Raw genomic sequence first — 72089 nt, 5'->3', positions numbered from 1 at the left:
AACCTCATAAGCCCTGTCAGGAAGAAACGTGTCTCTCCTTCCCTGCAGATCCTGAGAATTCTGAACTCTTCACTTGCACTTAAGGAAAGTGAATCTTTAAGCGCTTAAGGAAAGAACCCTCAGGAGGATTCTTTCTGAAAACGTTTGCACTGGGCATCCTAGTCTCCTCCCTGGGTCCAAGAGGACTTTCTTGGGTGTGGAGGTGAGGTGGACTGGGTGGTGTCCAGTCTGCCCTCTTGCCCTGAAATGGCCTGAGTTGTGTCCGTGCTTTAGTTACCCCAGGTTGTCATGGGGCAGCCAGGGGCAAGAAGAGTGAGTGGGGCCTGGTGGCACAGCAGGGCCTCCATTTAACAGGAGAACCCAGGCTGCTCTCCACATGTAAATATAGGAGGGGAAAGTTTCCCAGGCCTTTTGGAGTTTAGACAGCTCTTATAAAATGGCATTTTGATGAGCTGAGCATAAATGAATTGGAAACATTCAGATAACATTTCCCTGGGGTGTATAAACCGAGGACAAAAGTGCTTGGCAAAGAGTTTGAGGGACTGGGCCAAGAGTTTGAAAAATGATTTGAGATGTTGTGATGAACCCAAACTACCACCAGCTTCTCCTGGCTCAACTGCTTCAGAGAGCCTGGGAGAAGGGGCCTCAGGCAGGAGAGGAGGGATTCTTTCTTTCCCTGGGAACAGAGAGAGCCGCTTTGAAACCATGCTTACCTACATGTAGCTTCCTACCTGGGCTGTGTTTGCTGCTAGCGACCATCCATCCATCTATCCATTCATTTGTCCATCTGTCCATCCATCCAACCATCCATCCATCCATCCATCCATCCAGCCAGCCAGCCAGCTAGCCATCCATTCGTCCATCCATCTATCCAACTATTCACTGTCCATCCATCTACCATTTATCCGTCCCTTCATCTGTCTGTCCATTCAACCATCCATTCATCCAACCAACACTTGTAAAACACCTACTGTGTGGATGACTCTGGGAAGACAGAAGGTATCAAGACTTAGCCCTTTTTTCTTGCAGAGCTCAGTGTCATGGTGGGAGAATCTTATAAATGAAGATTTGAGGACAGGCAAGTGCTGCAGAATCCCAGGGAGGAGTCACATACCTGTGAAGCTATGAGGGTGACAAGCTTGCCAAATCTTCCAGTGTTACCCCGGCAGGGTGTTTGTTAGGATGCCTCTAAGTTGGGCCAGGGACCCTCAAGATGAGACGTTATTTGGGATGGAAGGTAAAGGAAGGGGTTCACCTTGCCCCTGAGCTCAGAGCTGCACCAAACCAACTGTAAGACAGTGGAATTTAGACATCACAGCAATGGGATGGTCATCATTGGTAAGGGAGAGACCTCTTTCTCTTAACATTGACCCCAGGACCACTGCTTTACCCCATGCAGCTCCTAACTCAATCCTATGGGGAAGATACTGCTGTTCTCTCAGGAAGAGAAAGCTAAGGGTGAGGACTCAGTTCGGGACCACCTGGCTGGCAAGTGGAGAACGGAGACTTGAATCTGGGCCCGTTGACTCCTGTACTGGGCAATGGGGCTTCTCCTCAGCAGGTGAGAGAAGAACTAGGGGTATACTGGTTGCTGCCAAATCCAGGCTCTGTCATTGGGCTATGGGTGTAGTGTTTGACCTTAGTCAGGTAGGGAAGTTGCTGAGAATGGCAAGGCTGTAAGCTGCAAGGATCTGCAGGCCCAGGGAGGTCTCTTGTTGAGCCTAGGTTTTTCTTGGTGCAGTAGACAGAATCTTGGCATAGATTTGGAGGTCATATGACCTGATTGCTGATTACACAAATCATTCTGTCCCAAAAGGCGACTTTTATATCATGGGCTTTTTTTTTGCTCTTAGATGCAATTATGCTCTGTGTCAGTGGTATACATTTAAGTGTTGGAGAACCTAGGATGAATATTTCAGTCTTCTTTTCCTCACTTAGATCTCTAAGTCACTACCCCAAGAAGCCCCTTGACAATGTGCCCTGCTGGTGAGAGGATTCTCTGAACGATGTCTGCACACTGACTTGCTCCTAAACATGGAATCACTGTCACTGACAAATGCAGGCTGCAGCTGGGGTGTGGTGCTGGCAACCGAAATACCTGGAAAGCAATGCTGTTTGTAATCAGATTGTCCAGTCTGGAAAATGGCTCTTAGAAGAGTTCTAAACAAATCGAAATACAAACTTCTCTTGATGGGTACAATGGTTGCATTCCTGGGAAATTCAGTGCATTTTAAGCCATGTAAAAAACACCCCATACAATATTTATATATAAAATGGAATTAGGTTCCAGGCTTGGATAATTAATAGATTTTTACCCAAGTGGATGTCAACAAGGATGTTTGAAAATCATCTGGGACGTGGGATGATTCTTTGTTGTGAGGGATTGTTCTGGAGTTCTTCCTGCATCTGCCAAATTCTGTCAGTGTCCCTTCCTTGGCATGGTGATGACAGAAAAGACCCTACTGATTTTCCAAGTTTCTCTGAGGGGGCCTCTCCGACCCCTTCCCCGAGAAAGCCCACTTGCATGAATGAAACATTTTGTAGAGCATCAGAAAGCAGACTGTAACTGCCATGGTCTCTGTTTACTAAAGAGGTGTTTCTCTCTTTCCCACTGAGAACACCTGACCATTGTAGAAGTCCAGAAACTTCTGAGGGTCATCCAAAATTAGCCCTCTGAAACACAACATGTTACAATGGTTTTTCTGGACAGGTGATTTTTTCCCCTATGTGGCTTGAAATGACCAAAACAACCACCATTAAAAATATTCTCTAAAAAATTAATGGGTTCTTTAGAAGGCCCTCTGGTCTTAACCATAGCAATGGCACTGGGAGCATCATTTGCATACACATAGCCAATTACTAAATATGGGGGTGTGAAGTATCACATGCTTTACAAGGAGCCCCAATTACCATGGGGACTAAAGGCAAAATTCTGTCTTCCGCACCCTTTGTCCACTGTCTCTGGTCATCAAGCTCCTGGGCACAGCTTCTGGTGGGACATGCCCCCACTGGATTGCCAGGGGCTTGAGCCACGGCGTGGGAAATCACTCAGGCTCCTTTGCTGGGTGGCAGAACTTGGAGGCTCTTGGATCCATAGCTGGGACCTGAGTGTGATGTGGTTAGGAGGGCCTGTCCTCAGCCAGGCTGGGATGTCCAGCTGTTGCTGGTGTCCCCAGCTGGGGCTTGGAGTGAAGCTGGGAGGCATACAGCACTTACTGTCCCAAACTCAGTTCCATCCATGATAGGAGCCCCAGTGAAGAATCCAAACCGGCCCATGTCAGGAAGTTTGTTCGTAAAATGAAAGTTCAGAGCTGCTCCTTATGCACACAGCATGGTGATAGGAACCCTGGAGAATAAGAAAGAACTCGAAAGCTAGTTCCTCACGTGGGGGCGGGGGGGGGGGGGGCGGGGGAACAAAACAAAACAAACAAACAAACAAACAAACAAAAAACAAACCTTAAAGTAACCAACAGTTTCTCGTTGTGACTCCATCAGCGGCGACCGTGCTTTGGAAGTTCGCTCACTAGTTAGTAGCAGCTGCATACGCTCGAGGCCAGGCAGGGTTCAAAGCACTTCACAGACACAGGCAGCACACAATGCAAGCCTGCTCCGTTTCCCATGCAGAACAGGGCATGCGAGTTTGGACAGGGAGGAATACTGGCTCCCCCCGAAAAACTGCATCCCGATCTATCACTTCCCGAGATGTGACAGCCAGAGTTCTTATGATGAGAGTTTCCGTGGCAAAGGTGGTGCACTGAGTCCCCCAACTGTTCAGTTTTCTAATTCTTTCAATCCTCTGATGCTTCGAACCCTCCCCACTGCCCTATGACGGAGATGCTGTTAAGGCCCTTTCATGAAACTGAGGACCAATAAGTGAACCTTTTGGTCACTTTAAGGTCGTGTAACTTGCTCACAGTCACACGACTGTGAGTAAAAGGGACTAGAATGCAGGCTGCCCAGCCTCAAAGCCTGTAGCAGAGCTGGTGTTCTGACAGATGACAAACTGAGCAGCCAGGCTCTGGGACTTCTTGGCCCAGGGAGGCCCCTCACCAGCATGACAGGTCTGGGTTCTGTTAGGGAAGCCCCATCTCCTTGCAGGGTGAGAGAATAGGAAACCGGAGGGCCGACACAGGCCCCGCAGCGCCGCGGGTGTGGGGGCGAGCCTGGAGACTTCGAGATCGGTCTGTGCTCACCCTGAGAACTGAGTCCACACACACCCCCGCCCCCTGATTATCTGTCAGAAAATGTGCTGTTAGAGAGAGGGCTCCAGGGCACCTCAGATCGTGTCCTGCCGTCTCAGAATGCTTTGAGAACATGGGAGGCCAAAAGGGGGGTTTTGGAGGCCTTGAGGCCACCCTCACATTCAATGATGGGCAGTGCTCCCTGGACAGTCTATACTTCCTAGAGTGGCAGCTGGCACCTCCCGCTCCTCGTGGCTGGCTGAAGAGTGTGACCAGGTCCTGGCCAATTCGCTGTGAGCTGAAGTGACACCGTTGAGTGCTGATCTGAGACCCTGGAGAGTGTTCCTCTATCAGTCAGTGTCCCTGAGTGACCCCAGTGAGCACCGGAAGTTGGGGCTGCAGTTGAAAACCAAGGCCCTCCTAGCCCTGGGCAGTGGTGGCCACCTGGCAGAGAAAGCCAAACCAAGAAAATTAGGTGCCCAAGGACAATATCCATCAGAGAGCTTTAGCACTACGCCAAAACTGTCACATGGCTGGAAAGTGGGGAGGCAGGATTTGAACCCAGGACTGCTTCCAGAGTGTAGGCATCCTGCCTCCCAGTAATGGACCTGTGGTTCCTGATGCAGACAGCTGTGAAGTAATGATGACAGGCCCAAGGGGTCAGTGACAGAGGCTGCTTCCCAGAGTACCCAGTTCTCTGGACACATGGTGGGTCCTAGAATTCATTGGGGGCGGAAGATGTCCTGGAAAGAGGAGCTGAATAACAGCCTCAGATGACTTGGAAAGCTGGCAAGGTGGCCTTGCCATACTCTCCTTTCTCTCTCTGCCCTGCACTGGGCACTGATTCCATGCCAGCTGCCTCACCTATGACCCTGTGAGGGCAGTGCTTATTATGCCAGGTCACAGAGAAGGTCCCTAAACAGCCCACTGGCCACTGGGTCAGCTCTGTACTCGCCTCACCTCAGTCACCAGCTTCAGGCTTGCAACACAGGACATGGGAACAATTTTAGGGAACTATCGCCTAAGTTAAGGGAGTCCTCTAGCTTGGCTAGATGTCTTAGTTTAGGCCACAGAAATACCACAGACTGGGTAAGTTATAGGTAATAGAAGTTCATTTCTCACAGTCCTGGAGACTGGGAAGTCCAAGATCAAGGTGTCAGCAGGTTCAATGTCTGGTGAAAGCCTCTTCCTCAGAGATGGCGGCATCTTGGTGTCCTTACAGGGTAGAGGGGTAGAAGAGGGGTGACAGCTGTCTGAGGCCTCTTTTAGAAGGGCATAATCCCATTCATTAGAGTGGAGTCCTCCTGGCCTAATCATCTCCCAAGGACCCCACTTCTTAATACCATCACCTTGCGGATCAGGTTCCAACATATGAATTTTGAAGGGACACATGCATTTAAACCATAACACTAGATATAGGATGGACCTAATCCATTACCAAGGCTTGGCCTGGGCAGGGGTGAATGTGAATTGTGTGGAGGAGGGGGTGACATGCTGTTTAATCTTCACCGCATCTTCAGTGCATTTTCCAGAGAAAAATGACTTATTTCTGGTCCTTGGGCATGTGGTTGACGCCAATGCTTCTCAAACCTGAAAGTGCACAGGCATGCATGTTTATAGCGGCACAATTTGCAGTTGCAAAAATGTGGAACCAACTCAAGTGCCCATCAATCAATGAGTGGATAGAGAAACTGTGGTGTATATATATATATATATATATATATATATACACACACACACACACACACACACACACACACACACACACAGTGGAATACTACTTAGCCATAAAATGAATGAATTAATGGCATTTGCAACAACCTGGATGACATTGGAGACTATTACTCCAAGCAAAGTAATTCAGGTATGGAAAACCAAACATCATATGTTCTCACTCATAAGTGGGAGCTAAGCTATGAGGACGCAAAGGCATAAGAATGACACAATGGACTTTAGGGACTCAGGGGGAAAGGTTGGGAAGGGAGTGAGGGATAAAAGACTACAAATTGGGTGCAGTGTACACTGCTTGGGTGATGGGTGCACTAAAATCTCACAAATCACCGCTAATGAACTTACTCATGTAACCAAACACCACCTGTTCCCCAATAACCTATGGAAACAAAAAATTAAGAAACCCCCCAAAACCCTTGAAAGTGCGTATGAATGATCAGGAATCTTGTTGACAGGCAGATTCTGGAACAGCAGGTCTGGAATGGGGCCTGAATTCTCTGGAGGTGCCCTGCTATTCTGATGATAGCAATAACTGATAAGATACTTTAATATCAGGCCCTGTGCAAACAGGTTTCAGAGTAGGCTAGATCTTATTTGGTCTCTGAAATTTTGCCAATTTGGCCACAGAACAGATTGTCAGCTCCAAAATAAGTTTCACTTTCTAGCATATTGAAATAATTAGAAGAAAGGGAACCTTTCCTGCTCTTTTGGAATAAAGAAGACAATGAGACCCGTGAACCAAGGCTAAACCACTGTGGTAGGTGGAATACTAAGATGGTGCCCAAGATGCCTGCCACCCTGGCTTCGACACAGCTTCTCCCAGCTGTTCAGTCAAACATGGATTGAGATGCTGCCACGAAGGGATTTTGCAGATGTAGTTAAGGTCCCAAATAAGTTGACCGTAAGGAAAAGAGACTATCCTGGGTGAGCCTGACCTAATTGGGCGAGCCCTTAGAAAGGCCTGGGCTCTTGTTGGTGCAAGAGATTTGGACCATAAGAGGGGTGGATGTGAGGGAGATTCTCAATTGCTGGGATGGAAGAAATGGCAGGGAATATGGATGGCTGCCAACAAGGAGCGTTCAGTTTCCTTGTGGTCCTGTAGGGACTTCCATCCTACAATTCATTCATCCAACAACTTAAATGAGTTTGGAAGAATCTTCCCTTGAGCCTCTAGAAAAAACAACACTGCTCATCTGAGGCTTTGAGTTCAGTCTCATGAGACCCTGACGGGAGAATTCAGGTACACCACACCCAGACTTCTGGCCTAATAAACTGTACGTAGCAAACGGGTGATGTGTGAAGTTAAGTTTGTGATAATTTGATAGGCACCGACATAAAACAAATACAGTCACAAGAGGGGAACTTTGCAGCCTTAGCAGCACTTGTGGAGGTGCAGCCCTGTGCACGTGGGTTAGCAGGATTCATCTTTTATATTGACATGGTGGGTCAGAATTGTCACAGATAGGGTACTTGGAACCTGAAAGACATAGGCTTTGTATCTAAAATTCGGTTTCTTCCATTTTTCTTGTAGAAAAAAAGACTGTGTGTTAAGGGAAGAACTATTATTTCCTTAAAACAATTGTGCCTGGTAAAGACAATGGTAGTGTTTTAAGTATGATATTTATATTTTTCTGGCCAGCTCAGTAGGAAAATTATGGTTTGAAAATATTTGGCTAAACACTTAAGCTCACCAAGGGAGGTGAGGGTGGGGAGTGGGGTAGGAGCTTGGAAGCGGGGTCTGATTGGTGTCATACGTTGCATGTTGGGAGTGGGGTAGGAGCTCTGAAGCGGGGTCTGAATGGTGTCATATGTTGCATGTTTACTTTCCTTTTGGTTACATGTTATTTCTGTTGCTAAAGATCTCAGTTGCTTAGCTAAGAGGTGTATTATATTCAGCTTTATTGCCTAGACAGGTTGGAGGTAGCCCTTCTTAGAAGAGTTCTGAAGAAAGACTCCTCAGGGACACATTCCATTCCTCTGTGCTCCCCAACTCTAGCCACTAGGGGACTCCCACCTGGATGAGATCGGCCTTTATTTTATTTATTTATTTAGTTTTTGAGACAGAGTCTCACTCTGCTGCCCAGGCAGGAGTGCAATGGCATGATCTCGGCTCACTGCAACCTCCGTCTCCCAGGTTCAAGTAATTCTCATGCCTCAGCCTCCCAAATAGCTTGGACTACAGACATGCACCATCACACCCAGCTAATCTTTGTATTTTTAGTAGAGACAGGGTTTCTCCATGTTGGCCAGGCTGGTCTTGAACTCATGACCTCAAGTTGATCTGCCCACCTCGGCCTCCCAAAGTGCTAGGATTACAGGCATGAGCCACTGCACCCAGCTGAGAACGGGCTTTAAAGACTGAAGAGATCTCAATGATGGTACTTTCCATGGATGATCTTGTAAACCTGCAAGGCTTAACCTCATTTTCAAATAACCCAACATCATTCATTATTATTATTATGCCATAATCATTGTGATGAACTTAGTATTTTAACAGGGGAACAGATCTCTGACTTCTGGGAGAATTCATGTCTTATTCTGCAATCTTGAGTTGAAGCTTTTCAACAGAACTAGCTAAATTTGGAGGCACAGTTCACCTCAAGTTGTTTGTAACTTCATCTTTCCTCGCTCTTGCCTATTAGATGGGTTAATGCCTGGACCTAACTTTAGAGTGGATTTAATGGGGCAATTTAAGTGACCCAAGTCACGTTCTTGACTTGTATGTCCTTGAGGGGTCTAGACTTTAACACATTGGTAGGTTAGGGGGTAGTTGGGGAAGGGGTGAGCAGACATGTCTAAGCTGGGGTATATATTCCCATTGGAGGTGTAGCACACACGGTCTGTGGGGGCGTGCAAGAAGCATTGCCAAGTGAGAGACCAGACAGCAGGGACCGTGTGGAGGTGATTGCTAAGGCCTGTATCAGAGAAGGAAACCCAGAGGCAGAGGTGAGGACTGGGTGATGGGTGTGATGTGGGAAGTGTGAAGGAAAGAGGAGGTGAGCTTGACTGTAAGGCTTCCAGCCTGGACATGTGAGCAGATGGAGAAACAGGAAGGAGGGCTCACAGAGACCATGGTTGGAGGAGGCATGAGAAGGGTTCTAAACTTGATGTATTTGACATGCTTGAAGACAATTGGTTGGGGAGACTTACAGTCTGTTGGAAAAATGTCCAGTGCTAAGGAGAGATGTGGGGATAGACTGGGAAGAGCCACTGATAGCTATGCTTTCTTCCATACTTATTTTTATTAACTTTGCCTTCTGAACCTCCCCTATTGTATGAGGATTTGTAACCAAGCAGCCCTAGGAAGCAAACTGGGTGACTTATACCAACAGGCATTTATTCTTATACAGTTCTGGAGGCCAGAAATCTGAAATCAAGGTCTTGGCAGAGCTATGCTCCCTCTGAAAGCTGTAAGGGAGGATCCTTCCTTGCCTTTTTTACCTGCTGCTGGCAATTCTTGGCGTTCCTTGGCTTGTAGCTGCATCACTCCGATCTCTCTGCCTTGGTCTTCACAAAGTCTTCTTCTCTGTGTGTCGCTCCACTTCTTATAAAGACACCAGTCATATTGCATTTTAGGGCTCACCCTATTCCAGTATGATCTCATCTGAATGAATTATATCTGTAAAGACCCTATTTCCAAATGAGGACACATTCTGAGGTTCCAGATAGACCTGAATTTTTGGAGGAACACCTGTGAACTCAGTACACCTTTCTTACAATGTATATTTCAAACTCCAGATGTGCAAAATGTGGATACTAATTTCAGGACCACAATTGCAAGATACATGATAGTATTGAAATTTGCATGCATAGCATCAGGCTATCTTGAAGTTGGGGTTGTCCATTCATGTAATGTAAGTTTGATGCAGGCTAGCTCCAGTATTTGTATACAGTTTTCTTCATGTAAGAGCTAAGACAGAAGTCAGTGCCTTTCTAGCTATCCCCCATAAAACATCACAGAGAGTTTTCTAGGGAGGATGTAAAGGAGGTTGCCCTCATATCATCACAGCCACTGGCTGACACATCCTCGCTGGACTCTGGAGGGCTCTCTTTCTGACGCCTTCCCAGCCCAGCCTAGCCTCAGTGGCTCCTCTCATCCTCCAGGGCTTCCTTCATCCCCACCAGAGGAGGCTGTTGCTCCTCTCCTGTTGTATGGAGTTGTGATGGTTGCAGCTCCCTTGGCAAGGGTCATGTCCCCAGTCTCCCTTCCCTCTAGATGGGGCCCCTTGACCAGTTCCCCCCAGTGAGATGGGAGTGGACGTGATGTGGGTTGCCTTACTTAAGTGGTTGTCTACTGGCCAGAAGCCACCACGAGTTGGAAGGATCCTGGATCCCTGAAACACTGTGTGGAAGGCTGCCTGCTGAACACTCACCTTGGACTGCCTGTGAGCAAGAAAGAACTTTCATCGGGAGAAGTCTCTGAGCATGGAGGTTTATCAGTCACAGCACTCATGTCCCTGCCCAGACCACCCTCAGCACAGCTGGGAAGTCTCCATCCTTGACTACCAGGTGCCGTTCAGCCCTGCCCCTGCTCCTATTCCCACCTCACATCCCAGGCCTGCCGTGGGGCTCAGTGGAACCCATTGCTGCCCAGGGTGCAGGGCCCTCTTCATAGGGGGTAGTAGGGATGATAAACAACTCAGAATTGTTCAGGTGGGGTGAGGTATGGGGCTCACGCCTATAATCCCAACACTTTGGGAGGTCAAGGCAGGAGATTCGCTTGAGAACAGGAGTTCAAGACCAGCCTGGGAAACATAGTGAGACCCCATCTCTACAAAAATAAAAATAAAAAATAGCCAGACACGGTAGCAGGTGCCTTTGGTCCCAGCTACTTGGGAGGCTGAGGTGGGAGGATTGTTTGAGCCCAGGAGTCTGAGGCTGCAGTGAGCTATGATCATGCCACGCACTCCAGTCTGGGTGACAGAGTGAGACCCTGTCTCTAAAAAATGAAAAAAGAATCCTCTGGTGCAGGTTAAACTTAAGCAAATACAGTGCTTGCTGCGGTATCTTTTTGGGGGGGAGAATTTAATTTTTTTCATCTGCTCACCTGAAAAATTCAGTTCTCGGTGCAAGACTAGAACAGCATTGGTGTGACCGATGCATTCTATACCACTGCCGTCTCATCTGATACAGGATATATGTCCCGGTGGTTACTGTCACCAAGAAGCCTCTCGTCGGCATTGAATCGTCACAAATGCACATGGCAGCACTCATTTTAACAGATATCTGTGATTTTTAAAATGATGATGCAAGTCTGTGGCTTTTGAGCTTTGTGTCCTTTTCATTTAATGTCTTCTTGAGTGTGATGCTTTCCTTTTGAGGCCTGGGGACCCAGGAGTAAATGAAACAGACAAAGCTCACTACTCTCATGAACTCATAGTTAACTGTAAGCCCAAAATTTGGTTTTTGTTCTGCAATCAGTTTTATGGTATTTTTTTTTCTTATCTTAATGTTAACATTCTGCAGCTGCATATAGAGCTGTGACAAGGGGATTGCTTTGGAGCCTGGCAGACGTGGGCTGGAATGGTCCCTCTGCCCCCACCCTGGGTTTTCCTGGGGGTGTCGTGGGGCTGCTGCTGCCTACTGGCTGAGCTACTGTAAGGAATCAAGGTGTCCTTGTAAGCTTGGTGCCTGATCCTGGGGAACCAGTTGGTGGATGACTCATTTTGCATGAGTAATGCATGGCTTTTGCATTTTACAAATCATCAAATGTAGTGCACATGGATCACATTGTTTCTGGTTTATCAAATACCTAGAAAATCACTCCATTTCCCAAGGCAACCTTGCCCTGGTCCTTCCACCCCTGATGGTGCTTTCTCCTTCTATTCCTCATCTGCTTACTCCCCTGACTCAGCATCATTAGATCAAAGGAAAACACAGGCTTCCTCGGGGCACTTGAAAATGAGCCATGACTGCTTAGGAGAAGAGAAGCAAAGGACTAGATTCAGGGAGGAGGTGGGGGAGGCAGGGCAGTTCTGGCTGTTAAGCCCCCACCCAGGAGAATCTTCTGTTTGTCTCCATTTCAGCACAGAACTACAATCAGGACTTTTCTTGAGGCCCATCCTGACTGTTACCAAGCTGCGGCGTGGACAGGCTGGTGTTTTACGTTTGCATCTGCTGATTTAAAACAGGAAAAGGTGCGTCTTTTTAAAGCAATCAGAATGTGACTCTTCTAGCTGTGATTGCTATGCACAGCTGAAAACACTTCTTCCCGCGTGGTTCAGGTTCTGTCACCGGGTGCCCCGGTCTGTGGAACGCTTTCTGTAACCTTGAACTGGCCTGGTTTAATTTGCTGCACATAATGATATCCCCCAAGTGCAGTTTTGGAGGCACCTGGTTCTATGCGGTTAATGATGGTTCCAATCCCTGTTCTGTGTCAAACTGTTGTGAATGAAAAACAGGTGAAATCTGATCACCACAATTCACTTTGAATGGATAGGCTTTTAAAACCTATATTTTCTAAAGATAAAGGTAATATAAGCTCACATTTGAAAAAAAATGAAAATCAGCAAAGTCCCAAGAAGGAGGTGTACATATATATATATATGTAAAATCCTACTCAGGATACACATTCTTGCTGGTTTTATTTTGGATTTCCTTAATTTGCTTGTCATTTTCTACTGTCTCCCTCTATCACTTTAAGTCAATGATTCTGCGTGGTCTTCTTTCTTTGAAATTTTCCTGAATACATCTGTGATCTCTCTTAGGATGTTTTTGTTGTTGAAACTCAGATGGAAGTGAGCCCTGGACTTTCCCTTAGAGACGAGCTTGGGGCCGAGGCTGCTACGTGGAAGCGACTCCAAACCCCAGGGAAGGCAGACCTTGTTAAAAAAGGGGCATTCGGGGTAGCTCCCACGGACAGGACAAGGACAAGGACAAGGACAGGGTCCGTGGGGACAGGCCCATAGTAGTAGTTGGAGGCTTCTGTGAGGCAAGCACTGGTCTAAGGGCTTGAAGATAATTAGCTGGCTCTCCCTCCGCAGGTGCTCTGATCACCCCATTTGCAGATAACAGGGGGAGGGGTGGGGATGGGTGGGCACCCAGGTGGGGCTCCTATTGCAGGTTTTGGCTGGCTAGGATGATGCCCAGCTGTGTAGCTTGGTATCCGCCACTCTTGTATGGGAGCTGAATACCTGGTAAGGAGCAGGCACTTGCTAAATAGTTATTGAATGGCTAAATGTATGGAGCTTTTATTTTATTTTATTTTATTTTATTTTGAGACGGAGTCTTGCTCTGTCCCCCAGGCTGGACTGCAGTGAGTGGCTGGATCTCAGCTCACTGCAAGCTCTGCCTCCCAGGTTCACGCCATTCTCCTGCCTCAGCCTCCCGAGTAGCTGGGACTACAGGCGCTCGCCACCTCGCCCGGCTAGTTTTTTGTATTTTTTAGTAGAGACGGGGTTTCATTGTGTTAGCCAGGATGGTCTCGATCTCCTGACCTCGTGATCCGCCCGCCTCGGCCTCCCAAAGTGCTGGGATTACAGGCTTGAGCCACCGCGCCCGGCTATATGGAGCTTTTAAATAACAATCAATAATCAATGATATTGAAGGAAATGAGCCTATTCCTAAAGAAGAAAGTCCCCATACCAGCCCAGCTTTAGACACTTGACTACGAAACCCGTTGTTCAGGTCTGTGGAGGTTGACCAGCAGTCCAGGTTTCTCTCCATTTGTCAAATGTGGCCATATATATTCGTATGTGGTTTGGTGTCCCCAGAGTGCTCCCAAGGCGGTGGTACTCCAGCAGTTAGTGTGGCCAAAGCCGCAGTCACCTGTGTGACCAAATGCTGAGTTTCTGGGCCTTCCTGGCAAGCAGCTCCATGAGCCAACCGGGTCCCACATCCTCGGCTCCAGGGGCTCTATCTTCCCATGGGTTGCATAAGCTTTTGTTTCATCTTCCTGGTGCCTTCTGTTTTGAAGTTATTTTATCGTGAAAAACTAAAGTAATACACAGAAGCACAGAGAACACACCAGTCCCTGTGCTCGGACCGCAGGGATTCGGTCATCAGTACTGTCTCGTCATTCTTGCCTTGGGTCTTTGTTTTCATGCTATATTAAGGCATTGTATAGAGGTGGGAGTCTCGTTGGTTGTCCCCACTCCCCGGGCTCCTGCCCCAGAGGCAGCCTACTCACTACAGGTGTGTGCTCCTCCAGCCCATTTCTTACACTTGTCCATACGGTTCACACACACAGCCAAAGCAGAGTAGTTTATGCCTACCACTCAGCATCTGTGGTTCTTAGGATGTTACCACATTTGCTTACTTTCCTCCTATCCTCTTTGCTGAAGTGTTTTATCACAGATCCTAGTCATCTTGTCATTTCATCCTAACAGCTGTGTGCAATGCTACAATGTTTACTTTTTTTTTTTTTTTTACATAGCCACAAAGCTACTATCAAATGTAACAAAAACAGTGAGAATTTCTTACCATCTGTAGTCAGATTTCCCTAACTGTCTTAAAAATATCGTTTTTGGTTGGTCTGTGTGAATTGGAGTCCAAATGCTGTGTGTGGAGCATCCTTCCCTCCCCTGTTTTATTTTTATTCCATGAGCAAAGGAACCAATCACTTGCCTGGAAAACAGCCCCCATTCAGGGGTCTCCTTTTGCTCTTGGAGTGTTGTAGAGCCCTGATCCTGCATTTCTTTAACTCCAAGAAATGGATATTTATCTACAGCCTGGACTAGAAGCTGGTTCAACTTGTGGGACAGGACTTCTTTGCAGGTGCAGAAGTTTTTCTTATTTGTGTATTTTAGCTCATCACTGTCATCTGTATCTTCCTGGAGTTTGAACTAGCTTGTTCCCTTTAACTGCTGACCAAGGCGTATTCTACTTCTCCATTCTGCCTGTCTCAATCCATTTGGGTTTCTGTAACAGAATGCCATCTGGGGTGGCTTTTAAACAACAGAAATTTACTCTTCACAGTTCCGGAGGTTGGGAAGTCCAAGATCAAGGTGCTGGCAGATTTGGCGACTGGCGAGGGCCTGCTTCCTGGTTCACAGTTGACGCCTTCTTGCTGTGTGCTCACGTGGTGGAAGGAGTGAGCGAGCTCTCTGGGGCCTGTTTTATAAAGGCACTAATCCCTTGTATGAGGATCTTAGTCTCGCGACCTGATCCCCTCCAAAAGGCCCCACCTCCTAAATACCATCACATTGGGGATTGGGTTTCAACACATGAATTCTTGGGAGACACACGTGTTCAGCCTATTGCACTGCTGTCAGTGGATATTCAGTTGTCTCCACCGTTCTGCCGTCCATGTGGAACTGCAGGGCACACCCTGCCTTAGGGACCATGTGTAAGACGATCTCTAGGGGTTTGGTCCAGGTATGTAGTTACTATGTATAACCTTTTTTGGGAGGAAATAGAAATACCTCACTGCTGATGGTAAATATCTGAGCCCACAGCACTGAGTCCAAACATTGATATTTATATAATTTATAGTTTAGGCTTGCATTTAAACTGGTTTCAGTTTATCTCTTGTTTTTCAGACAATGGATTTTTTTTGTGTGTGTGTGTGTGTTTTTGCCTTTGGATTTTTTTTTTTTATTACTCAAAAAAGTTTTATTTATTTATTCATTATTTATTTTAAATTTAGCTCTCTGGTTCTGTATTTGGGCCTTCAGAATGTTCCCAACAATTTTCGGCTCCTCAATAAGGAAAGCACACTTGGTACGGTCACAGACACATCCAGCACTCACAGTACCACAATAGGCCTTGCTGACATTTTTTTTTTTTTTTTTTCATTCTAGACCATCTCCTAAGAACTTTGGTTTCACAGCATGAATCCATTTGCCTGGGCACAGGTCACATGCAGATATGAGTGTCTTCCCAGCCTTCTTGGTATAAAGGTAAGCAGTTCTATTATCAGGAGTTCGGGGAAGTCTAGTTTTGTTAGAGGCTGCAGGAAAGCGTATGCCCAATGCTTCCAGACACCATCCCTGGAAGAGCACAGTGGAGAAGTTTTAAGTTTCACTTTCAAATAAAATACACTAGTTACAAAAATAATGAGTCAATCACTTAACTTGTAAAGTAAAAATCACCCTATAACCTACTCTTTCCATAAGCATGGTTCATAATTTGTTGACTGTCCTTCCAGATTTTTTTACATTTGTACACAAACATGCAAATATTCGAGCATTCCATTTAACACAACCGGGGTCCCCATAGGCATATTCTTCTGTGGCTAGTTTAACAAAAACATTCCATGGACATCTTTTCATGTCAATATGCTCAGATCTGAGCCTTTTTTTTTTTTTTTTTTTTTTTTTTGACATGGAGTCTCACTCTGTCACTCAGGCTGGAGCGCAGTGGCAAGATCTTGGCTCACTGCAACCTTCACCTCCCAGGATCAAGTGATTCTCCTCCCTCAGCCTCCTGAGTAGCTGGGCCTACAGACATGCACCACCATGCCTGGCTAATTTTTTGTATTTTTAATAGAGACGGGGTTTCACCATGTTGGCCAGGCTGGTCTTGAACTCCTGCCCACCCTTGGCCTCCCAAAGTGTTGAGATTACAGGCGTGAGCCACCGTGCCTGGCGCAAGTCATTTCATTTAATGGCTGGGTAGCATTTGATGGCCCAGGGATAGGATTTATTTAAACATCCTTTTATTGAAGGGCATTTAAATTGTTTTTTTTCCAAGTTTTTATTTCAAAAAACAAACCTGTGGACCATTCCGCGTGTCTATATCTTTGTACCCTTGAGGAAGTGTGTCTTTAGCATAGATTTCCAGGAGTGAGATGGCTGGATAGAAAGATATTTCAGATTTTGATAAATACTGCCAAACTGTCCTCCCCCAAAAAGTGATGCCAACGTATGGCTCTGCCAGACGTGTACCAGAGCCAAGCCTGACTCTTAGAAAAACAAAATTATCTGACCTCAACTAGAAATAGCACAGAGGTTTAGAATACAGGGTGCAAACGGGGAAAGAGAGGGGCTGCTGGACAAATCTGCCTCTAGATGTGTTCTATTTGGCCAGCAGTGTTTAAATGCTGGAAAAAGTTAGTTGTTAATATTTCAAAGCAGGAGATTTAAAATCTGGATCTCCTGCCTCTCTTGGAAATTTGCAAGTGGACGAGAGGTGAGTGGTGGCTGCCCCTGGCACATGGGGCAGGGGTCTCTGGGACTGCTGGGCCTCTGTATTTGTCCCTTGAACCACCAGCCCCTGCCCGCGTTTGGGTTTGTGACCTCCAGCAGAGCATACCTAGAATGTTTGCAGGGCTGGGGGTGGAATGGCATAATTTGCTTAGACATGGTAACAGTAGGTTTCTATTTTTATCTTGATCTTTTTTATCTTGCAGTTTTTAAACTGTTGCAGAATGAAATAGAGCCACCAGATTTTTCATAATTTACAGCTTCCTTTCATGTGTGTCTGAGTTGTTTTTATGTTTCTCACTTTTACAAAAGTTTTTTTCCCTTCTGGGAAGTTGGGGCTATCCCACTCCGCAAAGGCCTCCCACAAAGGACAGGTCCCCAAGAGAGAAGAGGGTCGCCATCCAGGTACCAAGTCTGATTCCTGTGCCTCCTCACCTAGGACCATGCCGATTCCTCCAGGCGGAGGTGCCAGTTGGTCAGAGGAGGTGGGGAGGGCCTGATGCCAAAGAGCTTCCTGGGTAAACTGAGGGTCACTGCCATTTTTTTTTTTTTGGTGGGGGCGGGGACTTGCCTGCCAGGGCAGAAGCCTTCTAGTGGCCCTGAACTGAGAGTGGAGGCAGCTGGGTCTCTCCTTTCTCGCCCTGTCACCCCTCCCTCCAGCCTGCGTTGCAATCGTGCGAGGGACAGGTTGGCGAGGGGATGGTGAAGGTTTGATGTCACCGGCCCAGGGAGCATTTGACCGTTACCATGGGGAGGTCAGGCCAGGGCCAGCTCTTCTCGTATTGACTTTGGTTTCCTTCCTCTTGGGTGTCTTTCACTGATCATCTCACTCTTGTTATTCGGGGCTGTCCTCAAGTTGTAATTTACTTACGCTCAAATATCTCAGCTCTGTATTCTTATTGGAATAAGAGACACTCTTGGGCCCCCACCCTTCACTTCTCCATGGCATGTCTAGGTCTTGGAACATTTTGAAACATGACGGTTATTCCATGAGTTAAAAAAAGAGGAAGGAATAGCTGCCACATGTTAAACTCTGCTTCACAAATGAGTCCGTGGAGAAGAGAATGGTATCTTCAAGCTCAGGTAGAGTAATTCTTATCCTACAGCTGACACAAGGGCCAGCACTGAAGGTCAGCAAGGCGAGCCACTCTGACTGGCAGGCAGGTGGCCCCTTCCCTCCGTCCATAGCAGGCCTGAGAGTCACACTGTGGAGGAGAGGGGTAACCTGCCTGCCCTCGTCATCACCAGTATCACCACTGCTTCTCTCTTTAGCCAAGTTTCTCCCCGTGCCCTGCCTTGTGGAGATCTTCCAATGCGTCCTAAGTCTCTTCCCCAAGAAGACGATGTTGGCTGTTAGCTGCCAAGAGGTGGGGGCTGGGAGCTGGGGGCTGGGGTTAGTATCTGTGCATAAGGCCACAGCTGCATTGTGCAGGTGGCTGGGACCTCCAGTTTAAAGAGTTTATTTATAGATCACTGTGTCGAGTTCAGACTCATCTATAAATGTGAAACGCTCATTCCATGCCCAGGCCCATGCCTGGTTTAGAGCAATTGAAATGAAAAACAAATTTAAAAAATTAATTTAAAAATGTCAGCTTTACTTAAAATGATTGACACGCACAATTTTTAAAAAATAGAGGTACTCTGGGCATGCTGTCCCAGTTAGCTGTTGAGTTAAGTTGTGCTAATACATAGGTGTTTACCTTTTGGGGTGTGAAAAGGTGGATTAGAGAAGCTGCCCCCATAGGTCTGCTAGCCACCTTTGCTCCTGTTAAATTAGATCTCTTCGAAAAATGTTTAGTTCTCAGCACAGGGCCTGGCCTGCAATGTCAGCCCAGGGCACAGTGTCTGCTTTATCATATACTATTATTAATGCCACACAGGCAGGCCCGCCTCTCTGAAGCTGTGTTGCTGAGGATGAAATGTCAGAATTGAGGCTGCACTCAAGCCAGAGCATATTTTCTGGGTGCTCCGTGTTCACAAATATCAATGTCCGTCAAGTCACAGAGCACTTCCTGACGGTCACCTCAATGGCCTTCTGTGCCGGAGGTGGACATGACCTGAAGGCCCTGCTGCAGCCTCATATGGGCTGTCCCTCCCAGGGAGGACCCGCACCCCAAGACCCCTCCTCTGGCCACAGCCTTTGAGCTGAAGGAGAGTGGTGATGCAGCAGGAGGCATTTTTGTGGGGCTCGTGGTGGTTTTTCAGTGGCTTGATCTGTTGACCAAAACTCTGGAGACATCTCAGATCCCCTTCTGTTACCACAAGAGGGTGTTTTAAAACTACCTTGCAAGTTCTCATAACTAAATACACTTACATCTCCATTTGCTCTAAAACCAAGGCAGCATGTCACATGCAGAGTGGGCACGGTGCATTTGAAAGGCTGACCTGACAGAGGGTGACCAGCAGCTGCGCACGCAGGACATTTGCCCTCTGTGTGTTCTTGGCTCCCCGACTCAGCCCTCTCGTGGTTTATGGTGAGTGTTTAATGCCCACCTTCACCTCTAGATGTACGGGTGGGACTTCTCTCTCTTGTTTACCTCTGTGTCCCCAGCCGGTGCCTGACAACTAGTAAGTGCCCAACACAAAGTTGTAACAGACTAAATGGATGGGTGCTATTTTATATTTAATGGTTTAGAAATGCTTGTGAATGGAGTTTAAATAAAAAATCAAAATTGATTTAGAGAAGTTGAGCTTGATTATGAAAAAAAAAATGCAACCCTCCTCATACCCCTCATCAAGCCCACACACCCTCAAAAAGGGCGGGAATGCCAAGATGTTAACTGGGCTTGTTTACTGATGGTCAGATTAGGAATGACTTTTTTCCATGTGTTTTGAAAATAATTTTTAATTTTTCCAAACTGTCATCAATATGTATGTGTTGCCTTTATTCCATGGCAAATAAATGCAAAGTAAACAGAAAAATAAAATACTTCACTTTTGCTTTTCTGAATCACAAAAATCCAGTAAGTCGGGTGGGAGAGCAGGGCCCTCAATGGTGGGGAGCACCTGTCCTAGGTTACCTGTGTTATGTGACTTAGTGGCTGGAGGTGACTTAGGGGATGAATAAATGTATTTTGTTGTGTTTGTTTTGCTCATGCTCTGTAATCAAGTGTGCAGCTTGGAGCAGGCCAGTAAGAAACTCAGCAATGTCAAAAGCGGGCACAGGGATTCCACCAGTGCTGCCTGGCCATGTGCTTGGTCTACTCCATTCATGCAAGTTTGGTTCTTTTGTTGTCACGGTGGTTAGTTTTACATGGTTGTGTGGGTCACGGGACACTCCTGGATGTGTCTGTGGGATGTTTCAGGATGAGGTTGGTATTTGAATCAGTGATTCTCTCAGGGAGACCTCCCTCCCCAGTGTGGGTGGTGTCATTCAATCCACTGAGGGCCTGAACAGAACACAAGGCAGAGGAAGGAGGAACTTGCCTCTTCCTACCTCACCATTTTAGCTGGGGCATCTCAACTCATTTTCTCCAACCCTTGGTCTGGGATGTATATCATTAGCTCTTTGGGTTCATTATCCCCTTGGTCTGCGATGTATATCATTAGCTCTTTGTATATCATTATCCCCTTGGTCTGGGATGTATATCATTAGCCTTGGGACTCAGTCTGATTTATACCACTGGCTTCTCTGGGTCTCCAGCTTGTTGATGGCAGATTATGGAGTTTCTCAGGTTCCATAATGTGTGAGCCAGTACCTCAGAATAAATCACACATACATGTGCACGCACATGCGTACATGCACATGTACACATATTCACTGTTTCTTTGCGTAGCCTCAGATTTGCAATAGAACATAATGATACACTTGGTGTCTTAGCCACAATCCATTTGGAGTGAAAACCTAAGGCAGACGCAGGGCAGGCAAGGCTCCAAGTTGGGGCTTAGCCCAGGAGGGTTCTTGGTGTCACCCAGGAAAGAATTCATGTGTGAGCTGGAGGTGTTAGATAGCAACTTTTATTGAAGCGGTAGTACACAGCAGCAGCAGAGGGACTGCTCCTCGTAGAGCACGGCTACCCATAGGCAGTGTGCCTGGAGTAGCAGCTCAGGGGCAGTTCAGCAGTCAGATTTAGATCCATTTTTAATTATATGCAAATTAAGGGGAGGATTATGCAGAAATGTCTAGAAAAAGGGTGGCAACTTCCAGGTTATTGCCCTGGAAAGGGATGATAACTTCCAGGTATTGCCATGGCAATGGTAAACTGACATGGCAGCGGTGGGCGTGTCTTGTGGAGAGGTGTTTAGTCTCTTCCCTGTCTCAGCCAGTGTTTAATCTGGTCTGGAGTCCAAGCCCTGCCTTCAGAGTCAAGTCCCACTGCCTACCTCAAAACTGGATGATGAAGTTTCAAAAATCTGAAGAGAAACAACCCCTGTCAGGCATATTTCATGAATGCCATCAACAGGACCACATTGGATACTACAGCTAAAGTCTTATGGCTGAAGTCCTCAGAGCTTCATGTGCTTCCAAAAGGGCTGTTCCATGGAATTCCTTGGTTCCTCAGGCTGATGGTCTAGAGCTGGTAGTGGAGACAGCTGGGCAGGCTGGCACCCCGTGGGCCTGGGGCTGTGACTTCTGCAGCGCCTTGGCCTCTGCCTATGTGAGCTTGCTTCTCCTCTGTGGAATGCGGGTCGCAGAGCCTGCCCTGCAAGACTGTTAAGAGTCAGCAAGGGGCTCCGCACTCCATGTTTTTCTTACTTCCTTTTCCTTCCTGGATAGGGCGGTATCCACCTCCCTGATTTTAAGAGGTTTCCTTGTCCCCTCTCCTCTGCTCTCTTTTCCTTTCATTTTGAAGTACCTTTATACCTTTTCAGCAAGTTTTCTTATCACCTCCTAATTTTATCCTTTTGGGCTTAGGGATATCTTAACAGAATTTCCTGGATCAGCTGTTTCTTTTAAGACATAAAAAATGGCAAATTAAATTACATTTATTTAGTACCTACTGTGTGCCTTTGCCTGTAATATGTATACCAGTGAGAAATAGAAAAGAATTAGAAGCTGATGCTGATATGGTTTGGCTCTCTGTCCCCACCCAGATCTTATCTTGCAGCTCCCATAAATCCCACGTGTGTGGGAGGGACCCGGTGGTAGATGATTGAATCAGGAGCGTGGGTCTTTCCTGTGCTGTTCTCGTGAGAGTGAATGGGTCTCACGAGATCTGATGGTTTTAAAAACAGGAGTTTCCCTGCACAGTTTCTCCATTTGCCTGCTGCCATTCATGTAAGACGTGACTTGCTCCTCCTTGCCTTCCGCCATGATTGTGAGGCTTCCCCTGCCATGTGGAACCCATAAGTCCAATTAAATCTCTTTCTTTTGTAAATTGCCCAGTCTTGGGTATGTCTTTATCAGCAGTGTGAAAATGGACCAATACAGATGCTTTTCAAAAAAAGGGTTTACTTTTTTATTTTCTTTACCATAGTACCTGAAATTAATAACATTTTAATAAATCTTTGTTTCAATAGAATCTTGTCTATACCTAATACTGTTACCATTATAACCACCACCACCACCACCACCATCACCACCACCATCAGCTCCACCATCATCACCACTGGTACTGCTAAAGCTGCTGTCACCACCACTGCTGCCACTATCACCAGTACTGCCAGCACTACCACTAACACCACCATCACTACCACCGTCACTACCACCATGACTACTAATATCACCATTACTGCCGTCACTACCAATGGCACCACCATCACCACTACCATGAATACTGACAACACCATCATGGCCACTGCTACCAGTACTAGCACCATCACCATCACCACCATCATTACAATTATATCACCATCAATGGTCATCACCACTACTATTACCATTATCAGCACCATCACCTATATCAACATTACGATCACCTCCATCACCACCACCAACACCATCAGTGTAACATTACTACTATCACTACCACCACCACCAAGATCACTGCCATCACCATCACTACCAGCACTAACACTATCACCACTATCACCACCACCACTACCACTAACACCACTGTCACCACTGTCACTTTTACCCCAGTCCCAACCTCACTCATCATCATCTCTGCTACAATCACTCACCACCACCACAATGATCATCACCACCTCTGTTGCCATCACAACCACTACCATCTCCTCCATCATAATCTCCATCACCACCAGCAGCAGCATCCTCACCACCCTCATCCCACATGTGGACCACACTCAGAGCAGAGGTTTTCAGATTACACTTGTGAAACCCTCTTCAGTCTGGGGCTTGCCTCATGATTTGTTTCTCATATTGCAGTTTCTCATAAAATTCCACCTGAAGAAAGAGTTCCAGACCTTAAAGGCTCCTTTAAAACCCTGCCCGCACAGTACTTCATCACACTTTCTCCCACTTGTACATGGGGAGCATTTGTGAAGATGTAAATGTGCTGTCTGAGGAGGGTGCACAGTGAAGGGGGAAGCACCGCAGATTTGTTTCATTAGAGGGCAGGGTCACCTTGGGTGCCATGGGGAGAGGCCGGGCTCCACACTCCTGGGCTGGCTTCACAGAAGGAAGCTGGAAGGAAGTGAAAGGGGGAGAGAAACTGGAAGGCAGCAGAGTCAAATATTGTTTTTATTTCCAAGGCACATTAAGGATGAGATGGGTTAGTCTAAGTTTAGGAAGAGCAGTAGAGGAGGCTGTGAGATTTTTGCAGGGCTCAGTGTGAGGACAGGCATTCCCCACCAGCCTGCAGCCCCCTGCTGGGTGGCTCCACCTGATGCCAGGGCCAGGCGGGCTCTCCTGGGAGACTTCTCTTTCCACACTTATTTCTGGCCCATCTCATCTTTGCAGGCAATGGCATGAGTTTTGTCTTTTTTGGATCAGAAGTGTCAGAGAGCATTATTGGATAATTCTGTCCCTTTAGATTTTACCCTCTGGGGAAGAAGACATATTAATACTTTCACTAGATACATATCATGCTTTGTTAAATCCAGCACTGAAACAGGCCTGAGATGTACAAACAGGTCCAGTACTAATGACACTTCCTTCGTTTATTTACTCAACAATGATTTCTTTGCCCGACTCTGTCAGATGTGGAGACACTGTGAGGCCAGCTTGGCTTTTCCAGTGTTCCAGAAGCTAGCTGAAGTTTGCTTCTCTTTCCTGCTCTGAGGGGCAACTAGATGGGAGTAGGGGTAGGAATGGGGAACCTGAGGCAGGAGAGGGGTGTATTATGAGAGAACCAGGCTCCAAGGAAGACTTCTGGGGCGCGAGCTGACATGCCTGCCGGTGGGCAGGTGGTGCTGGGCACAGAGGGCCAGCTGTGAGGCAGAGGAGAGTGGGGGCTGCAGGGAATGTGGAACACATGCCCATCTCAATGGAACAAAACACTGAGGTCCAGCCAAGTTTTGCCATGAGAAAAGTTGGGCCTATTGTTGCCAGATTTTCTGATCTTCTTTTTTCCAAGAGAAGCTGGAATCTAAACTTTATAAATGCAAAAATACCTCATTTTTAAATGTCGATAACTCCTTGCATTAATAAAAATTACAATGCCATGAAGTCAAACAAACACATCTGGGAACAGTATCTGGTCTCCAGATAGCCAGTTTGCCTTCTCTGTTCTATCCGGTAAAGGATTTCCAGTCTCCAAGTGAACATACAGAAAAAAATATTGGAGTATATATGGCTAAAGAAGACTTATTTAGCAAAGAACTGTTTTCCCTCCATTGGCATAGTTTTGAGAATCTGTTGGGGAAGAGCCCTGGTTTGAGATGGTTCTGGTGGGCTGGGATGTTCAAGGCCCCTTTCCTGGGGCCAGGAAGCAGTTTGTGGTCAGATCACTGGTGGTGGGGTGAGGGGACCTGGATTTTAAGCATGACCAATGCTAATCAATCATTCCTTCCCCAGCCACCCGTTTATTACCTGTGAAATGAGAGAAATGAATTGGGCTTGGAATTTCAAAATGAGTATGTGTGTGTGTGTTTTTAATATTCTTACTCAAAACTACTCAAAGCTCAAAAAAAAAAAAAAAAGAAAATGCAGCGAAAGAAGCAGATGAGAGAAGATCATCTGCAGTTTAGGGGAAGGGAGGGTCTGCAGCCTCGTGCCTCCACCTCCCCAGGCCCTGGAAGAGTGTGCCAACCCTTGGCCTGTCTTTTCCAGATCCTTTGTGTTGAATCTATTTTTCTTCATGCTCGTCTCAGAGCCAAACTTTTGGGGACATAAATTTGGTCAGATGCCTTTAAGGAGGAGAACTTGGCCAGAGCAGATTCTCACTCTGAAAAAGTATAGTGGAAAATCCAGACCTCAAGGCATTTTATGCGCCAAAACATAAAGCGTATTTTCCTGGTGAGTTGGAACTCCCACTTCTACTAAGAAAAGAAATATAGCCTAAAGGAATCTTCAGAAATAGGAGATACTGTCTTGAAGTAAGCATGGGTCCAGGTACTGCTTGGCTACCGTTAGTTAGTGAAAGATCACAATTTCAGTCCTTAGGATGCTGATGGAAAAATCGAGATGGATTACGTCCTGCCAGCGCATGGGACCCTAGGGAGTGATGGATGTCATCTGTCTAGTTCCTCCTGCTGTGTGTTTTGCCTTCATAAGAGCCGCGACCACCAACAATGATGTGGAGTGTGGAGACTACACTTTGGAAGGGTGGAAAGAGCCAGCAGAGGGAGATGGCATTTGGAATGACTTAATGCCATGTTCTGAGGCAGCATTCTCACAAGGGTGCTGTCTGTCACTCAGTAAACATGCACGTTTGTGGAACTAAAATCCAAGCAAAGAGCCTCTGAACAGTTGTAATGGAGATGATAACAGCTATCTTGAGCTGCAGATATATTATCTCATTGAGTCTTCATAATGACCCTTTGAACAAATAATTTGACAGATGTCACAGATGAGACTCCAGGATCACAGAGCAGCAGAAGTGGCGGGTTGGAGCCCTGTCTGTTTTCCAGACCATGCTTAACCCCATTGATGTTCGAAAGAAGCCAGTTCCTGCCTGTCCCACTGATGTCTAGGATTTGCGAAGGGCCCTGGGCATCCTTGTCCTTAGTGCTGCCTACAGAAGCCTTGCTTCCTTGGGGATGAATGTGGAGTCAAAACATAGCTGAGCTGGCCTCCAAGGTGGCTGCCCTGCCCTTGCTGCTGGTTCTAGGAGAGTCTGTGGTTTGCTCCGTTCCTGGCTGAGATTCATAGAGGTTCCTGGTTTGGCCTCTCGGTTTCACCTTCTCTGGCAGGTTCTGGGTTGACTCAGAAGCTGAGTGTCAGGCTGTGAGCAATGGTCTAACTGCCCGGGTGCTGTTCTGCAGGAGAAAAATGCAAAAATGCAAAACAGAGTCCACCCTTTGCTTCCTAAGGGTCCTCTGGGACCTGGCATGTCTTGGAGCTGCAGGAGGTAGCCATATGAGCGACATGGGCTCTCTAGGTGCCAGAGCCGGGAGGAAGGAGAGCCAGGTACTGGTGGGGAGAGGGCCTGGGTCCTACTGGGGGCTCCTGGCACCCACAGTCTGACTGGGATGTGAGGAAAGGAAGAAGCTCTGGACAGGGCAAGAAGGGGTTTCCTGGGGCAAGAGGAACCCAAGAAAGGAAGCCAGAGGGCAGGAGGGTCGGTGGCTTGGGGCCTCATCACAGCCTGGATTTGGGGGATGGGTGCACAGCACAAGTCCCATCCAGCAGCTTGTGTCTGCAATTCAAAGCTGGTCTGGGTTTAAGCCTCAGATGTTGCTCTCAGGCCAAAAATACATAATGATTTTCACAAATGAAATAAAGCGAGGCTTAGGCATTATTATCTTTGAAAAGAGATGTTTTTCTCTCCCTCTTCATCCCTTCTTCAGGCACCCTTCCCAAATTACAGTGAAAATCATCTCTGTCCAGGGCTTTGCACAGAGGTTACATGCATTGCCAGGAAGTGCAGTGTGAATCACATCTACTGGCAAAATCTGAGTCTCCGGCCCTGTGATTTTTTTTTTTTTTTTGTAGAATGCATGCCACTAACAGAACTCCAAGAGAGGACTGCAGGGTTTCTGAGTTGAGATAGGCCTTGGAGATCGCCACCTCAATTCCCTTATTTTATAGAAGAGCCCTGGGAGACTGGCAGGGTGGGGACAATGGCTATGGCCGCTTAGTCAGCTACTGGTGCAGACCAGGCAAGGTCTGCGATTGGAGTCATGGCTGTGCTATTTACTAGTTATGTCATCTTGGGAAACCCACCTGACCGCTCTAAAACTTGTCTCTCTCAAGTGCAAAATGAGAACAAGAATGTCATCTACTGTAGCATTTTGGTGAGAATTCAGTGAGTAGAAGCAAGTTCAATCTGTCTGACTCCTCTATCATTAGTGGTTTCCATGCCTTACTCATTTAAACCATTAGTTACTTCTATTTCTAGGTTTATGATTCAATTAAACGAATGTTTATTTCACCCATACTGTGCTTCCAGTAATTAGGCAAACATATGACAAATTGAAGGCCTTAGCTCCACCCTCTGGAAACCTCCATATGGAGGGAACGGTTGAAGGGATGGCAGGGGTGTGGCACTGAGTGTTGAGGGTTGGAGAATGACTGCACCTCAGGGCACGGGAGGTGCCAGGGAAGGAGGCTGGGAAGGAATCATCCTCGCGGCGGGAGATCCAGGAGAAGGGGGTAGGCATGAAAGCAGGAGAGAGATCTGAGATGCAGGAGGTGCCAGGGGTCTGAGGAGTGAGTAGATGTGTGGGTTTTCTGTCCACTGACCTTGACTCCATCAACTTCATAAGCGAGAATATTAGTAGGAAGGGACTGGGGGAGGAAGAAGCTGAAAGAGACAGGGCACATGTGCCCTCATGCCACTGGGTCAAGATCTGTTGGATTATCCCAGGGGAACGAGGCCCGGTGGGGCTAGCCTGGAAGCTTACACCCTAGACAGGCACCCGGTGGTAAGAAGACCCAGGCAGGGAACCCACAGAGGTGGCCTTGTATACTCAGGAGTAAGAAGCTGGCTCTGCCACTCACTCTCTATATGGCCCTAAGTAATCTCTTTGCCTTCTTTGAGTCCAGTTTCCTCCTCTGTAAACTGGGCCACTAATAGCACTGGTGTCATAGGGTGCTGAAAGGATCAATGGGGAAATATATGGAACTGACTTAGGCCCATGCAGAAGAAATGTTGAATACATGTTTGCCATTAGTTTTGAGGCTTTGGTCTTCTCATATTTAAAAAGGAAGATGGCAATAGCTTTTCTGCTCTGGAAAAAAAAAATGAGACAGGGTAATGTGTGTGAAAGTAATTTGGAAATGAAAATGTGTAATGTAGTATTATTGTTGGAGGAGCCTTCAGTTCACTTTCGTTGAGGAGGTCAAGGGAACATTAGGGACATGGGGAATTTTATGTGTTGAGTTAGGAGAACAAGCTAGAGAATCACATGCTGGGTTTCAAAAGGAAAAATGGTCTTAAATAAAACTGTGTGTTTTCCCAGTGAATTTGTGGAAAGAACATAAAATCCCCCATTACTGGTCTCTGTTTTAATGCAAGAAAGGGAAACTTTATTGAAAGGGCCCGTCGACCGATGTTATCAAAGGGTAACATCGGTGAGCGCAGGAAGGAATCATCTAGGGCAAACTTAACTTTCAAAATGGGCCTAGTGTGGTGGCTCACGACTGTAATCCCAGTGCTTTGGGAGGCTGAGGTGGGAGGATCGCTTGAGCCCAAGAGTTTGAGGCTGCAGTGAGGCACGGTTGTGCCACTGCAGTCCAGCCTGGGTGACAGAACAATACTCTCGAGGAAAATAAATAAATAAATAAATAAAAAGGAGAGTAGGCCCTTTGAGTCCCAAATCAATTGCCTAAGTATGCTACCTTATAAGGTGGTCTATTAAACCTTTGTGAAATGATCATGCTAGCACTGTTGGTCCAGCACACACTGCTAAAGGGGTTCCCACGTGTTCTGCCCCATATATTATTGATGATGGGCTTTTCGGAATTGTGTTTCAAAATATTTCCATTTGAGCATGATGCCTTATGCTGGCTGTGTGAACCCTTTATTTAGGGGAAGGAGAGAGAAGTGCATTTTGAGTTTCTCATCATGTATTTTCAACCTGCTGCAGGCTAGATTATCTGCCCCTCAGTATTAAAATTACGAGGTTTCAACCCCTCTTGATGATCTATTAACAATCCGGTACCATGTGGAACCCAATCAGGAAGCCTCTGAGCTGGAGAAAGTGTGTGGTTATTGTTACTGATTGCATCAAAAGACGGGCATGTGATCAGGGAGAAGCTGGTGAGGAGGAAAGGCGAGGCTCCTTCCAGGGCCTGGGAGGGGTGAAGGGCATGTCCGTCCAGCACGGATTCTCTGGCATCAACTGGGTGTCCCACACCTCAGTTCAATTCTGATGTTAATTACCCAGAGTTGGCACAGACCCGACAGGTGAAGGGGCTTGGCAAGACTGCCCTCACTTCAGGCACCAGTTGTAAGCCCCGGGTCTCCAGGCTACTCACACTTCTGTCCCACTTGGCTACAAATTTGAGGGTTCCCATGACCTCCATTCTGGTTGGATGATTTGCTTGAATGACTCACAGAGCTCAGGAATGTGCTACAGGTTCCAATTACAGTTTTAATATAATGGATATAAATGAGCAGCCAGGTGGAGAGATGCAGGGCAGCCAGGTCTGGGGCAGGGGTGGGGGCGGGGACAGTGGCAGGTGCAGGAGCTTCTGCCCCGCTGGAGTCAGGGTACTGCATCTTCCCAGAGCGTCAATTATGTTCACCAGCCAGGAAGCCCCCAAGCCTCACTGTTGCAGTGTTTGTCTGGGGTTTCGCTAAGTAGGCATGCATGATGAAATCTTTGGCATGTGATTGAACTCAATTTTCAGCTCCCTCTGCTCCCTGGAGATCAGGGCGTGGGGCTGAAATCTCCAACTCTCTAATCACATGCTTGGCCTTTCTGACATGGCCAGCCTCTCCCTTGAAACTATGCGAGGGCCACCTCCTTTGTGCAAACTCAGGTAGGAGTTATATAAGGGGCTGTTTCTGAATAACAAAGCACACTGGAATCACTCAGGAAATGTGAAGGGTTTGTGAAGCTCTGTGCCAGAAACCAGGGGCAAAGACAAACAGGTATTTTGATGAGATCACAGCACAACTTTGCTCATCTCAGAGTCCTGGCTTCAGATCCTGGCTTCTCCTTGCTGCGAGAGGCTCTGCCCTCTCAGAACCTGATATGCTTCCTGAGTAAGGTGAGGGGACTGACAGGACCTGCCTCTCAGGGTTGTTGTCCAAATTCAGTGGATAAGGCTGAGAAAGGCTTGATGGGAGATCAAGAAATGGCAGGATTCAGGATGGCAGTGATGCTGCGGTGAGGGGTACGCACAAATGCCACACTGTGGATACAGACCCCAGACAGTCCTTAAAGTTCTCAACACGTAAGGCTAGGACAGATAACTTGGTCAACATTTGGAATTTACTGTTGTTGTTGTTGTTTTGTTTTGTTTTTGAATCAGAGTCTTGCTCTGTTGCCCAGGCTGGAGTGCAGTGGCACAATCTCGGCTCACTGCAGCCTCTACCTCCTGGGCTCAAGAGATTCTCCTGCCTCAGCTTCCTGAGTAGCTGGGATTACAGGTGCATGCCACCATGCTCCGCTAATTTTTGTATTTTTAGTAGAGACAGGGTTTCACCATGTTGGCCAGGCTGGTCTTGAACTCCTGACCTCATGTGGTCCAACCGCCTCAGCCTCCCAAAGTGCTGGGATTACAGGCATGAGCCACTGCGCCCGGCCTTGGAATTTACTGTTTTGAGAGAAGGTCTTGCTTGAAGATCCAAATAGTTTAAAAATTGATGAGAAGGATAGTTGCTGGTGCTAAGACTGAGCCCTAATTAGCTATGGAGGAAACATGGGCATTTTAGGGACCACTCTCTTGAAGGTTAGTGGTCAGAACCACTAATCTTTGGTTCTGAGAGGAAAGGCCTCTCCAAACACCTCATGTCCAGGACTGTGAGTGATACATCCTAGTCTGAACAGCCCATGAGTTTGACCTGATGGCCTTTCCTTTTTTTTATTTTTTATTTTTTGAAACAGGGTCTTGCTCTGTTGCCCAGGCTGGAGTGCAGTGGTGCAATCATGGCTTGCTTCAGCTTCAACTTCCTGGGCTCAGGTTATCCTCCCACCCCAACCTCCCGAGTAGCTGGGATTACAGGCATGCACCACCATGCCTGGTTAATTTTTGTATTTTTTTTGTAGAGATAGGGTTTCATCATGTCTCCCAGGATGGTCTCAAACTCCTGAACCTGAGCCATCCGCCCACCTTGGCCTCCCAAAGTTGATGGCTTTTCTTGAGCCATCAACCTGATTTTAATTGTCTTTATTATACTCATTGTTTCTCAGGAAAAGAAATGAGCTGTGAAAACACTTTACCATATTGCAGTCTTAGAAGCTTGGTTGGTAATTGTGATCAGAAGTATCTCTTGGATATAAAGTACATGCCGAGTTGAACCAGGTTTCCTTCCGCTTCACTATCTGGAGTGTTCCAGAAGCAGGCTGACAGATGGGGGTTCCCGTGAGTATTCCTGGGCAGTCTCACTGCTGAGACCCTCGATATGAGACCTCCAGCTGTTGAAAGTGAAGCACAGTGATAGGCCTCAGGCAGCCTGGTCACAGGGAGAGCATGGGGCATGAGGAGGTACGACTTCCAATCCCAGCTGTGCCTACGCGTGTCTGAGCACCCTTGGGAAACTCATTTCCAATTCTTGGGCCTTGGTTTCCTCATTATAAAGTGAAAAGATTCGACCAGATTCCATGCATCTTTTTGCCCCCAGCTGTCACGGTGCATAGCATCGATGGTCCTAGCACAGCCGGCACTTCCGGAGCTGTTACCGAGCATTGACTACGTGGCAGGCCCTGTGCTAATCCACACTGTGTCTCACTGCCCCCTCCCAGAAAGCAGGACCTGTATCATCCTTATTTGTCGGGTGGGGAAATCGAGGCTCAGAGGTTGAGCGACTTGTTTTAGGGTCTCAGCTGGTCACTCGGGAGCTGGGTTAGAATCCAGTTGTGCCTGAGTCCACCGAATGAAAGCATTATTGGGAAGTGGCTTTATTAACACTGAGCCCCAGCGGAAAGGTCAGAGTGGATACGGTGTAAGACACCTGGAAAGCTTAAGGAGCGAGAGCTAGAGAGATGGAGAGAGAAACTAGACACACACACACACACAGAAAGAGAGAGAGAGAGAGAGAGAGAGAGAGAGAGAGAGAGAGAGAGAAATCTCCGATTTCCTCCGTAACAGTCCCACACCCTTCTCTGCCCTGGCTCAGGGCTAGCCATGACTGTCGTGGCTGCTTTCTGGCCAGCAGAAATGGATACCTTGTCACCCGGGAGCGGCAGTGGCTGATGGCACTCCATGAAGAAACCTTTGCCCTCTGGCTGGTAATAAAATAAGGAAAGCTTCAAGTAAGGTGACACAGAACAGAAGTAAGAATCACGGCAAAGTTATCCTGAGAAAGGCAGAGCAGGTCTGTGTGGGAGGACGGAGTCCTGGCGCTTGCTAACCTGCCCGGCTTGTCCGCCTGGAGTTATCATGAAGGCAGGAGGGAGGATGTTGAGCGGGAGGGGAATTGAAACCATTTGGTCTTGGGGCTGAGATTGTGTTTTACGTATTTGGCAAAGACATTTTCAGTCATTACCTGGATTAACCCTTGCAGGGAGCACAAAGAACAAACCCACGAATGTGGTCCTTTGCTGTGGAAAGACGAGGCACTCAAGGAGCAGGCACACTCCCTTTGCACGCTGACCCCAGCAGAGGAGTGGAGACCCTACTTGAGGCCCAGGGCCTCACAGAGCTCCGTTAAGGACACCCAGACATCGTCTTGCCTTTTCAACAGATGACAATACTGTGTCCCCGCAGCTGGAAGGTGGGCTGCAAGTGTGATGGTTGCAGAAGAGGCTGCTCTCCTGTTTGCCTCTCTGGCTGGCTTTCTGCCTTGTCTTGTGTTTCCCCAAAACAGAACCCCCTTTCTGCCCCCACACATATTCTACCTCCTCACCAACAATAAAAACAAACCCAACTGGGAATGGTTGTACTTTGAGGCTCTGTAGGAAGGTTTGGGTCAGAACTGCCTACTCCATGCGGAACTCTGAGTGCCTTCAGGGAGGTGGCAGGCCCAGGGTGTCCTAGCTGTGGCAGGGCTGAGAATATCAAGCCCATTGCGGGGGCACTAGTAATGCCAGCAGCACACACCGTAGCAATTGACAGTGACTTAAAAAGTGAAAAATGGAAATAATACGTTCCCAGAGCAAGACTCTTGGGGGAGTGATTTATCCATAGCATGGTCAATAAGCATCAATAGACGAAAGGGAAACTTTTGGGTAGAGTTTTTTTTTTATTTTAATTTTAATTATTTTCTATTTTTAATTTTTTTTAAAAGAAATCTGATCTTTAATACAATCTGAAAAACTCTTCAACTGAAGACCCTCTGGGACTGAGGGGCTTGCAAAACTCTGTTAAGAGTCTCCCCAGTTACATTCTCGGATTTTCTTTTTTCTTTTCTCTCTTTTGGAACAAAGCCTTTAAAGTTTTTATGATTTGTAACATATATTGATCAGATGTGGGTAAAAATCTCAAAACCGTTCCCTCGGGTTAACTGTCTTGCTTATCTTTCCTTTCTGAAAAATGAAACTGTGCATACCAAAAGGTTGGGGCAAAATAAATAAGAGTGATATTTCAGAGAAAAACCCAATGACGAATGAAAAACCCAAGGCTGACAGCCAGTGTCTGCAGAGGAGGAAACAGAGCAGATACTGACCATGAAGTAGCATCTGTGGCCTGTGGGCTGCTCTAGAAATTGAGTGGAGTGGTCTGAGGCCGGTCACCAAGGGTGCTGCGGCTGGATTAGCAGAGAGCACATCTGTGTGTGTTCTGGGCATTATTTTCTTTTAATTAAGCTGAGGAATTACCTGCATCTTTATTGACAGAGAAACACTGAAACATTATTGTCGAACAGAAATAAATACCAGAGCTCTGGTCTCTTTCTTTGGAGGTGGTGGGGTTGGTGGGTGAGAGGCAGCTGAGGGTGGGCTGTGCAGGCTTGTTAATAGGGAGAAGCATCACCCGGTAGGGGCCTTCTTCCCACAGCACAGCCATCTGATGCCATTTCTTGGCTACACACTAAAATGTATGACTGGTGCTCTGCGCTAGTCACTGAGCTGGGCTTGGTGTGTGAATTTATTTAAACCTCACAACAGCCCTGTAAATAGATCTAACCATCCTGGCGCTACAGGTGAGAAAAATGAAGTTCAGAAATGCTGAGCAGCCTCTTTGAGGCCCTGCAGCCTGTGATCAGTGAAGGTGGGATGAGGCTCAGGTGGGCTCTCTATTCCCCTGCTGGGGTTGGCCTGCACAGAGCTCCCCTATCCACAACCTCTCTGTTTTTAAGGCAGGGTCTTCGAAGCCAAACTGAGCGCAGGCAGCCAAGCAGCTGTTCAGCCCTCAGGCTGTGATTCTGCAGTTGTCTCAAGAACTTGATGTGTGCCTGGGTCACCAATACCAGAACAGAGGATGTGGGCAGAAGGCCCAAGGGTGAGAATGCAACTTGCCTTCCTTTTCTTTTTTTAGGATTCAAGGGAGTGGGGGGCTAGAGTTTTTCCAGTGTGGGAGGAAGGTGTTGGGCTCTAAACTAGATTGTGAACATGGAAACTCTGTAGGAGTATGAATATCAGAATGAAATATCATGATTAATAGAACTATTAGAAACCGGAACAATTATTTTGTCCTTGGCTTGCATTTTTTGGACAACATTTTCCATTTACACAAAAGTTTGTATTGCAATGGATGAGACCTGAAATTTTGTAGAATGATCTGGAAAGAAGTATGCAGTGCCGTATTCCCTTCCCTGGAAGGCGATCCTTGAGGCAACAGCATCCTTCCACTTAGGCACGGCACCAACAGGCCCACACACTTAGCAACCACATTATCCATTTGTTATTTCTTTTTAGTCTCAGCGGTATTGGTATAGTGGTTTTTGAAGGAGTTGACTCCATCGGTTGTAAACAGAGAGGGGACTGTGGATGACTTGAGAGGGGCATGAATGGATTGTGTGCTAGAAAATAATGGGCTTGTTAACTGTGACCCAGCTGATCTATAACACATTCCAAATTGTGCATTCACTTCTTTGCCAAGATTGGAAGCTGATATTTACAAATCCCCATAAATGATAAAGATGTGGTTCAAAAGAAGCAGCCATGCTATACCTCAATGCAGACCTTCCCAGTGTGGACCGGTTCAGGGTCCAGTGCGTTAGGATGGGATCACTGGGCTAGTGTACGTCTGTGCTCCCACATTCCAGCCCTCAGACGCAGCAAGGAATACTCACGGGAGCCCCCATCTGTCAGCCTGCTTCTGGAACACTCCAGATAGTGAGGAGGGAGGACAGAGGGAAGGATCTCAGCAGTGCCAGCTCAGGGTACAGCTCTCCTGAAGTGCTGATGTGCTGCTTCTGAAGGCGAGTGCCAAGTGACTTCCAGGGGCTGTGGCATCATCGGGAGGCCACCATCCTACAGGCACTGCCTGGAGTAATGGCTAGAAACCCAATACAGATGGTTTTCTTGACTGACAAGTGTGCCCTTGAGACATTGTCACTAAAGGGAAAACCTTTTTGCTAGGGCCCATTGTCATTCAGTTTTATAGAATAAAGAGCAGGACTTGAGCCTGGGATTGAATCAGACTTTCCATAGCATGTGTGGACCTCTTGAAAAGAACATCATTTATAGTTGAAATTTTGTGTTTGTTGTCATTTCTGTAAAAATTTGAGGTTAGTCTTTTTATTAGCCATGTGATATCTCTGGGGTGGAATCAAACAGCGTCCCAGCGTTTTCCTCTGGAAGGCACATTTTACCTTCTAGGTGCATGGATTTTGTGCATTGGATTTGAATTCCCTAAGAATATTTCTCCAGAAATGAACCCAGTCTTGCAGAAACTGCCTTTGGTAATATGCAGAGGCAATCTGGGTCTGTGTTAGTAGGAGGTGGTATCTTGCAGAGGTGGAGAGCACAGGCCAAATGCCAGCTCCGCTATTAACCAGCAGCGGGAGCTTGTCAAGGTGTCTACAGTTTTGTACTTTAATATCCTCATCTGTCAAATGGAATGATGATACTAAACTACGCTTCATAGACTTGTTGTGAGGATTAAACAAGTTAATACATATCAAGGGCGTAGAGCACATCCTGACACGTGGCATGCACTCAACTGTGCTTGTTAGCAGTGCTGCTGAAGGAGCTATGAGTTCTGACATACAGGAGAATTGTGTGCTGGACTTCCAGTACTGCACACTTGCCTTCTGAAATCTGCCTAATATTGTTCCCTGGTCATCTTCAGAGACACTTTTTTTTCCCCAGTCAGCTCTGTGCAAGCACATTTCTTCCTTTTGTGCTATCAGGAAGGAATTGAAGATGGTTCAAAACTATGAGAGGAGGCAAGTGTGATAAAGTTTTCCATGAGGACCAAGTCAGCCTTTCTAAATGTCTCTCTCTCATACTCAGAATAGCAGCTGCTCCATTTCAGCAAGACGAAGCACTTGATTCCTGGAAAATGTGATAAGAGAGTAATCCGGCCTTGCTTTTTGACTTTGCTTGCAGATTCTGCTCAGACTCACTCTCACCTGGACTGCTTTTTATGTACACTTCTTCTGGCAGTTTCTGGATGACCTCTCTTGCCTTGCCTTCCAAACGCCTTCTTTGGTAAAACTTTTGACATACACAATGAACAGTGCACACACCATGATGAATTATTACATAATCAACATGCTTGTCTATATCCCACCTAAATACAGATATTGTACATTGCAAGCACTCAATACGCTTCCTCATGCCTCCTCATAAGCATTACTTCCTTCAACATTAGCCAGTATCCTGACTTTTCTCACAGTAGATTAATTTTTGGGTGTTTTAAAACTATGTATAAATGTAACTGCATGGTTTCATTCTTTTGAGCTTGGCTTCTTTTGCTTAATATTCTGCCTGTGAGATTCCTCCACATTGTTGACAGTAGTAGGGCTTTCTTTTCCATTGTTGTATAGGGCTCCATTGTATAAATTTTATCCATACATTTGATTTATTCATCCACTCTTTTTTAATGGACATTCGGGTTGTTTTCAGTTTTTGACTACCATGAATAATGCTACTATGAACATGCCTTTTGGTGATTACATGTAGGCATTTCTGTTGAGTCTGTGCCTAGGAGTGGAACTGATGAGTCATAAGGCATGCAACTGTTCAGCTTCAGTAAATGCTGTCTAATAGTTGTCAAAAGTGCTTGAACCAACTTATATTCTACTAGCAGTATATGAGTATTCCTTTGCTGAACATCCTCACCAACACTTGGTATTATTAGTTTATTTTCTGGAGTGTGTCTAGTAGTATCTCATTGTGGCCTCAATTGTATTTCTTTGATGATTAATAATGTCCTGTACGTTTTCATATTTTTTTTTTTGCCATTTGGATATCTCCTTTTTTGAAGGGCCTATTTACATTATTTGCTCAATTTTTAAATTGGGTTATCAGACCTTGTCTGATTTATAGATGTTCTTTATATATCCTGTATAGGAATCCCTTGTTGGATACCTATGCTACGGTTACTTTGTCCTACTAGATTATTTGCTTTTTTGCTTTCTGAATAGTGTCTTTTTTCCTCCCCCAACCTCATCAATAACCTCTAATTTATCTTCTGTCTCTATAAATGTAACTATTATTTGTTCTTTTGTTCCGTTTTTTTTTTTTTTTTTTTTTTTTTTCTGAGATGGAGTTTTGCTCTTGTTGCCCAGGCTGGAGTGCAATGGCACAATCTCAGCTCACCACAACCTCCACCTCCCAGGTTCAAGCAATTCTCCTGCCTCAGCCTCCCAAATAGCTGGGATAATAGAGATGCACCACCACGCCCGGCTAATTCTGTATTTTTAGTAGAGATGGGGTTTCTCCATGTTGGTCAGGCTGGTCTCAAATTCCAGACCTCAGGTGATCCGCCTGCCTCGGACTCCCAAAGTGCTGGGTTTACAGATGTGAGCCACCACACCTGGCCTTGTTTCTGTTTTTTAAACTTAGTATCATGTCTTCAAGGTTTACCCATGTTGTAGCATGTATTAAAACTTCATTCCTTTTTGTGGCTGAATAATATTCCATTGTATGTGTACAACAACTTATTTTATTCACTCATTTGTCTGTTGATGAGCAATTAAGTTGTTTGTAACTTTTGGCTATTGTGAATAATGCTGCAAGGAACATTGACATAAAAATATCTGTTCAAGTTTCTGTTTTTAATTCCTTTTGATTTATACCTAGGATTGAATTGCTGGATCATATGGTAATTTAACGTTTAGCTTTTTGAGAAACTGCCAAACTGCTTTTATAGTAGCTGGAGCTCTTTACATTCCCACCAGAAATGTATGAGAGTTCCAACTCTCCACAGCTTCACCAATGATTATCTTCCTTAGCATTTTTTTTTTTAAAATAAAAACTATCTTAAAGGTTGTAAAGTGGTATCTCATTGTGGTTTTGATATGCATATCTCTGATGATGTTCAACATTTTTTCATGTGCTTAGTGGCATTTTTGTATCTTCCTTGGAAAAATTTTTATTCAAATCATTTTTTTCACTTTAAAATTGTGTGACTTGTCTTTTTAGCTATGTAAGTGTTATTTATATATTCTAAATAATAGACTCTTATTAGATATGTAATTTTTTCCTACTATGTGCATTGTTTTTCATTTTCTTGATAGTGTACTTTGACACACAAAATTTTTAATTTTAATAAATTCTGATTAATTTATTTTTTCTTCAGTTGCTTGCGTTTTCAGTGTCATAGTCAATAAGCCATTGCTTAATCCAATATTATGAAGACTTGCACCTATGTTTTTGTCTAGTTTTATCGTTCATTTCTTATATTCAAGTTGATACATTTTGAATTAATTTTTTTATATTGAGTGAGGAAAGGGTCCAACTTTATTCTTTTTCATGTGTATATCTTGCTATCCCAATACCATTTGATGAAGGGAGTATTCTTTTTTTTTTTTTTTTTAATTGAGATGGAGTCTTGCTCTGTTGTCCAGGCTGGAATGCAATGGCATGATCTCAGCTCACTGCAACCTCTGCTTCCTGGGTCTAAGCAATTCTCCTACCTCAGTCCCTCCCAGGGATTACAGGCACCTGCCACCATGCCTGGCTAATGTTTGTATTTTTAGTAGAGATCGGGTTTCACCATGTTGGTCAGACTGGTCTCAAACTCCTGACCTCAGGTGATCCACCTGCTTTGGCCTCCCAAAGTGCTGGGATTATAGGCGTAAGCCACCGCACCCAGCCGAAGGGAGTATTCTTTAGTTATTGAATGCATGGAGTGCTTTATAGACATAAGACTAGTTTGCTTATACCGTTGTTAATGTCTTATATTTCTTTGAAGATCTTCTGTCTGGTTTTCTACACATTATTGAAACTGGATTTTTAAAAAAATTCAGGTTGAAATATATATAGATTCAGGTTGCAATATACATAGTTCTACCTCATTGTAAGCTATTGTTGGATCTTGAATCTTACTGTGATTGGAAAAAAAAAGAAAGTGGAGTATTGAACTTTCTATTATTGTGGAATTGTCTATTTCTCCCTTCAATTCAATCATTTCTTGCTTCATGTATTTTATGGGTATATTGTTAGATGCATATACATATATAATTGTTGTATCTTCTTGGTTGATTGACACTTTTATCTTTCTAAATGTTCTATCACTACAGTAACAACAATTTTTTTCTTAAAGATTATTTAAAAAATATTAGTATAGCCACTCAGCTTTCTTTTGGTTACTGTTTGCATGGTGTATCTTTTTCCATTCTTTTATTTTCAACCTATTTGTGTCTTTAACTCTAAAGAATGGATCTCATATTCAACATATATTTGGTTCATTGAAAAAACAGTTCTGCCAATCTCAACCTAATAGGAGAGATTAACCCATTTATATTTAATATAATTGCTAATAAGATAGTATTTAGGTTTGCCATTTTTGCTATTTGCTTTCTATATGTGTTATGTATTTTTGCCCCTCAGTTTCTCCATTGCTGCATTCCCTTCTTTTTACATAAATATTTTCTAGAGTACCAATTTAACACACTTGTTATTTCTTTTAATATGTGTGTGTGTTTCTAGTGAACATATATACATATGTATTTACAAATGCATAGTGGGAGTCCCACAAATATAAATAAATACATATTTATTTATATATAAAATGTTTGTGTATATATACACATATATAATTATATTTATAAATATATAATATACAGACTTATTTATAAATATATATAATTTTATATATATGCACACATATATATATCTATATAATTTTCTTAGTGGTTGTCCTGGGGATTAACATTAACATCTTAATTTATAACAATCTAATTTATAAAAATTAGATTAATAACTACTCAATTTCAGTGGTATGCAATACCTTTGCTCCTATATAGTTTCATTTGCTTCTTCGTGCTCTTATTACCACAAATTACATCTTTATACATTGTATGTCCATCAACTTAGATTTATAATTATTGCATTAGGCAGTTGTTTCTCAAATCAGATAGAAAAAAGGAATTATCCGCAAACATTCAATTATACTCTCTTTTACATTTATCTGTGTATTTACCTTTGCCAGTGCTCTTTATTTCTGCCTGTGGACTCAAGCTACTTTAATTTCATTTCAGCCTGTAGAACTCCATTTAATATTTCTTATAGACCAGGCGCTCTGGGCACAAGCCCTGTCAGTTTTGGTTTATGTTGGATATCTTAATTTCTTCTTTTTTAAAGGATAGTTTTGCTAGATATAGAATTCTTGGTTGCCAATTTTTTTCTTTCAGCTCTTTGAACATGTAATCTCACTGCCTTTTGGCCTCCATGGTTTCTGATGAGAAATTAGCTATTATTCTTACTGGCAAATCTTTGTATATGATAAGTCACTTCTCTCTTGCTGCTTTTAAGATTTCTATCTGTCTTGAGCTTTCAACCATGTCTTGGTTGGGGTATAGTTGAGTTTATCTTTTTTGTAGTTCTTGTAGCTTCTCATATGTGTAGATTAAAATTTTTCATAAAATTTGGGAGGCCTTTGGCCTGTTTGTTTAAATATTGTTTTTACACGTTCTCTTTATCCTGTCCTTCTGGGGCACCCACTGTACATTTGATAGTATGCTTGATGGTGTCCCAGAAGTCACTGCACTCTGTTCATTTTTCTTTATTCTTTTCTCCTTCTGTTCCTCATATTGGATTATCTCAATTGACATATCTTCAAATTTGCAGATTCTTTTTTTCTGCCTGCTCATTTTGCTCTTTATTTCTTGTAATCATTTTTCATTTCAGTGATTGTACTTTTCAACTCCAGTGTTTCTATTTAATTTCTTTTAATAATTAATAATAAAATAATCTCTTTATTGATATTATCTATTTGTTAAAGCATTGTTTTTATACTTTCTTTAGTTATTTAACCATAACTATTTTGATTTTTAAGAGAGGATAGCTGATTTAAAATAGCTGATTGTCTAGTAATTCCATTGCCCGGGTTTCCACGTGGACAGTTTGTATTAATTTCTATTTTTTCTGCATACCAGTTATTCTTTTTTGTGTGCTTTTGAATGTCTCTCCCCCCTCCTTTTTTTGTTTTGAAAATTTGACATTTCAAATGATACAGTGTGGCAACTCTGGAAATAATATTTTCTTTTGTTTTGTTGTTGTTGCTTCTTGTCTTAGTAGTTGTTGTTTGTTTAGTGATATTTATGAACTGATTAGTTAAAGTCTGTGCTTTGTAGTATGTGGCCACTGAAGTCTCTACTTGCTTTACATGGTGGCTGGCTAATAACTTGAAAAAGATTTCTTTAAATGATTAACCAGTAAGTCTCCCAGTCTTTGTGTTTCTGCCGAGCATTTCTCTGTGGGTGCTGGGATGCTGCTTAACGATCAGCCAGCTAGTTGACCACTATGCCTTAGCTTTCACTTCTTGCTTGGAGAGTCTTAAGGTCAGTTAGAGGTAAGAGACTGGAGCTTTCTCAGGTATTTTCCTGAGCACACTCACACTCTTTGTAGATTCCCAGGACTGTGCGGGAGCTCTTCAAAGCCCATGTAGATATCTCACTTCTCAGCTTTTCCTTTTAAGTGTTTTGGTTAGCCTATTGTTTGGCCCAACTATTATCTATTACCTCAGGTAGCTGTAATTAAAAGATATTCAACAAAGGCCTCTGAAGAGAAGAAAGTTAGAGTGACACCTTTCCAGTATCTGCCAGGGAAACACCAAATAGGCCAAATAATAACTTTTTGTTGGGATTAAGGCTTTTAAAAGTACTCTAGACCCATAATACTCTGTCAGGCACTGGGAATGTGGCTGTTAATCTTCCCAGCCACAGAGCTGGGAAGTCAAGGATGAGACTAGAGTATGTTCAGTTGCCATGAAGCTGGCTTTTGGCTTTTCTTTATGAGATTCAGCAATGTTTCTTGATTAAATTCTCCCTGGGTTGCTGGGAGCTTTTGATTAATTTTCAGACTTCTGGAAAAAGTTGATTTTGAGAATTTTTACCCATTTTTTTATTGCTTTTATGGAGGGGAAGTTTTTGGAATTCATTACTCTTCTGTTTTTGCTGATGTCTTCTCAGCAATTTAATTGATTTATTTATCTCCTATATAATTATGCCTATTCTTATATATGTTCTAATATAAATATATATATATATTCTAATTAAAAAAAATATATATATATTTTTAGATGGAGTCTCTCACTCTGTCACCCAGGCTGGAGTACAGTGGCGCGATCTTGGCTCACTGTAACCTCCGCCTCCTGGGTTCAAGTGATGCTCCTGCCTCAGCCTCCCAAGTAGCTGGGACTACAGGTGCGTGCCACCATGCCTGGCTAATTTTTATATTTTTAATAGAGATGGGGTTTTGCCATCTTGGCCAGGCTGGTCTTGAACTCCTGATCTCAGATGATCCACCCACCTTGGCTGCCCAAAGTGCTGGGATTATAGGCATGAGCCACCGCCTAGAATAGATAAATTCCGTTATATTTTTATCTGTATAACAAAAGGACCTAGGATTCATATGGAAATGAGCGTCATTACTGCTATTTCAAATGTACAAGTCATCAAAAGTGTTGCAATGTTTTTGTCACGTGGTATTTCCCTGCTTTGATCTCAAAATAACTACCTACTGTCAAAAGGATCCAAGAGAATACACGTGAAACACAGACACATGTCTTATTTTCCTATGCATATAATCTGTTTTACATTTCTTTTTCTCTCTCTTCCTGCCTCTTTTTGCATTAATAAAGTGTTTTTATCATTTGATTTCCACTTTGCATTAAGTCATTAGTTTTTTAAACCTTGGCCAATTACATCCAAATACAAATGAATATTTTTACCATTTCTCAGTCAATGTTATAACCTTAGAACACTTTAACTCTATTTACCCCTTTCATGCCTTTGTGCTCTTACAGTAATCATAAATTTTAATTCTACATATATTTTAGTTTCTATAAGCCATCATCATTATCGTTTTGTACAACCAATATTTGTCTACATTTACCCAATATACAATGTTTTCCTATGTTGTGAGCTATTTTCTTTCAGCCTTAAAGAAAAACCATTCCATTGTTCCTACTGGAAAGTTAACCATAAGACTCATTGTTGCTCCTTTGAAGACAAATATCGTTTCCTCCCTCTAGGTACTTTTAATATTTTCTTTTGTCTTTAGTTTTCTCTGATTTTATTATAGTACAGTGCAGAAGGTACTGTCTGTGTTCCACATGCATTCCCTTGGATCCTTTTGACAATAGGTAGTTGTATTGAGATCAAAGCAGGGAAATACCAAGTGACAAAAAATTGCAACACTTTTGATGTTTTATAAATTTGAAATAGCAGTAGTGAAGTTCATTTCCACGTGAACTTCAGGTCTTTTTGTTATACAGATAAAAATACAAAACAAGCCTAATTCTCAGCATATCATGTGTACTCTGTAAATGTTACAAATAAATATTTCAGTAATCTTTTCAATGAGGGAATAAATGAATGAATCAGCCCAAATTAATGACCAGGCCAAATTAAAGATATATGGGCCTCAGTTTTGATCTGGCACTCATTTCATTTTGTTGAACACACCCCTGAAACTCTCTTGGGGCCACTTTCTTCAGTTTATTTATTCATCTGTAACAGGAAGGTACTGGTGTGGAACATCTTTAGGTTTTCCTTTAGCTCTACTAGTCTGTGCAATATCTGAAACAAAGTATCTCTATGCGCTGCAGCCAACCCCCCTTGGTGATTTCTCAGTCTGTCCCAGGGCTTCCACACAAAATGGACTTGCCTAACTCATACATTTTTCTCTGTGGGTGCCTCACTTCAGTGCAGGAATAAGAAGATGATGAGGGTTGCTCTGTTCTACCCCAGATCAGACATTTCCTGTGCTCCCTCTAGCTCTGTGTCACCACCTTTGCTTTGCTTCGTGCCTGCACATCCATCTTTATGTCTGCTGCCTTCTTCCTGTGTATGTGTCTACCCAGTGCCTGGTGTAACATCTGACCCATGGCAGGCTCTCACTGAATCACGAAGGGGGTTCCTCTGCTTCTAATGGCACAGTCTTCTTCCTATCAATTGGAAACATTTTTTTCCTCCTCCGGATGAAGTTTATATTTAATGGTGGGAAAGAGATTGTTTTAAAAAAAGTGTGAACCAGAACTGCTCAGAAGCTTTTCCTTCAGTGCAAGTTACTCACCTGTGGGAAGAGCAAATTAGGAGAAGGAGGGAAGGTGCTTGACTCAGCTTCCCTCTTCTGGCTGTGCTTCCCCTTTCCCCTGCTCACCCTTCATTGCCCACTAACAGAGGCACCTTGGGACAGAAACCTGTCTTGGTCTCTGCTTCCCCTTCTGCATGTTAGGGGCTTATGACATCTCTGTGAGAAATATCAGATGAGATGATGCTTGTAATAGCCATAGCAGAGTTTCTAACTCAATACATGTTCATGATTGTTTCTTCCACAGCCTCTGAGACATGGTAGATAGTCAAGATCAATTTCCTGCTTTCTTCTTGGCTCAGCGGTGTTTGAGCACCGAGTCAAATCCTGACTTCTCTCTCTACTTCAGGAATCATAGGAAGAATGTAAAGTGGGAATGTTGCCTCTTCTGATGCTTTATGGTTCCCAGCTGAGGTTGCAGATGTGGGCTTCCTGGAAAACACTGTTGTACTCTTGAAGGAACTCTTTCCCAGTTAGTTATTTGCTGAACTGAATGGTGCCTCATTCATGGGCTTGCCTACATTTCACAAAATTGCAGATTTACTTCTTTTAAATAAAAAGAGGAGTTTCCTTTGGAGACGTCAGCAAAGTCCTGTGAGAAGGCATAAATCGGCCAGGGATGACACATGGGTGCCCACCCTGGGTCATGGTTGCTCTGTCATAACTGCCCTTTGCAAATAGAGGCAATAACATCAGATACGAAAGAAAGAAAAGTCATTGAGGGGTTAGCATTGGGTGAAACCCCTCTAGTAATTCAATAAGTCACAGTCCACAAAACCACAGTTTATTGTGATGATTATTGTTCCATGTTAGAATTCTGAGAATTAGCGACAGAGAAATGTCAGATATTGTGCCTCCTTAGTGTGAATTCACTATTTTTATAACATTCATCATCTTGATCTTCATCAGATAGTAAAAGAAACCACATCATCTGTTGAGGATTCGTTTTTTTCTCCCTTTATTAACCAAAGTCTTTTATTCTAGATTTATATCTGGTTTCCTTGACTTTTAACAAAAGGATTCTTAAGATGATTAATTTTGTTGAAGCCTCTGGGTTTGATTTTCTATGGTAGGGAGTGGCAGGGGTGTGGACTTTGGTTCTCACCCTTTCTTAAGCAGCACACCAACCTTCCACATGATGTTTTTTCCTGTTGGAGTAGCTGCTGAACTTGGAAACCCTCTTTTCTAGTTTATGTCAAGTGTTATAAGAACCTAGACAACAAAAAGTTCTGAGTGATTTTATAATCAAACAACACAAGCAGACACTCCTGTGAAAAGGCACCTGGATCAGCACGGCAATGGAGTAGGAAAAGATGGCCGGGATGTTACTACTGTGTGTGTATGCATGCATGCCTGTGTGTGCTTCAGGGGACTAGGAGTTATTCAAGGGCTCTGTACTGGGACCCGGGACCCGGGGAGGCATCATTGCATAGTGGCTAATGGACAACCTCTGGGGTCCAACCAATTTGGGATCCCATCCCTACTTTCCATTTAGGGGCTGTGGCTGTATGACCTTGCAAAAGGGACACAGCTTCTCTATGACGCTGTATCCCTGTTATGGGCTGAATTGTATCCTCCCAAATCTATATGTTGAAGTCCTAACCTCCAGTACCTCAGAATGTAGCTGTACTTGGAGACAAGGTCTGCAGTCGTTTGCTATGACAGCCCTAGCAAATGAATACACTCCCATTCCATATAATGGAGATGATAACACTAATAGTTACCTAACAGGACTGTAGAGAAGATTGAACAAGACCAGGCATGTAAAGCTCTCAGCAGAGGCCTGATGCAATGCATGCATTATGACCGTATGTATTACTTTCTATTGTTGCAGTAACAAATCATCACAAACTCTGTGACATAAAACAACACAGATCTACCATCTTACCATTCTGGAGGTCAGAATCACAACATGGATCTCACTATGTGAAAATCAAGGTGTTGACAGACCTGTGTTTCTTTCTGGAGACTCTAAGGGAGAATCTCTTTCCTTGTTTATCTGGGTTATTTGCAGAACTCAGTTCCAAGTGGTTGTGGGACTGAATTCTCCATTTTCTTGCTGGCTGTAGACTAAGGGCCATTCCTAGCTTCTGGAGGCCATCACATTTCTTGGCTTGTGGCTTCCTTCCCCCATCTTCAAAGCCAACAATGGTGGGTTGAACCCTACTCATCACATCTCTGACTAACTCTTCTGCTGCTCTATCTTTTTTTTATTTTTTATTTTTTTCATAGAGATGGGGTCTTGCTATGGGGTTGCCTAGACTGGCCTTGAATTCCTGGCCTCAAGGAATTCTTCTGCCTTGGCCTCCCTTGGCCCTGGGATTACAGGCAGGAGCCAGCATGACTGACCCCTCTTTTGTTTTTAATAGCTCACGTGATTCAGTTGGGCCCACTAGATAATCCAGGATAATCACTTTAGCAGCTGTTTAACAACCTTAATTCCTTCTGCAACCTTAATTCCTTTTTGCCATATAACCAGTAATCTGTAATCCTGGAACCTGTAACATCTTTATACTCAGGTTCCAGGAATTATTAGGCAGACATCTTTGTAGGGCAGCTATTCTTCCTATCATGCCATCACAATCATCATCCTCATTCAGAATGCACTGGACTTGGGTTTGAGAGCCCCCTTTCTTGAGGAAAGCCTTGCCCCAAAGGTGAAGAGAAAGACAGGGGAGAGGCTGGCTGAAATTCTCCTCCTTCAGCACTAGCCAAGAGGGAGTTTCTGGATGTTTAGGTGGTGAGATGTAGAGAGATGTGGGTCCTCGAGGTGGCTGAAATTATGCTAATCTGTGCCCTCAGACAGACTGGTTCTGACAGCATGGCCTTGCATCTCAGCTCTGAGACAGCCTGTGGAAGGAAGAGAGAATGGATGCCTCAGCCGGCATCTCTGTGTGAAAGTGGCTCAGTGGCAACACACACATGTGTCCATGTACACACACACACACACACACACACACCCCTGGGGGCTTGATTAGAAAACTGAAAGAGTTCAAAGAACTTAGATTAAGTACAGAAGATTCATAACTTTTAAATCTATAAAACATGCTTCTTTCAGTGCGATACCAATATTGCACCCCTACTGTGTGTCAGGCCCAGGGCCAGGTGCTGTCTGTGCATTAGCTCTCTTAGGATTACCCAAAGCTCTGCGAGGATTTCCCCTTTTACCAATGACAGAACTAAGGTGCAGAAAGGTGGAGGGCGAAAGCTGTTGCTCAAGGCCCTCAACTGGTAAGTGGTGGAGCCAGGCAGAGCCTTCAGTGAACACAAGGAATAGACGGCCTTACGACACAACACAGAGGACTTAGGTTAGACATGAGACTAACTTGGGGAAAAGCTTACTGCAAGGCTTTGCAATGAATTACTAGGAGCCTGTGGAATCTTCTGAATGCCATGGGAAATAGGATGGTTTCTTAATAGCCAGAAGGTGGAAGCAACACAAGTGTCCATAGAAGGATAAATGGATAAACAATGTGGTATGTCCATAAAATGGAAAACAATTAAGCTTTAAAAAGAAAAGACCTTTTGGACATATGCAACAACATGGATGAACCTTGAGGATATTATGCTGAGTGAGATAAGCCAGTCACAAAAAGACAAATACTGTGTGCTTCCACGTATTTAAGGTATCTAGAGTTGTCAAATTCATAGAGACAGAAAGTAGAATGGTGGTTGCCAGGGGCAGGCAGGGAGAGGGGAGCAGGGAGCCAATGTTTAATGGGTATGGATTTTCAAATGAGATGATGAAACTCATCATAGATGGTGGTGATGGTTACACAATAATGTGAATGTACTTCATGCCACTGAACAGTACACTTATGGTGAATTTTAGGTTACGTGTATTTTACCACAGTTAAAACAATAGGATGGTTAAATGTGGTAATTCGTGAAGGTGAGTGCTCGTCTTTAAGACAGGCTGTCATGCCCTCGGGTGCCATGTGACTTGCTGTGAATACCGATATAACTATCGTGTCATCCCCCATCCTGGTCCATGTTCCCTGATGTTCTCTTGATTGTTAGCTGGTAATTCTGCCCCTTATGCTTAGCTTTTAATGCATCACATGGTTGAGAGCTCTCCACCAGGGCTCTACTGGCTTGGGCCCCCAGGGTGGTGTTTTTGTGGGTAAGCCTGGGTTTGTGGTTTCTAAGACATTGACTAGGTTTTATGTTGCATGCCTGGGAAGAAGACCTGGGTGCTTTTTGCAAGAAAAAAGCCTTGTGCCTGATTCACAGGTGGGTGAGTTTTGAAGAGTATTAGGTATACTTAGGTATACTTAGGAATCTTAGGTAGATTGACTGCGGAATGTGTGATCCAAAAAGGAAAACAACGTGTGATCTTGTTTTTGGTGCAGATGGAAACATAAAAGAATTTGTGCTTCTCTCAAAGTTCCAGAAATTTTGAGGCACAACTTTTGGTAAATCAAAGAGGACCTTTAAGATTAGATTTTGGTGGTAGATATCTTTGGATATTGCCTCCTTTTAGCCCACTGAAGTTCTTTTCCTTCATCACTATTTTGCAGTTCTCCTAAAAGAGTTCAAGTCCAAAACTTTGTGATTGCCTCTTCCTTCTTTCTTCCCCACAGCCAGTTGGAGGTGGTAGCCATTAGTGCAGGGACTAGTAAGGTTGGGTATCCTTTTAGCTACTTTGTGCCTGTTTCTCTTTGTGTAAATTGCCTATCCACAGCCTCCTATTTTAAAAAAAGGATTATTACTGTTTTCTTATGAAATTGCTTATAAATTCTGGACACTAATTCTTTTTTTTTTTTTGAGACAGAGTCTCGCTCTGTCGCCCAGGCTGGAGTGCAGTGGCCGGATCTCAGCTCACTGCAAGCTCCGCCTCCCGGGTTCACGCCATTCTCCTGCCTCAGCCTCGCGAGTAGCTGGGACTACAGGCACCCGCCACCTCGCCCGGCTAGTTTTTTGTATTTTTTGGTAGAGACGGGGTTTCACCGTGTTAGCCAGGATGGTCTCGATCTCCTGACCTCGTGATCCGCCCGTCTCGGCCTCCCAAAGTGCTGGGATTACAGGCTTGAGCCACTGCGCCCGGCCTGGACACTAATTCTTTATTGGCACAGTGTGTTACCATTTTTTTCGTTCCAATCTGTTGTTTTCAAACTGTATTTTTACTGTTGTACATAATTGAGATATGTATGTGGTCCTTTTCTTTATAGCTGTTGCATTTCATTTCTACTCTACTCTAGATTTACCAAAATGTGATCTTACAGTTTTTTAAAATGCTTCTATAGTGTGTATTTTATGTTTGTTCTTTAATTCACTTGGAATTCATTTTTGTGTGTATAATGTGAGGTAGGAATCTAAACTTTATTTTGTCCCACATAGATACTGGATTGAATCCCCAAATTTTATTTTTATTTTTTAATTTTAGAACGAGATGTTACTCTGTCACCAGGCTGAGGTTTAGCGGCATGATCATAGCTCACTGTAGCCTCGAACTACTGGGCTCAAGCTATCCTCCTGCCTCAGCCTCCCAAGTAGTTAGGACTACAGGTGTGCATCACCGTGCCTGGTTACTGCTCATTTTTCTTATTTTTTTTTTCCTTTTTCTTGGTAGAGATGGGGTCTTTCTATGTTGTCCAGGCTGGTCTCAAACCCCTGTGCTCAAGCAATCCTACTGCCTCAGCCTCCCAAAGTGCTGGGATTACTGGTGTGAGCCACTGTGTCCCGCCAAAATTGAATTTCCCAGTGATCTGAGATCCTATCACTTTCATATTCAGTGGCCTACATACCCATATCTACACCCACACACTCTCCTAAATTATACATTATTGACTCCTCTCTTGTATTTAGTTATTTATCTAGTTTTTGATCTAGTTTTCAAGAAAAGCATTTTTTATTTTATTGAGCAACTCTACTGCTTTATTACCTCAACTTCATTTATGCTTTTTATATTTATTAATTCTACACTTCCTTGTTTTTCTTTTTGAGTTGAATGTTCTATGCATTTATTTTCACTTTCAGAATTATCTAATATTTGCATTAAAGACCACGTTTTTTTCAGAATATCTTTCTGACTGCAATTTATGGGTTTTGATATGCAGTACCCTGTGTTTGTTTTAAAATAGTTTATAATCCTTTTTGAGTTTTACTGTTTTTTAAAAGGTTGTTTTAAAGTTCTCAAATGAATTGGATTTTTGTTTCTTCTTTTGCTATTAATTTATATTTTATGAAATTGTGTTTGGTGAAGGTGCCCTGTGAGATTTCTGCTTTGAGAAACCTGCCGAGGTTTTCTTTGAAGCTGATAGTGATCAATTTTTGGACAGGTTTTTTTGGTATTTGCAATGAATGTGTATTTTCTGCTTGTTGGATACAAAGTTCTCTATTAAATAATTTCTGTTGGTAATATTTTAAAAATCTTCTAAATTATTACTTTTCTTGGGTCTATTCAATCTGTTGATTTTTGAAAGAAGTGGATTAAAATATCCATTGTGAGATGGACTCATCTATTTCTTGTCTTTCTATCAGTTTTTAAATTAAATATTTTGGGATTAGTTGTTAGCTGCATAAAGATAGACGATTTTTATATAGGTTCTACCTTTTTTAAAATTAGAAATATTTTTATTTGTCTCCTTTGATGCTTTTATCTTTGAACTCTGTTGTCTGAAATTAACATTATTGATCTGGTATCTATTTGTTAGTGTTTGTCTGCGATGCCTTTTGTTGTGTTTTGCTTTAGCCTTCTTGCATTATTTTATTTCAGGAGTGTCCCTTATTCTCAGAATTTCTGCCTTTACAGAGAAATTCAGCCTTGAATTTGTACTGGTCACCGATCTGTTAGAATTTATTTTTGCCATGTTACTTTATCTCTAAAATGCTACTGGTTCTTCTCCTTTTTGATTAAAAAAAACCAAACAACTTCTTACCTTCTGTTGGATTTTCTTCTTTTTGTTGCTTTCATTTTTATGGTTTGAAAGCAATATACCTCAATTATACATTTTTGTCTAGTGATTATTCCTAAAACTGCAATTTATACATTGACACTTATTTTCCCTATCAATGTCAATTTAATTTCATCTATATTCCTCATTGTTTACTGTATTATCTGAATAAAACAAGAAACTTAACTTTTATTTCCCCTGCCATCACCACCTCTCATTTAAGATTATATGGAATGATCATCAAGAGTATTGTCTTTTCTTGTGATTGATAGTTGTTTAGATGTAAGTATATATTACTCTTTTCTTACCACCAAAAAAAGTTCCCTGACAGTCTCTTGGATCATACCGCATTTTGCTGTAGGATATCCTTTAGTAATTCTTTCAGAGAAGGTGTCTGAATATTAAACTTCCTATTTCCTTATTAATCAGGTGTTGCTGCATTAATGCCATCTAATAATTAATACATGACTTTGTGACTTATAATGGCAAACATATATTTTCCTTGTTTGTGGATCTTTGGTCAGCTGGAATTTGTCTGCTTCTGGTTGGGCTTGGCTGGACTTAGCTCCAGCTGTAAGCTGAATTTGAGTCTGTTCCATGTGTCTGGTTCTGGGAGCAGTGGCTCCCTGGGGCATATTCTTCTCGTGGCAAATCGCAGGAGCTCGAGAGCCAGCAAAACCATGTGGACGCATCCCAATTTTTGCTCACATATCATTGGCCAAAGCAAATCACCTGGCCAAGCCCAAAATCAATGGGGTGGGGTGATGGGGTCCTATATTCGAGGGAGAAAGTGAGTAACTGGAAGCAATAATCCAATTTGCCATGACATAACTGGAAACAGTTTTCTTTTTCCTCACACTTGAATGATAGTTTGGTTGAGCATAGGATTTTATGTTCCTTTAATTTCTTTTCTTTTTCTTAAAAAATTAATCCTGTCCTCTCTTATGCCTTGAAGATTTTACTTGTTCTCTTTTTAGTAGTTTTTACTTTAAAAATTTTAAATTTCTATTCTTAAAAGAGTGTATACCTATGATTGGTATCAAATTAATTATGTCTATTTAAAGATTATCTTCTGTTTCTTCCTAATTCTTTTTCTGGATAATTTATTTTTCTATTCGTGTGTTTGAAGGTTTTTTTTTTTTGATGGATGATAGTCTTCTTTAAATACTTATGCTTTTGTTGATGTCCTTTTCAGTTTTGTATTGAAGGTTATCTGACTGATATTTTCCCTTTATTACAGTCTAATGACAGGGATGGTATGGGGCAGGCAAGGCTGTGCAGTGAGTAGGCCATCTGTGTGTTATGGTTCGAATGTGTCCCCCAAAAGAGATGTGTTGGAAACATAATCCCCAATGCAACAGTGTTGAGAGATAGAAACTTTAAGAAGTGATTATGGCATGAGGGGTCTACCCTCATGAATAGATTAATGTTGTTATTTGGGGAATGGTTTTATTATCTCAAGAGTGGGCTCTTATGAAGAGTGAGTTTGGCGCCTTCTCTCACACTCTCTCTCACTCATGTGATGGTTTCCATCTGGTTATGACACAGCAAAAAGGCCCTCACCAGATGCAGCTCCTTGATCTTGGACTTCCCAGCCTCCAGATCATGAGTGAAACAAACTTCTAGTGTTTATAAGGCAGCCAGTCTGTGGTATTTTGTTGCAGCAACACAGAATAGACAAAGACACTGTGGATGTGGGCTCAGTCACCGTCTGACCTCATCCCTCATGGTGTCTTATAAGTTTTGGATCCTTTAAGCCCCCTTTCTGGTTATCTGACCCAGGTCGGGATTGTTTCCTTTTTACTTTATTCTTGTCTCCGGAGATTTGGGATGAGAGGGAAGGAAGATTTGGGATGTGTGCTCTGGCTAGTGTCTGTTCTGATGCTTTTTTTGAGAACCCAAGAACTCAGGGGAGAGAGAATAGGAAAGGGAGTCTCTTCCTACAGCACAGGCCTTTCTCAGGCTCTGGGAAGCAGCACTGGGCAGGGGTGTAGATAAGGTTTACTCTTTCCTTCCTCTTCCTTTGGCCTCTCCCAGTGTCCGGCACCCCTGTGCTCGGGCAGGCCCAAGGGAGAAGCTGGCTATGGCTCTGGCCCTTCTCCACTGGTCTTTTCTGGCCCTAAGCACCCTCTGCCTGGTTGCCATCCACATGATGGGTCTCTTGGGAGGTACGTGTGTATTCTTTGGAGGACCCAGCAGAGGCTCCCACTGCACAGTTCCCTGATGTGGGAGATCTCCTTAGCCTCAAACTTTTCTTTTTGATGTATCCTTTATTCAATTCAGACAACGGCCTGGAATTCTCTGCCAGCTGCAAGATGCGTTCATTCACTTGCCCAACATTTGTCAAGTGCTGTTATGGGCTAGGTACTTTGTAGGGGCTTTTTAGCCAATAGAAACCTCTGTGTAGGATGATAGTGCTTACAGAATAGATGATGTGGCGTTGTTTCTGTGTGCGGAGGTGGGGAGATGGATGGACCGGTTGGAAAATGTTCTACAGAGGATATGAGTCCTAACTGAATCTTGAAAGGTGAGTGGGCAGCATAAAGGGAGAGGAGTGGGGAAAGTCAGGCTTCGAGGTAGACAGTGGGTCCACAGCCCAGTTCCAGGCAGGGAGGCAGTAAGTTCCCAAATGGTTCTGAACAGGGAGGGGAGATATGTCTCCCCTTGGTTTTGGGTTTCAGGAAGACCCAGATGGTAGGAGTAAGGAGGAGGGATTGGATGGGTCAGGTCGGATTGGATGGAGACACTGCTAAGAGGCTGTTGGGAGTTCTGAGAGCTGAAAAAAGTACCCATGAGGATGTTTATGTTTGGGAAACTGTGCATTTGTGTGCACACTTGCCACACACACACATACACAAACACCCTCATGCACAACCAGATGCAGAAGCTGCTGCTCCCAAATCATTGCTCAAACTGGTGCCAGGCTGCACTTGCCGTGGAAGGATAGAGTCCAAAGAAACAATAGCTCCTCGGGGCCAGTTTTCTTAAAAAGCTGCTTTTCTCTGAGCCCTGGGGTGAAAGCTGAGCCTGAGAAAGGAAGTAGGGCCCCAGGGTGATGTCATTGCCCACATCATTCAGTGCAAGGTGGGAAAGGGAAGCTTCAGCACAGCTCTACAGTCACCTGACAGCTCAGGGTATCTGGAGGGGGATGCCGCATTTCCAAATAACTCTTCTCACTATACATCAGCGGGAGACAGAAGTGTGGAGAGAGAGGGTGGTTTGTCTGGTCCTTACATGTGCTGCTAATGAAGTTTCAGCAACTTTGGCAAAGGTTGTTAGGAAATCAGGCTATGTGATTATTTTAGGAACCTGTCTTGCCTCTAAATGAGTGAGATTAGAAATCTGTGACCATCTATTATGTTTGTCTCCTGAAATCACACAGGTCTGTGTACCAGCTGGGCCTGATTCCAGGACCTGTGCTGTGGACTTTCAGGGCTGATTGTCAATGATGGAAGGTCCCTGGCATTGAGACTCAGAATGAAAATCGGAGTCTAGGAGAGGAGGGTTCTACATTTTGGAAATGGCATTATCCAACACACATTTAATACTAATTATAATTGGATTTAACTTCCCACAAAGCTCAGCTGAAACCCCCCTTTGCCTCCATACTATTTTTCTCATAGAAAAGCTATAATTAAGTTACCCATGACATTGTCAGATTTCATTTTGGGATGAAATGTCTCATGCTTGATTTTGGCACAGAAACACTTTCTTTTGGAAAGTGTTGTAAAATACTCTTTCAATTGCTTTCTTGTACTAAAAAGTAGAAAAAAACCTATCTTTACTCTTGTGTATTCTTCCGAAAAAGGACTTGAGTCTGTGTCTTGAGCTTAGAACTGTTCAGTATTGTTTTTTGGGGATGTAGCGGGGTTGTGGGGAGAGGGTGTTTACAAAGTAAATGCAAAAATTCTCCAGTTATCTAGAGGCCACTTTTCTAGCAGCCTTGATTGTTTGTAACACAGCCAAGAACACGAATGTAGTAAAAGCAGCTACTGAACTGCCAAAATATTATCAAAACTCCAAGAACCCAAGCTCTGGCTCACAATATATATGTCTCTTAGATGCGCCTTCCTAGTCAACTTACTCTTCATTTAGATTACAATAATATAATCCCGGTTATTTGATTTCCTTGACCCTCAGCAAGTTAGAAGTAAAGATGGAAATGAGAGCCTTCCAGAAGTAGGTACCCTGATGTCAGAGTGACAGTTGGCAGGCTGACATCAAGGCTAGGGAGAGAAGAGGTATAAAAAAAGGAAGAAGAGAGATCCACTTATTGAGCTGGACCATGAGCAGGAGACAGAAACACAGCAAAGGATGGAGGATACCCAGAGGAGTTTAGATTTTGACCCATTTAGTGACTGTGCAATACATCGAGAAAACTTTTCATCCTGTGAAATTAAATAAAGCAACTTTGAAACTTTGGGTTAAAGGAACATTCATGTTTGTGAAACTTCACCTTTCTCAAAGGCTACCGCTGAGAAGCCAATAGCCTTACAGCAGAGGTGAGCAAAGTCTCTGCGGGTCTGCTGTTGGGTAGCCGTGGAAGCTGAGCGCAGTGCCTGGTACAAAGTGGCATCAAAAATAAATGCCAGCTCTTCCAGTTCCAGAATCAGATGGCATAGACTCAGTTTCCCCTCTCCAAATATATCTAAATCCCCTGGAAATTATTCAACAGACAGTTATAAAAGGACCCTAAAAACTGAAAAGAAGGAGGATTTGGTATGGGCTTCAGGACTTGAGGAATGATGATGAGGTGAGTTCTTGGGTTTTCTTTATATCTCTCAGATTGGGTACAGGAGGGATCTGCAACCTGGGACCGACAACAGACATAGATTAAAAACAAACAGACAAAAGAAGCCTGATCTCCCTGGCCAAAGGACTAGAGAAAGGAAAGCCCACCAGAGACCTAGTGGGGACCTCCAGCCTCAGGTCTGTAACCAGGTTCCCTGGGGGTGGTCTGATCTGTTTGGAGGAGGAGAAATGAAGCCTTGATCAGTCCAGGCCCCACTCACAAGAAGCCCAGATCCATTGGCGATCCCATCTGCACATAGTGGCAGCAGCCAGGCGACCTGTGTCGGTGTGAAACTAAAGAAAATATTAGAACTAATGGCCGAAAACTTCCCAAGTTCGGCAAAATACATAAATCTTCAGATTCCTGAACCTAATAAAATCCCAAATAGGATAAACCAAAGAAATCTACACCCAGACACATCATAGCCAAACTTATGAAAACTAAAGACAAAGAAAAAATCTTCAAAATAGCCAGACAGAGGCTGGGCGTGGGGGCCCACGCCTGTAAGCCCAGCACTTTGGGAGGCTGAGGTGAGTGGATCACCTGAGGTCAGGAGTTTGAGACCAGCCTGGCTAATATGGTGAAACCCCATCCCTACTAAATCATAATAAAAAAATTAGCTGGGCGTGGTGGCCCGTGCCTGTAGTCCCAGCTACTTGGGAGGCTGAGACAGGAGAATCGCTAGAACCCAGGAGGCAGAGGTTGCAGTGAGCTGAGATTGCACCACTGCACTCCAGCCTGGGTGACAGAGCAAGACTCCGTCTTAAAAGAAAAAAAAAATAGTCAGAGAGAAGTGATACATTATCTATATAAGAACACCAGTTTTACTGACAGTGGATTTCTCATTTGAAACCATGGCTATCTGAACGAAGTGGAACAATGTTTTTCAAGTGCTGAAAGAAAAGAACAGCCCCAATTCACATATCCAGTGAAACTATGCTTCAGGGTTGAAAGAGAAATAAACACCTTCACAGAGGAAGAAAAACTAAGATAATTTATTGCTAGCATAGCTACCCTTAAAGAATGTCTAAGGAAGCTCTCCATACAGAAAGAAAATGATAGAAGAAAAAGGCTAGAACCTTCTGAAAGGAACAAACAAACAACAACAACAACAACAAAACAATGGAATGGATAGAATTAGAAGTAAATGGACTGTCCTTCATCTCATGAATTTCTTTGATTATATTTTATGGTTTTATGGTTGAAGCAAAAGCTGTAACACCATTTGATGTAGTGCTCAATGTCTGCAGAGAATACTTTTAAGGGGATTACATTTAATAAGCAGAGACAATAAAAGGATCTAAATGAAAGTAAGATTTCTACACTTCACTTGTGTTATTGATTTTCTGCATTGTCTTTATTTTAATGTCATTGATTTCTGTTCTTCTATTTACTATTTCTTTTTTTTTCTGTTTGTTTTGAGCATATTCATTTTATTTATTTTTTTGAGGTGAAGTCTTGCTCTTGTTACCCAGGCTGGAGTGCAGTGGTTTGATCTTGGCTCACTGCAACCTCTGCCTCCCGGGTTCAAGCCATTCTTCTGTCTCAGCCTCCTGAGTAGCTGGGATTACAGGCATGCACCACCATGCCTGGCTAATTTTTATATTTTTGGTAGAGATGGGGTTTCACCATGTTGGCCAGGCTGGTCTTGAACTCCTGACCTCATGTGATCTGCCCTCCTCGGCCTCCCAAAGTTCTGGGGTTACAGGCGTGAGCCACCATACCTGGACTGTTTTGAGTATATTTTGTTCTTTTTTTCCCTAGGTTCCTTAGGTAGAAGTTTAGGTTCACTTGAGACTTTCTTTCTTCCAATGTATACATTTAATGCTATGAATATCCCCCTCAGTACAGCTTTAACTGTGTCTCACGACTTTTGATATGTTGTATTTTCATTATCATTCAGTTGAATGTATTTTTTAAAAAACTCTTGAGACTTCTTCTTTGACCTATGGATAATTTAGAAATATGTTGTTTAGTTTCCAGGTGTTTTGAGATTTTTCTTATTGATGTCTAATTTTATTCCATTGTGGCTGGAGAACACACTGTATGATTTCAATTCTCGTGAATTTGTTGAAGTTTGTTTGGCTCAGGATAGTCTGTCTTGGTATAAGCTCTGTAGGCAACTCTAAAGAATGTATATTCTGCTGTTGTTGGGTGGATTGTTCTATAAATGTTGATTAGATCCTGTTGGTCGATGGTATTGTTCCATTCTTCTATACCCTTGCCAATGTTCTGTCTGGTTATTCTATCAACTGTTGAGAGGGAGGTATTGAAGTCTCCAGCAGTAATTGTGGATTGATCTATTTCTCCTTTCAGTTCCATCGGTTTTTGTTTTGCCTATTTTGCAGCTCTGTTGTAGCATATACATTTATGATTGTTAAATCATTTGGTGGATTGTTTCTTTTATCATTATACCATGTCCCTCTGTCCCTCTGGGTCTCTGATAATTTTCTTTGCTCTGAAGTCTACTTTATCTGAGATATACAATATATATATAATCTCAATTTGTTTACCTTCAACCTGCCTATATTATTATGTTTCAAATTGATTTTTATAGCTATTATAAAGTTGGATCATGTTTTTTTAACCCACTGTGCCAATCTCTGTATTTTAATTGTCATATTGTAACCATTTACACTTAATGTAATTATTGATATGACTTAAATCTGACTTTTTTTCTCTCTTCTCTTTGTTTGCATTTTTCTCTCTTTTCCTTTCTTTCCTGTGGGTTATTTAAACATTTTTTAAGAATGTAGTGTTGGTTTACCTATGGCATTTTTGAATGTCCCTATATTAGTCTGTTCTCATGCTCCTAATAAAGACATACCTGAGACTGGGTAATTTATAAAGGAAAGGGGATTAATTGACTCACAGTTCCACATGGCTGGGGAGGCCTCATAATCATAGCATATGGTGAATGAGGAGCAAAGTCATGTCTTATATGGCAGCAGGCAAGAGATAACTTGTGTAGGGGAACTCCCCTTTATAAAACCATAAGATTCATGAGACTTATTCACTATCATTAGAACAGCACAGGAAAGACCTGCCCCCATGATTCAATTACCTCCCACAACACATGGGAATTATGGGAACTGCAATTCAAGATGAGATTTGGGTGGGCACACAGTCAAACCATATCAGTCCCTCTTTGCATGGCATTTTAGTTGCTGTAGGTATTACATTATATGTTCATAATTTATCACAGTCTACAGGTGTCGGTATTTTACCAATTTTAGTGAAGCATAGAAATCTTATTTGCCTTCCTGACCCCTTACTATCCTCATTTATAATATAATTGTTTTAAATATTTCTACTACATAATTAGAGCTATATCAGAGGGTGCCATAATTTAGAAATGTCAAACATAATTTAGAAAACTTAAGAGTCTTAAGGAAAGTGATATGATTTGGCTACGTGTTCTCACCCAGATCTTATCTCAAATTATAATCCCCATGTATTGAGGGAGGGACCTGGTGAGAGGTAATTGGATCATGGGGCAGTTTTCTCCAAGCTCTTCTCATGACAGTGAGTCCTCATGAGGTCTGATGGTTTAAAAGTCTGTGGCTTTTTTGCATTCTCTCTTTTGGTCCTGTTTTGCCGTGGTAAGATGCTTGTTCCCCCTTTGCTTTCTGCCATGACTGAAAGTGTCCTGAGGCCTCCCCAGCCATGTGGAACTGTGAGTCAATTAAACCTCTTTTAATTATAAATTATCCAGTCTCAGGTATGACTTTACAGCAGTGTGAAAACCGACTAATATATAAAGTGTATTGTACTTATCCACATTTGTGTTTGCTGTTTTCTTCCTTCCTTTCTGATTATCCAAGGTCTGATTTTCTTCTTTTGTCATTTCTTTTGTATTTATAGAACTTCTTTTAGACTTTCTTTTATTATAGGTCTATTTGCTACAAATTCTCTTAGTTTTCTTTCATTTGAGAATGTCTTAATTTCCCCTTAATTTCTGATATTTTTGTTAGATATAGGATTCTGAGTGGATAGTTATTTTCTTTCAACACTTGAAAAATATGCCATTTCCTTCTAGAGTCCATGGTTTCTGATGAGAAATATGCTGTTATCTGAATTGGTTTTTATCTGTAGGTAAGGTGTCCTTTCTCTCTTACTGTTTTAGGTTTTTTCCTTTGTTTTAATTTTCAGAAGTGTGATTATGATAGATTTTTGCATAGATTTATTTGGTTTGACCCTGTTTTTGGTTTTCTCAGCTTGCTGAATCTTTAGGTATTGCCAAATTTGGAAGGTTTTAGTCATTATTTCCTTTACCAGTTTGTCAGCCCTGTGCCCTTTCTCCTCTCCTTCAAGAACTCTGATAATACAAAAGACGTATCTTTTGTTACAGTCTCGCAAATCCCTATGGCTCTGTTTATCATTCTTTTTCAGTCTGCTTTCTCTCTGTTGGTCAGACTGAGTAATATCTATTGTTCTATGTTCCAGCTCACTGATTCTTCCCTGTCCCCTCCATTCTGCTGCTAAGCCACCCACTGAGCCTGTTATTTTAATTATTGTATTTTTCACTTCTAAAATTTCAATTTGGTTCTTTTCTTTGTATATCTTCTTTTTCTTTGCTGAGAGTTTCAGTTTATTTGCTGAGAGTTTCAATTTTTTTTATTGGTTTCTGGTGTGCTTATAATTGTTCATTGAAGCATTTTTATGACAGCTACTTTAGAATCTTTGTCAGATAATCTAACATCTCTGTTCTTTCAGGGTTGGTATCTACTGATACCTCCCTGGCTGAAAAAGATGTGAGTGACTCATTTCTGCTCTCCATGCAGCCTCAACTGACACCACTGATATGGGGTGTGGGCCTTCTTACACTGGGCTGTGGTGAAATCCTGGTTCTCCATTCCCCTTTGAGACTACACTAGCAGAGATAGGGAGGCCTTATAACTCTGAGTTAGGGGTGAAAATCCAGACTGACCAGGTGGTCCCTAAAGGCACCATGTAGTGAAGGGAGATGCTTGTTACTGCTTGGTAGGAATAGAAGTCCTGGTTCTCTACTCAGCTTTCTCTGACACCACCTGACAGGTGATTGGGACACATTCCTGCAAGTTTAGGCTCCCACTTGACCTTGGCTGGTGTGAGTAGTGGCTGAGCCAGAGTTTTTCTTTGGTGTTTGGCTGGAGTAGGATGATTATTGTCTGAAAGTTTTCTGTCTTGCTAGGCTGACTTTTGTTGTCCCTTTGACTGTGGGGAGCAGGATTTTGTCAGGGCTATTTTTGTCTGTGCCCACTGGTGTTTGCAGTTTGCTGGCTTGTTCAGCTCCAACTCTGGCATATGTGAGACAAAGCATTAACTTGGAACTCCTTATCATTTTGTGACTTGTGTATTGGGGTTCTAGCCTTCTGTCTGCCTTCTCTCCACCTCTCAGAATCTTCTTCCCTAGTTATTGATTTTACATATAATGTCCAGGGTTTTTAGTTGTACTTTCCAGGAGGAATAGGGAAAAGTACATCTCCTTCATCTTCTCATAAGCTCAAATTCTGGCATCACATTTTAAATTATAAGAAACATGCTCATTTTTACTAACTTGTCATAGATTCTGGCCTGATGGATTATAATGTTGAAAACATGAATAAGATCCAAAGACAACAAAAGCCTCATCAAAGGGACTGTGTTCTATATACCATGCACCAAGTGTGCTGATTTTTACAACTGTGACTCGCTTCTGTGAGCAAATCTTGTAATTGGAACCCTCACTGTAGCTTTCTTCTTAGAAATCCATGTTGAGAAATGCACTGATATGCTGGGCTTAAGTGAGATTAGCATCTGAACATGTTGCTTAACATAGCTAGTATTTCCACACAAACTCATAGCTACTATTTCCACACAAACTGTGATTTATATCAGGAAATGGGCTCTTGACAGTTCTTAAAGAAACACAACCAGTTAATTCGTGGCAAACACATATTTGGCAGACTTGGGTTATTGGATCAGGAAAAATAATTTCTTAAAAACAGTAGGTGCCCCCATTAAAAAGTAGGCAAAGGACATGAACAGACACTTCTCAAAAGAAGACATTCATGCAGCCAACAAACATATGACGAAAAGCTCAACATCACTGATCATTAGAGAAATGCAAATCAAAACTACAGTGAGATACCATCTCATACCAATCAGAATGGCGATTATTAAAAAGTCAAGAAACAGCAGATGCTGGCAAGGCTGTGAAGAAAAAGGAATGCTTCCACACTGTTGGTGAGAGTGTAAGTTAGTTCAACCATTATTTAAGACAATGTGGCAATTCCTCAGAGATCTAGAAGCAGAAATACCATTTGATCCAGCAACATCCAGCAATCCCATTATTGGGCATATACCCAAAGGAATATACATCATTCTATTATAAAGATTCTTGTATGTGTATGTTAATTGCGACACTGTTCACAATAGCAAAGTTATGGAATCAACCCAAATGCCCATCAACAGTAGACTGGATAAAGAAAAGGTGGTACATGTACACCATGGAATACTGTGGCAGCCATAAAAAGGAATGAGATCATGTCCTTTGCAGGGACATGGATGGAACTGGGAGCCATTATCCTTAGCAAACTAAGGCAGGAACAGAAAACCAAACACTGCATGTTCTCACTTATAAGTGGGAGCTAAACAATGAGAACACATGGACACATGGTGGGGAAGCAACACACATTGGGGCCTATCGGAAGGTGCATGGGAGGGAAAGCATCAGGAAGAACAGCTATTGGGTAATGGGTTTAATACCTACCTGATGGGTTGATCTGTGCAGCAAACTACCATGGCACATGTATGTAACAAATCTGTAAATCCCGCACATGAACCCTGGAACTTAAAATAAAAGTTGATTAAAAAAAAATAGTAGGTGCGTGATTGTGCCTGCTGCAGTCCAGCCTACGTAACACAGGGAGACCTGTTTCTAAACATAAATAAATAAATAGTAGGTGTAACAGGTGTGAGAAGGCTGGAAGGTGCTGGAAGATGAGACACAATGCTTGGTTTCTGATCCAAGCATTCAGTGTCTGGTGGGAGAGAGAAATACAAAGAAATGATCCCGGGGCGGTGGTATAGTAGGGAAGAGACTCCTTGAGACACCACAGAGGGAGAAGCAAACTGCCGGGGAGGATAGTGAGGCACAGATAGACTTGGTATGGCCTCATAGTGAAGTGAGAAGCAGCTTCAGAGCTGAAATTGTGCAGGCGATGATGGGATGCAGGGAGCAGCATGCAGAGTCTTGGAGGAAGATCCATTACTGCTGAAGGAGAGAGTGGATGTGGGGCAGCATCAGAAGACAAGACTGGAAGAATAGGCAGAGACAGATTTCAAGAGATCTGGATGCCATGAACTGCAGAAAGCATTTTTTTTTTTTTGAAGAAAAAGTTGGCTTTGAAGGGAAAAGGCTTTTTAGGCCTTGTTTTGGTACCTCTGCAATAGTTAAAAATGCAAAGGCAGACTAGAAAGATGAAGAAATGGGAAATTGTGACATGTGGAAGAAACAAAGGTGCTACCCTCCGAAGGCATGGCTGAGCCTAGGAAATGGGAGGGCGGGGCAGGTGGAAGGTGTTTGCACAGATGATGGGGAATGTTTCGTGGAAGAAGTGTCTTTCTGATGTCATTGGGTAATCCCGAGGCGTAGACCAGACCCACGGGGGAGCCATGGCCAGGCTGATTTGTCTTTGCCACAGGAATGTTTCCACGCAGCTATGCACGGATGCCATGGCTGCCTATGAAGGAGTGAGCTCCCTGTTCCTGGAACGTGTTGTCCAGTGTGTTGGACGTACTGGCCGGCCAACAACTGAGCTAGTGAAATTTGAGAATTTCAGCTTCCAGTGGGCCATTGGATGAGACAGTTTCCTGGGTCCCTTTTAGGTCTGAGGATCTGTGATTCATATTTACTAATAGACTGGGTGGAAATCATGTTGGGATCAAAGTGTGAAACATTCGATTCTAACACAATCCACTCAGAGAAATGGAAACTTTGCAGTTTTCATTATTTATGTGTTCTGTGAGGATCTTTCTCAGTGCAAGGCACTTCTGTAAGCCTTTGTCAGAATTTTCAGCCCTTCCACAATTGGTATGATTCCTTCAGAGCTGAAATGTGAACCTGCTATGGGCTTAGCTGGGAAAATGTGTCCTCCCTGTGAATCTAGATTGGACCATGTCCCCAGATGTGCCCCAGAATCAAACTTGCTCCAAGTTGGGGTCATTTGACCCAGGACCATTCTAAACCACTGCAGATTCAATATTTTCAGAGTTAAGAGGGAGCTCAGCCAGCCACGGGGAGAGAACAGAGCCATACACACATCGGGCAGGAATGGTGTTCTTGCTTTCACTGGCTGTATTCTCAAATATGCGTTCTTCTTCTCGTTCCCTTCTCCTACCCATCTGTGGAGCTGAGTAATAATAATAATAGCCAATATATTGGACATTTGTAGTATTAATATGTGACACATATTTAATCTCCTCAACAACTCTAGAAGTAGAAGGTTTTTGTTTTTGTTTTTGTTTTTCTTGCGATGGAGTTTCACTCTTGTTGCCCAGGCTGGAGTGCAAATGTAATCTCGGCTTACTGCAACCTCTGTCTCCTGGGTCAAGCAATTCTGCCTCAGCCTCCCAAATAACTGGGATTACAAGCATGCACTACCACACCTGGCTAATTTTGTGTTTTTAGTAGAGACGGGGTTTCTCCATGTTGGTCAGGCTGGTCTTGAACTCCCGACTTCAGATGATCCACCCACCTCGGCCTCCCAAAGTGCTGGGATTACAGGCATGAGCCACCATGCCTGGCCAGAAGTAGAAGTTTTTTATCTCCACTTAGAAGAAACTGAAGGCCAGAGTGATTAGAACTTGCCCAAGTTTGCGGAGCTGGATGGAGCCGCTGACTCTGGCTCCTGATCCTGAAGTATTCAAGAGTCCCGTGTACGACCACATTTGATCTCTTTTAAAGGTTCAGTCAGTGATCTTTTTCCTCATGAAAGGGAATAGAGGGTCCTCATTTTCCTCTCCACTACCAATATGCATAGAAATGTTATGAGACTGTGTCTATGAAAAACATTCCATCATAAATGTGAAGCACAAAGAAATAGAAATCATTCTATTATAAAGATACATGCATGCGTATGTTCATTGTAGCACTATTTTCACACACTGACCATGCCCATGAAACCACCACCAAGATCAAGACTCAGAGCACAACCAGCTCCCCGAATGCCCTGCCATACCCGTGGCTTCCATCACCATTGCTCAGCTTTGCTGTCCTTGACCTCCTTCTATGGGTCATGCCTCGTGTCCTCTTTTGTATCTGGCTGCTTTTGCTCAGCATTTGTAAAAGCCATCCAGTGGTGTTCTGGTCAGTTGGTTCACAGAAGACAAAAAACAAAACCAACCAAAAAAAATCCAAAAACAAAACAAGACCTCATTTTTAGCATTTACCAATGTCCACACCTCCACCATGGCTGATGGCAAGCTACCAATGATTTAAATTCCAGACTATTTCATGATCAAGTCTTGTGAGCTGATATGGGCCAGCCCTGCCATCTGCAGGACTCGTTCACCTGCTGACGTGTGGTTGCATGTCTTGCATTTTCAGTGTCCCAAGTGTACAGATATGTGGGCTCTTTTTATTGTGGCCTTTGGGCAAGTCACTGGTTTTGAAAGCAGCCTCTTTGGGAAATTTCATTTCTGTAGCTCTGCGATGCTGTTGCAGAGATGCGAACACTGGCACCAGAAACCTGCGGTCCTGGTCTTGTCTCTACCAGTAACCCTCTTGACTCCCATACTCAACCTCATCCATACAGATGGGAAGCCGCATACCTCCTCACAGGCTTGTGAGGTCACTTACCACTCATTGGGTGCTTCATAAAGGTTTCCTCCCTCCCTTTCTCTCTCTTTTTCATCTTAGAGAAGGTGACTGTACCTTGAGTGAAGTTGTATGGAGATGTAGGAATCCATGTGCCTCCACTGATCTTTGGAGTATTTTGCTCTGACACCCAGAGCCTCTGCAGGATCCTCTGAAGGGAAGGAAAGGAAGGAGGGAGGAAGGAGAGAAGGATGAAAGGAGGAGTGGAAGGTGGGAAAGGAGAGAAGGAAGGAAGAGAAGGAAGCGAAGGAAGCGAAGGAAGAGAAGGAAGAGAGGGAGGGAAGGAAGTGAAGGAAGCGAAGGAAGAGAAGGAAGAGAGGGAGGGAAGGAAGGAAGGAAGAGAAGGAAGAGAAGGAAGGAAGGAAGAGAAGGAAGGAAGGAAGAGAAGGAAGGAAGGAAGGAAGGAAGGAAGGAAGGAAGGAAGGAAGGAAGGAAGGAAGGAAGTTGAGCCTATCAGTTCTATCCCTGTGAGCCTGGAAGAAGAGTTCTGTTGACAGATGGACCGTTAGAATTGGCTGCCTGTGATGGACCCAGAAGACCTACTCACACATGGAAATGATGTTCTTTTTGCACCAGAGTCTCCTTGTTCCTGAATACAGTCAGTCATGTGTCACTTAATAATGGGGATACATTCTGAGAAATGCATCGTTAGGTGATGTCGTCCTTTTGTGAACATCACAGGGTGTACTTACACAAGCTTAGATGGCATAGCCTACTACACACCTAGGTGTATGGTGTAGCCAATTGTTCTTAGGTTAAAACCTGTACAGCATGTTACTCTGCTGAATACTGCAGGCAACTGTAACACAATGGCAAGAATTTGTGTATCTAAACCTTAAAAAGACACAGGAAAAACACAGTATGAAAGATTAAAAATGGCACACCTGTGTAGGGCACTTCCCATGAATGGAGCTTGCAGGATTGGAAGTTTCTCTGGGTGAGTCGGTGAGTGGGTGGTGAGAGAATATGAATGAGAGAATTAGGACATTGCTGTACACTGCTGTAGACTTTGGAAACACTGTACTCTCAGGCTAAATTTATTTCAACATTTTTTTCTTTAATAATAAATTAACATTAGCTTAATGTAATATTTTTACTTTATAGATCTTTTCATTTTTAAAATTTTTTGCTCTTTTCTAATAACAGCTTAAAACACAAACACATTTTACAGCTATACAAAAATATTTTCTTTCTGTATGTTCCTATTGAACAAGTGTTTTTTCTGTTGTAGTTTTTTTTTTTTTTTTTTTAACATTTTACACGTTTTTGTTCAAAACTAAGACACAAACACATACATTAGCCCGAGCCTCTGCAGGATCAGGATCGTCACTATCACTGCCTTCTTGTCCACATCTTGTGCTGCTGGAGGGACATCGGGGCAATAAGACGCATGGAGCTGTCATCTCCTAGGATAACAGTACCTTCTTCTGGATACCTCCTGAGGGACCTTCCTGAGGCTGTTTTACAGGTAACTATTTTTTCCTAAGTAGGAATACACTCTAAAATAACCATTAAAAATATAGTAGTAAATACATAAGCCAGCAATCTAATTGTTTATTATTATTATCAAATATTATGTATTGTATGAAATTGTGCTATTCTTTTACAGGCCTGGCAGTGCAGGAGGTATGTTGACATCAGCACCACCACAAACATGTGGGTCATGCATTGTGCTATAATGTTATGTGCTATGGCTGGAAGAAGTCCCTGTGAGCCTGGAAGAAGAGTTCTGTCGACAGATGGACCACTTTGAATTGGCTGCCTGTGATGGACCCAGAAGACCTACTTACACAAGGAAATGACATTCTTTTTGCACCGGAGCCTCCTTGTTCCTGAATACAGTCAAGTGTCACTGTATTTGCGACATGTGGAAGAAACAAAGGTGCTACCCTCCAGAGGCATGACTGAGCCTAGGAAATGGGAGGGTGGGGCAGGTGGAAGCTGTTTGCACCTTCTCCCAATTACTTAACAACGGGGATGCGTTCTGAGAAATGCATCATTAGGTGGTTTCGTCATTGTGTGAACATCATAGGATGTACTTACACAAGCTTAGATGGTATAAGCCCTGCCACTTGGTGATAGGAATTATTCGGCTCCTTTATAATCTGAGGGAGTCACTGTGGTGTATATAATCTGTCATTGACCAAAATGTTGTTCTGACCATAGATCCTCACAACCCAGGTGTCCTCTGGAGAGATGTCCCATCGTTGGGGGTTTGTGAAAGGAGACTGGAGAAAGGCAGTCAAGAGACCAAAGAATGACAGTCTGTGAAGACATTTTTCAGGGTGAAGAGAAAGTAAAGACTTGGCTGCAGAGGGGGACCCAGGGCCTTTGCAGCCAGGAGCCTGAGGCCTCAGCAAGGCAGACAGTGCCTGCTGACCCTGCGTTGCGTGCCTCCACCAGCAGGAGCTCCTCCTGGAAGCGGGGTGGGGAACATCTTCCATAGAGTTGGCTCAAGGGCACTTTCTCTCTGCCACAGGCTGGAGAGTCATCTCCTGCTCTCTCAACTGTGAAAACATGCTGATGTGGCCAAGGGAAACAAAATGCCCCTCCCTGCCTGCGAGTTCAATCCATGTCCCTTTAACAGCTGGCCGAGATGGAGAATAGCATCTCCTTCCAAACCAATGACTGTTTTTTTTGGATCCCCCTCCAGCACCCCAATCCCAGGACTCGGGGCTTCCTGGTGAAAGCTGCTGATTTTTGTGACCTCTTGGATGGATGCCTTGTGTCCCAAGGGCAAAGACCACGCTCAGATCCCTGGCTGGGGCCTCACTTCTTGGCCGCCTGTCTGCAGCTCATGCTGCTGCCGCCTCCCCAGGGCTTTTTGGAGGATAATCTAGAAAGACTCAGCCTGGTATGCATAGGGAACGGAAAAACTAATGATTCTGGAACTGGCTGGATCTAATTTAAAATCCTGGCTCCACAACATGCTGGCTGGGTGACTGTGGGCAGAGGCTCCCTCCCATGTGTCAGGCACCCTATAACTTCTCCAAGAGCCCTGCAGATTCAGAATATCAACCCCACTGGGTTGGGGGAGGCGGAAGAGCTGCCCAGGCTACCCAGCCAAGGCAAGACCAAGCTGGATTTGAGCCCTTGCTGTTCTGACCACAAAGCCACCCTCTGTTGTCCACATGACACTCTAGTGCCACAGGCTGGGAGTGCCCCAGGAGCACTGGAGTTCCTGTAGGTCCCATAGCTCTTCCTGTGGGTGGGGGTGAGGAGTGCACAGGAAACTTCCTGCCTGGAGAAGGTGCATGCACATGTGCCTAAGGTGTGCATTCTACTCATGGGTGGCACATTTATTTAACTATTCCTTTACAGTCAGACATGGCAATCACTTCCAGTTGTTTACTATTCATCAGCAAAGCTGTGTAAAATATTCAAAATCCCAAGTCTTTTCTCCATTCCTACTTCCTTATGAGACATACCTGGAAGCCGAATCACTGTGTCTCTGTATGAAAAATTCAGGCCTTAAATAAAATACCTGTTGTTAAATTGCCATCAATAAGGGCTCTGGTGGGACTTATACTCCCCCTACTCAGACACTTTTTCCCTGTAGCTGGAGGCTGTTTGTGAGTTAAGGTCAAGGCTATGTTGTTTTGATCTTTGGTTAAGACTGACAAAATACCCAGTGTGTGTATGTGCGTGCGTATGGGGGGAGGGGAGGGCTGCAAAATCAATTTCTACTACAAAAGGGCACCCTCAGTGCCCTCTCCTCTGTTTTCCCAATCTATTGTTTAAATCCCATGGTGCATAGGCAAATGCACAGAGAATGTAAGGAAATGAAAAAAAACCAAACCAAAACAAAACAAAAAAAACAGAGAGGAAAAAGTAAAAAGAAGAATCTTGCCTGGGATAGTGAGTATATAAGAGGTTTTCTTTTTCTAGTCAAAATTTTTTTTTAGTAAAAATGGGAGGGGAGGGAGAGGATATCCTTAGCCAGACTATGAACCCAACTCTCTTAGATGTTAGACACTTGGGAAGAGACAGGCCCTGTCAATTAATTTTTAAGGTAAAAAATATGCAAATCCTTTTGTTCTACCTGGTAACTGAAGTCCAAGTGTGGTCTGTCTATCCTCTGGCAAGGCAGGCTGCTGACTTTTCTCTCTGGCTGTGCACCTGTGTGCAGGTGCCTCTCAGGTGTCATGCACTGAAGTGAAGTTACTCTGACCCAGCCTCTGAAGAGGACAAAGTGGCTCTGATGCTGCTCCAGTGAACACTCCGTCGGCCGAAGCACGGATGCTCAGGCTCTGGCTGACCAGGGCAAGCGTGGGATAAGAAAGAGCAGCCGTATCTGGATGTGCAGGCCAATGATGCCCAGTAAGGCTGCATTCCTCAAACCCCAGGGACAGGGAGCCATGGACTCCACCTGGTGACCTTCAGATTCTGCCCTGCACTTAGCACAGTATGCGGGGAGGGCAGATTTCATCTTCATTTTACTTCTGGCCTCCTCAGTCACTGGGAATGGTGATGCCAGGACTTGACTGTAATTGGAGATAGGCCCTTTAAAGAAGTAATTAAGTTAAAATGAAGCTGGTAGGATGGACCCTGATCCAAACTGATGGGAGCTCTTATAAAAAGAGGAAATTTGGATGAAGAAGAAATACCAAGAGGTCTTGTTCGTAGAGGGACAACCACGTGGAGAGACAGCGAGAGGGCAGCCATCTGCAAGCCAAGGCGAGAAGCCTCAGCAGAAACCAATCCTACTGACACCTTGATCAGGACTTTGAGCCTCTAGAATTGTGAGACATAAATTTCTGTTAAGCCACTCAATTCATGGTATTTTGTTTTGGCCATCCTAGCAAACTAATACAACTATCCTCTCTCATCTCACACACGATTTAATAAAATTGGAGTGATTCTGCATTCCAGTTCTGTATCATGCTTTATTCACTTTACCTCTGCATTGCCAGCCCTTTCCTGTGTTCATGGTTCCCTGCGAACAGGAGGATAAGGTTTGAATGCCACAGCCCAGCACTCATGATCATCCATGGACAGCCCTTCTCCTACCCAGCCATGCTGATTTGCTCTCTGTTTCCCAAATTCTCTCCATCTTTTCCGCTCCTGCCAGCCCCTGGCATCCATTAAAAGTGATTTTCCCTACTGTCATTCAGAGCGTGGCTCATACTGAAACCTGTCTTGCCATGTATCCCTCGTCATGGCAGGGCATTTATAAATCAACCTGTGTCTCCAGCATTTACCATACTCCCTTGTAACACATGTTACGTCTTCACCCAGTCTTAGGAGACGGTGATTATTTTAAAAGGAGGATTGAGAATTGTTAGCCTGTGCTGGCATTGCTATAAATAAATACCTGAGACTGGGTAATTTATAAAGGAAAGAGTTTTAATGGGCTCATGGTTCTGCAGGCTGTACAGGAAGCATGATGCTGGCATCTACTCCACTTCTGGGGAGGCCTCAGGAAACTTACAGTCATGGTGGAAGGTGAAGGGGGAGCAGGGATCTTACATGGTAGGAGCAAGAGAGAGTGAGGGGGGCAGTGCTACACACTTTTGAAAAACCAGATCCCCCAATAACTCACTACCACAAGAATAGCACCAAGAAGATGGTGCTAAACCATTCATGAAGGACCACCCCATGATCCAATCGCCTCCCACCAGGCCCCACTTCCAAAACTGGGGATTACAATTCAACGTGAGATTTGGGTGGGGACAAAAATCCAAATCATATCGAGAATTACAGGCATAATTAAATTACTCCTTGGTCCCTGTCTCTGACTGCCATTAACATTAGAGAAAGGGTAATACATCTTCATTAAGTTGGGTTTATCCCAGGAATGCAGCTTGGTTAAGCATTAGAAACCCAATCAATGTAATTTACTCTATTAACGGAATGAAG

The 72089-nt window shown here is 43.8% G+C and overlaps 2 long non-coding RNA genes across 3 annotated transcripts; both read left to right on the top strand.

The window, feature by feature from the left end:
• Positions 1–9477: 9477 nt before the first annotated feature.
• On the top strand, positions 9478–15931 carry LOC144333703 (uncharacterized). Its single transcript, XR_013402645.1, has 3 exons — positions 9478–10421; positions 11939–12049; positions 15653–15931. It is a non-coding gene; the product is annotated as an uncharacterized LOC144333703 (long non-coding RNA).
• Positions 15932–29978: 14047 nt separating this feature from the next.
• LOC114671907 (uncharacterized) lies at positions 29979–71094 on the top strand. 2 transcript variants are annotated; one of them, XR_013402639.1, is made up of 5 exons: positions 29979–30039; positions 34348–34490; positions 67512–67698; positions 67840–68112; positions 68397–71094. It is a non-coding gene; the product is annotated as an uncharacterized LOC114671907 (long non-coding RNA). The 2 variants fall into 2 exon arrangements; XR_013402638.1 differs by having other exon boundaries at positions 29981–30158.
• The last annotated feature ends 995 nt before the right edge of the window (positions 71095–72089 follow it).

This window comes from Macaca mulatta, chromosome 13 (assembly GCF_049350105.2).
Source record: "Macaca mulatta isolate MMU2019108-1 chromosome 13, T2T-MMU8v2.0, whole genome shotgun sequence".
Taxonomy (NCBI): Eukaryota; Metazoa; Chordata; class Mammalia; order Primates; family Cercopithecidae; genus Macaca; species Macaca mulatta.
The sequence above is the reverse complement of the archived record's forward strand: the minus strand, read 5'-3'. Positions and strand labels throughout refer to the sequence as shown.